This window comes from Hibiscus syriacus, unplaced genomic scaffold (assembly GCF_006381635.1).
Source record: "Hibiscus syriacus cultivar Baekdansim isolate YM2019G1 unplaced genomic scaffold, ASM638163v2 tig00110472_pilon, whole genome shotgun sequence".
Taxonomy (NCBI): Eukaryota; Viridiplantae; Streptophyta; class Magnoliopsida; order Malvales; family Malvaceae; genus Hibiscus; species Hibiscus syriacus.
The window spans coordinates 2,127,657-2,199,745 of NW_024062752.1; the positions used below are offsets into that span (position 1 = coordinate 2,127,657).

The 72,089-nt window shown below is 33.1% G+C and overlaps 3 protein-coding genes and 1 pseudogene across 3 annotated transcripts; 2 read left to right on the forward strand and 2 right to left on the reverse strand.

Moving 5' to 3' along the window:
- Positions 1–16,433: 16,433 nt before the first annotated feature.
- On the reverse strand, positions 16,434–19,576 carry LOC120127702 (annotated as a pseudogene).
- A 2,691-nt stretch (positions 19,577–22,267) lies between these two features.
- Positions 22,268–24,217, forward strand: LOC120127700 (E3 ubiquitin-protein ligase CCNB1IP1 homolog). The gene is made up of 7 exons (XM_039145563.1): positions 22,268–22,375; positions 22,495–22,567; positions 22,846–22,891; positions 23,059–23,089; positions 23,248–23,503; positions 23,603–23,769; positions 23,970–24,217. The coding sequence occupies exons 1-7, from the start codon at positions 22,306–22,308 to the stop codon at positions 24,200–24,202; spliced, it is 876 nt and encodes a 291-aa protein (XP_039001494.1). The 5' UTR covers positions 22,268–22,305; the 3' UTR covers positions 24,203–24,217.
- Positions 24,218–26,226: 2,009 nt separating this feature from the next.
- Positions 26,227–34,363, reverse strand: LOC120127811 (NADH kinase-like). The gene is made up of 5 exons (XM_039145629.1): positions 34,150–34,363; positions 27,404–27,649; positions 27,196–27,276; positions 26,732–26,883; positions 26,227–26,653 (listed from the first exon to the last, which is right to left on the reverse strand). The coding sequence occupies exons 1-5, from the start codon at positions 34,240–34,242 to the stop codon at positions 26,290–26,292; spliced, it is 936 nt and encodes a 311-aa protein (XP_039001560.1). The 5' UTR covers positions 34,243–34,363; the 3' UTR covers positions 26,227–26,289.
- A 5,011-nt stretch (positions 34,364–39,374) lies between these two features.
- Positions 39,375–48,605, forward strand: LOC120127809. Its single transcript, XM_039145626.1, has 9 exons — positions 39,375–39,645; positions 39,808–39,919; positions 41,626–43,095; positions 43,237–44,770; positions 45,033–46,016; positions 46,307–47,044; positions 47,118–47,414; positions 47,505–48,107; positions 48,201–48,605. Exons 3-9 carry the CDS (start codon positions 41,636–41,638, stop codon positions 48,297–48,299), a joined length of 5,715 nt encoding a protein of 1,904 aa, XP_039001557.1. The 5' UTR covers positions 39,375–39,645; positions 39,808–39,919; positions 41,626–41,635; the 3' UTR covers positions 48,300–48,605.
- Positions 48,606–72,089: the final 23,484 nt, after the last annotated feature.

A 72,089-nucleotide genomic window follows, 5' to 3' on the forward strand; every position in this document is an offset into this window, starting at 1 on the left:
TAATGAATAAATCACACCAAATATATAAGTTCATACCATCCATAAATCCAGACAAATTCAAAAATCAATCAATCCACAAATTCAAACATTCCAAAATATTCAAAATGTTAAAACAATAAGTTTGGAGTTCAAAGCAAAATATAGAATCAAGCATCCGTAGGAGGATCGGGAGGAGGAAAACGAGCTCGCATAGCGGCCATTTCATGTGAGAGTACATCAATACGTTCATTCATCGAAGCGTTGTTTGTGCGCATCTCTCGGAGAATTTCTAATTGTTGAGCTCCCATTGTGGATAAATGAGACTCTATAGAAGTAAAACGCGAATACATGGTCGCATATCGGAAATCAAATGTCTCCATAAAGGATTGAAAATATGGAGGCATTTGAGTTAATTGTTGTGCGTGCTCCTCGGGTTGCTCAGGCTCATCTTCGGCTTCATCAATATCCCTCATTAATTGTTCAAACTCGGGATCTTCGTCAGCTTCGGGTGGAGCTTGTGAAGAACTAGCTCCCGGAGTATTTGCAGAAGATCGAACCCATTCACCGGTTTTCTTATCCTTAATCCATCCCGCTCTCGTTAAGGAAAGAAGATTGATTTGTTTCTTAAGGGAAAAAACGGCATCTAGACCGACTCTAAGCCCAGCTTTGGAAAACATATTACTCAAAATGCAACCGTAAACTAGAGATGAACAGAGTTTCTTGTTAGGAACAAGATTTACGGTTTCAACAATTTCAGCAAAAATAATATGTGGTAGGTTAATTTTAATATTGTTTTCGAAACAATGTAACCACCAAAGATCCAAGGCTCTAAGAGTAGAATAACGACCTCCGGATGGTCGAAGCCACCAAGAAATCATTAGATGAAGAAAACGTTCATGTAGGTCTAAGACACTTGCACTATCTCTTCTTTTATAACGAGATCCTAAAACCTGTTTTTCATTTGAAATACCATCGTTATCTAATCCGAATGTATTGGCTATGTAAGCCGAGTCAATATATAAGAATTGTCCTAGGAGGTAGAAACGAATTCCTATGGTTTCGGTTTCAGTTTGGTTTTTAACACAAACAACATTAGAATAGAAAGTACGAACAAGTTGATGGTAAACGATGGGTTCAAGGTCGAAGAGTTTATCAAATTTTCACTATTGTAAAATAGGAAAATATTTAAAATTAATAGCTAACATATCTTGACGAGAAGGAATACGTTCTTCCCGGATTTTGTAAGAGTCGAAATATTGATAATACCAAAAACGATGATTTCTAGAACCAGGATGATTGAAGCATGAATTTTGGATAGTTATATTGGGATCAGGATTAGGAATTGGATTTACAGGAATATGATGAGGATTTGGAGGTAGATGTCGGTGTGAGCGACTAGATGATGACCTAGCATGTTTAGGATTGGACATGGTTTAGGAAATCGGAATAGAATGGATAACCTGCAATTTAAAACACATGTATGCAATTCAATCAATCCCAAAACTCAATTGAGTCCTCAATATTTCAAGGTTCTCTAAATCAATCCTAATGGGCAAAGTTTTTGAAAAACTTTTGAAAAATACGGTTTTGAGAAACAATATATGTATAGTTTTCATAACAACAACATAATTTAATCAAAACACAATAATTTAAAAATCAACATTTTTTTTTAATTTCGAAAATTTAAAATTTTTTGGAAATTCTTGTGTTTTTGATGAAATTAGTTGTAATATCTAGTTTCTAATCACTAAACAATCAATGCCCGATCTAAAGTTCATCCTAGAACTAATTAAAACTAGTCTTATATTCAAAATCAATGAAATAGAGAGTTTAGAAAATGTTACCTTGAAGGATGAGATTGAGTTGATTTTGATGTTGTTTGCACGATTTTAATGATGATAGAAAGTTTAGAAGATGATATTTGAAGTGAATTCCGATTAAAATCGATGATTTGAGGCAAGAAAGGAGATAGAGAGAGTTTGAGAGGGAACGGTGGAAGAGAAAGGAGAGTATTTTTGAGGATTTTGAAGGGTTCTGCCGTGTATAACCAGAACCCCAGGGGGGTATCGATTCCCCTGTGGGGGGAATCGATTACCCTTCAAAGGGGGAATCGGTTCCCTCAGGGGGGGATCGATTCCCTCTGCACCAAAATGCTAAAATCTGATTTTAAACACCCAAAATGCTAAATTAATTTTCTCTAGTGGTATTGGCAACTCATATATTGAAAATTAATCATGTTCAAACAATTAAATTAATCTTTAAACGATATTTGAACATAAAATTAATTTTCCATCAAGAATCATAAACTCCCCCTAACTAATAGCAATGAATGCAATCAAAAATTACTATTATAAGCATTTTTTCATTTATTCTTAAAAATGTTAAAATTATTTTTTAAACACTAAGTGAAGATAGGTTGGTCAAACCTAATTCTCTCCTAAGTGTCCAAAATCTTTCCTTGTCTAAAGGTTTTGTAAAGATATCCGCTAATTGGTGCAAAGTATCAACAAATTCTAAAACTACATCTTCCTTAGTGACATGGTCTCTAATGAAGTGATGTCTTATTTCAATGTGCTTAGTTCTAGAGTGTTAGATGGGATTTTTAGTGAGACAAATAACACTAGTATTGTCACACTTGATAGGAATAATACCTACTTTAATTCCATAATCAAAAAGTTGTTGTTTCATCCATAAAACTTGTGCACAACAACTACCAGCTGAAATGTATTCGGCTTCGTGGTAGATAATGTAACACAATTTTGTTTCTTTGAAAACCAAGAAATCAGCATATTTCCAAGGAATTGGCAAGTACCGGAGGTGCTTTTCCTATCTAATTTGCATCCTCCATAATCCGCATCAGAAAAAGCATGCAAGCTAAAGCTAGAGTCTCTAGGATACCAAAGTCCTAAACTAGGAGTGTCCTTAAGGTATCTAAAGATTCTCTTAACAGCTAGTAAATGTGATTCCTTAGGACATGATTGAAATCTAGCACATAAGCAAACACTAAACATAATGTCCGGTCTACTTGCAGTCAGATAAAGCAAAGAGCCAATCATTGATCTATATAATTTAACATCTACACATTTACCTCCTTCATCTAAGTCAAGCTTTGTTGAAGAGCTCATTGGATTATCATGAGGTTTGCCATTTTCCAGTCCAAACTTCTTGAGCATATTTTTGACGTACTTAGCTTGATTGATGAAGATGCCATCTTTTCTTTGCTTGATTTGGAGTCCCAAGAAAAATGAGAGCTCCCCCATCATGCTCATCTCAAACTCACTTTGCATTAGCTTAGAAAATTCTTGGCAAAGAACATCATTAGTAGAACCAAATATTATATCATCAACATAAATTTGAACTACTAATAAATCTTTACCTTTATGCTTTAAAAACAATGTAGTGTCAACCTTCCCTTTTGAAAAACCTTTTTCAATTAAAAAATTTGACAATCTTTCATACCAAGCTCTAGGAGCTTGTTTTAAACCATAAAGAGCTTTTGTCAATTTAAGAACATGATCCAGAAATTTTGAATCTTCAAAACCTGGAAGTTGTTCCACATACACTTCTTCCTTTATAAAACCATTTAAAAATGCACTTTTAACATCCATTTGATATAATTTAAATTCATGAAAACATGCAAATGCTAATAACATTCTAATTGCTTCCATCCTAGCTACGGGAGCGCATGTTTCATCATAGTCTATGCCCTCTTCTTGAGTATACCCTTGAGCAACAAGTCTAGCCTTGTTTCTCACTATATTACCACTCTCATCAAGCTTATTCCTAAATACCCATCTAGTACCTACAATAGATTTATTACTAGGCCTTTCAACTAATGTCCATACTTTACTTCTCTCAAATTGATTTAATTCTTCTTGCATAGCCATAATCCAATGTTCATCATTTAATGCTTCTTTAATATTCTTAGGCTCTATGCATGAAATAAATGCAACATAATTACAAATATTTCTAATAGAAGATCGAGTTGTTACCCTTTTGGATGGATCACCTATAATCTCACCATCCTTGACATAGTTGTACTCTCTTGGATAAGATACTTCCCTTTCTTCAATGGTTGGATTCTCAAGAGGATCATGAGTTTCCTCATTTTTCGTTTCTTCCTTTGATGATGGTTCTCCAACTTCATGTCTAACGTCATTTGTATTTATAACACCTACATCATCATTCACACAAGAATCCTTCCTCGGAAGGGGATTATCATCGAAAACAACATGTATAGAATCTTCTACAACTAAAGTTCTTTTATTAAATACTCGATAAGCTTTAGAATTTAAGGAATAACCCAGAAAAATTCCTTCATCACTTTTAGCATCAAATTTGCCAAGGTTTTCTTTACGTTGTTTAAAACAAAACATTTACATCCAAAAGGATGAAAATAGCTAATGTTAGGCTTTTTATTTTTGAAAATTTCATATGGAGTTTTCTTTAAAATTGGCCTAATCATTACTCGATTAACAACATAACAAACGGTATTTGTGGCTTCCGCCCAAAAATATTTTGACAAATTATTTTCACAAAGCATGGTTCTAGCCATTTCTTCTAAAGTTCGATTTTCCTCTCAACAACTCCATTTTGTTGAGGGGTTCTAGGTGCTGAAAAATTATGACTAATATCATTGGAATTACAAAACTCAATAAATCCAAGATTTTCAAATTAAGTGCCATGATCACTCCTAACACTAGTTATAGAGTAACCCTTTTCATTTTGGATTATTTTTGAAAATGTGATGAAATGTTCTAATGCTTCATCTTTAGTACTTAAGAATAGAACCCAAGTATATCTAGAATAGTCATCGACAAATGCATATTGTTTTCCACCCAAGCTAGTAGTCTAGTTGGCCCAAAAATCTATATGGATCAATTGTAATACTCTACTAGTTGATACGTCATTAATGGATTTAAAAGAAACTCGCTTTTGTTTTCCTTTAGCACAAGCATCACATATTTTATCATTATCAAATTTAAGCTCAGGCAACCCTCGAACTAAATCACCTTGAATTAGCCATTGCAAAACACTCATACTAGCATGTCCTAATCTCCTATGCCATAACCAACTATCATGCTCATCCTTAGCCACTAGGCACAAATTAGTCATATCAATAGAATCTAAATGCACCATGTATATGTTTCCTATTCTATGACCAACAAGCATAATCAAAGTAGATGCAATGTCAATCAATTTTGCAAACACTTAATTAAAAATAAGACATTGTATCTTTTGTCAAATTCATCTAATCGGATTATGCTTTAATCCATTCACATACAAAACATTATGCAATGTTGATTATCGAGATTAAGAGCACATGCATAAAGTTTTTGAAAATGTTATACATTAAAACTTTATACTATTTTTTTAAAAAATATGCATAATCATTAAGAAAAATTTAAGGTCAAAATTTTGCAAAACCAAAGTTCTTGAAAAATCGATATCAATTGTTAAAGAGATATCAATTATATTTTAAAAACAATTTTGACCAAAAATTAATATGATGAACTAGAGTTTATAAAACATTACCAAAAATTACTATGTTCAATACAATATTTTTCAACAAGACATTTAAGTAGATTTTGGAATCCAAATTGCTTTGGATCCTTGAATATTAGTTTCAATGCCTCTTGTTCCTTTTGGAACCCATACTTGTCTAATTTTAAATCGTTTTCCTTTCTTTAAAGGACAAGTATGTTCCTTATGACCATGATAATGACAATGTTAACATATTGTCATTATTGAACTAGATGAATTATTTAAAATGATATCTTTTTCTTTTGTTAAACATTCAAGCTTAACTTTCAAATCGAAATTTTCTTTTTCAATACTTTCAAATTTCATTTTTGAAAGCTCTAAATCCTTCTTCTAGATTTCATTTTGATTTTCAAAATCCATTTTCGTTTCTAGAAGAAGTTTGTTTAATTTGAAAATTTCTTTTTCAAAGTTTTCAGATTTTATTTTTGAAAGCTCTAACTCCTTTCTCAACATTTCATTTTGATTTTCCAAGTCTGTTTTAGCTTTCAAAAGAATATCATTTTTAGCAATAAATTTAGAAATCAATTTATTGTATTTGGAGTTCATGGTCTCAAACTCCAAAAATAATTCATCATAAGCATCTTGTAACTCATTAAAAGATTTTAAATTTAATCCATTTGAGTTAGAAGATACCTTTGGCTCTGTGAGAGCTAATAGAGACATCACCTTTATTGGTTCTTCTTCTTCCTTGTCTCCATAGATCTCCTCAAGCTTATCCCACATCTCCTTGGCATTTGAACAAGAAGAAACTCCTTTATATACATTAGGATCAATCCTTTATATACATTAGGATCAATTGCACAACACAACATGTGCATAGCTTTTGTATTTTGTTGAGCTTTCTTCCGTTCTTGATCACTCCACTTCTTTACCTTCTTTGTAGGAGAAGAATATCCTTTCTCGATCATCATCCAAGCTTCCATATCAAATGCTTGGATAAATATCATCATAAGCTTCTTCCAACGACGATAATTTGTTCCATTGAAGTGTGGAGGCACGTCAATTGGTCTGGATTCTTCTATGGAGAATGAACCGGAAGTGGACGCCATCTTTATCGATTTAACTCCTCCCGGATCTACTCAAGAGGCTGTTAAACCTTCAAATGAGTCAAGCTATGATACCAATTGTTGAGTTAATCGATTGACGAATCGGCCAAGAGGGGGGTGAATTGGCAATTAAAATTTTGGTGGAAGCTTTTGCAGAAAATTGAAAGTAATTGCACAACGATTTAGAGTGGTTCGACTTTATCAACCAAAGTCTACGTCCACTACCTTAGCTATCCACACTAAGGATTTTCCAACAAATTCACTAATTTGTTCTTTCTTTTGAGGCCAAAGAGATAACCTTACAACTCCCTCAAGAATATACCCCAATTCTTGAGAACACTCTTTTCTCAAAGAGAAGATTACAAATTTCGCAAACTTACAAGAAAACCTCACAAGGTAAGATGTTTGCACAATTCTAGAACAAAGAAAAGAACACTCAAAGATGAATACAATTGAGCACAATATGTGTTCTTGAAAGCAAAATGAATATTGAATGAAAATAGGCTTGAAATGCTCAAACTTGAGGTTTAATGCTTTCTCTTTGATTCTCTCTTGATTCTAGTTGCTTGATGTTTCTTGTTATTGATCAATGGCTCCTAAGCTTGCTTAAATACACCTTGAATCACTTCTGAACGTTGGGGATGATTACTGAAGATAATATAGCCATTTTAGTGTGAAAACAATTAATAAAACAGCTTAGAGTGTGGGGGGAATCGATACCCCTTGAGGGGAATCGGTTCCCTAAGTGTAAAATTCAAATATTTCGGCCGTTGAACAGGGGGAATCGATACCCCCTATGGGGGAATCGGTTCTCTCCGAGCATTCTGGAAATCTCGGAGCCAAACCATTTAGGGGGAATCGGTACCCCCTTGAGGGGGAATCGGTTCCCTCTGAGCAATCTGGAATTTTTGGCTTTGAAATGATTCGAAATACTTTGAAAAATTATTTTGAAATTGTTTTAAGATTAAAACTTAATTTTACACTTAAGTAAGGATTAAAAATGATTTTTGAAAGATTTAGAGTAATGTTTTGATATTCGAATAATTAAATCGAATATACTTAGAAAATCATTTGGAAAATCTTAAAATTAATTTAACTTAATTTTTTATATCGAAATATCAAAATGTTTTCAACAAAGTACCTTTGAAATGCTTGGGCTCTCAAATGAATTCCGTTTAACAAATTTCAGATGATTGTGGAGGAAATGAACATCTTAACTACTGTTTTTCTAAGATATGACAACCAGAAGATCATTAACCCAAACAGCGTGCTGGCTACAAAGGCCATACATAACTACTATCGTAGCCCTTATATGTGCGATGCAGTTGAATTTTGTATCCATGTAACATCACAAAATAGAGGACTAGTGACCGAAATGCAAATTTTGAAAGTTTGATGGTCAAAATAGAAAATTGGGAAAGTTTAAATATCTAAGTGGTATTTTTCCCAAAAAGAATTTATTCCATCAATGGATTTATTTAGTGACCAAATTATAAGATTTTGAAAACTTGGTGACCAAAGTATAAACTTTAGAAAAGTTTAGGGACCAAAATGATAATTTTGAAAAGTTACATTCGGTTTCGAAAATAAGGAAATAAATATATTATTTTCACATTTTTAAATGATGAAAAATAATATTTAAGGATTTAATTCCATATTTAATTTGGATTGTTGGATTAAAGGGTCATAATTATAAGTTTTTGAAATTGCAAGGGCAAAATGGTAAAGTGGTAAAAATATTTTGTTCATCTTTGACTTTGAAATATGATAAGGTTGTTGTAGCTTGGTATTAATGTAAATATCAAGTTCATTAAGGATAAATTAGTATAGATATTTTGATTTTAAGGGTAAAGTGGTAATTTGACATTTAATGAATTTTATATTCAATATTTAATTAAGAAAGATGAAGTCTCCAGCAGCAAACGTGAGCTCTCCCAAAGGTAAGAAAACATTTTTTGTTTTCAATTTTGAGCCAATTTCTTTGGAATTCAAGTTATGTCGTGAAATAGGAAAATGATCTATGTGAAAAACGCTATCATTTGGTACCAATATTACTTTCTAATCTTGTTGGATTTCAAAGATCCCAAATCTAAGGGTTTATGTTCATGATAGGATTCATGAAATTGATGATAAATCTTGATGATTTAGAGGTTATAGATTCATTTAAGCTTGAGTTATGGTTAAAACATGTTCAATTTTTATAGAAATTATTTTTTGAAAATTTGAACATGATGTATTTAAGTGAGAAAAATTATATAAGGTCTGGAAATGATGTAGGAAGTATTCTACAAGCTTTAGAAAATTCGTGGACCATTCTATAATTTTTGAAAAGTTAGTGGACCAATTCGACAATTTTGAAAAAGTTTTGAATAATTGTATAATTGTTTAATAGTTGATGTGCTATGCTGAAAATTGATGTTTTGGAATTAAAATGAGCATTTAGATGTGAAATATGACAATTTTGGAAGTTTGAAAAGATTGATGATTAAAGTGCAACATTCACATAGTTAGTGTACTGATACACTAAGGAAGTGTATCGATACCCTCTTAAAAAGAAAACTTTCGAATGTAATTTGTGTACCGATACATAGGTAGTGTATCGATACATCAATGAAGGGATGTACCGATACACTGAAAAGAGAAATGTAATAGATCTTTCCTTTAGTTTAAGAAATGAAAACTAGAGTATGCTATTGGGAATATTGATATGTATAAATGTATGATTGTGTAGATATCGAGCACAAGCAAGTTCTCAAACGAATGCAAAGTTAGGATCAATCCAAAGAGATAAATCATAGAAGTGGATTTGGATTTATATAGTGTCAATGTGAGTGCAATTTAATTTGTACTTATGTTATTGAATAAACATTGGCTTGCGATGAGTCAATGACGGAGTTACTATGGTAAGAAGTGGCTCCTAAAATATTATTTGATACGTGATTAATGGAATTTTTATGTGTGTATGAGTATATGAAAATGAGTATATGTGTCATATGTTATTATATGTGACATGATCTACATGAGTATATGTATATGCAATATGAGATACTGAACTGCATGAATATATGGAATTATAATACAAGCTATGTGGTATTGACATAAGTGATTATGTAAAACTGTAAGATAAGTTATATGGTATTGATATACAAACTATATAAAAGTATGTATATGAGTACATATAAGTTTATATGTTATTCTATGTGCTATGTGATGTATATATGAACATATGTGAACAAGATATGACATACATACATGAACAAATGAGAAATGATATATGCCATATGAAACGATCTACGTGATTACATGTAATACATGATTACATGCACTTGTGATATTTGTTATATGACATGAACCAATGTGACTACGTGAGAAAGAATATAAGTTATGTGACTATGTGAATATGTGAATATATGTCTATGAGAAGACATAGCCATGTGACATGTGAATATACTTGAATAATACATGTTATATGATATGAGATATATGTTTACACATACATGTGGTATGTGACAGAAGAGAAGGAACATGTGATTATAAGAGAAACGATATGAATACAAGAATGTTATACAATGATCTATGAGATCATATAAGAATGGTAGAAGTGATGTGAACTGTTATAAATGATAATGCCGATGTTATGTGATATGAGAGCTAGTGGTATAGTTGGCATGCCAAGAGTCGAGGGTTACCTATGTTCTTCGGGACATATGGACTGATTACCTATGTTCTTCGGGACATATGGATTGACTACCTATGTTCTTCGAGACATATGGACTGATTACCTATGTTCTTCGGGACATATGGACTGATTACCTAGGTTCTTCGGGACCTATGGACTGATCTTTCGGGACATTTATACGAGTTGTGGTGACAACATATGTGTGCACAACCTCAGTGTACTCACATACCTTGAGTTCTCATTAGTGTACCATGGGCAAATAAAAGAAATAAATTGATTTTCATCTTCCATGATATGAGATGTTATTTTGTGTTAAATGCATGATTCTATATGTCACAAATGTTAAGTGCAAGATGACATGTTACAAAGATTAAGCACAAGATGATATGTCTGAAATGGGTTAATGATAATGATAGAGATCATGATAATGATGTTGATGATTATGACATATGTGCATGTATTCATTCTGTTATGTGAAATGTTATGTGAAATGTTATATGGTTTTTATTACATGTTTTATATGCCTCACTAAGTCAACGACTTAGCGTGTGATTGTTTCACAGTAGGTTCCGAGAAGAAGAAGTAAAGTTAAGCAAGATAGGTTAGTTTCTCCTTTCAAAGATCATATCAGAAAAGAATTGAATAATATGTATTATGTAATACTGATTTTGGTTGGCATGTAAATACAAATTTGAATTTGATATATTCTCATCGGTTTTGTAAAATCATATGATTGTAATTTATATAAATTAGCCAGTTGTATTTAGTAAAAGTTTTAAAATTATTCACTATTTTATACAAGTAAATGTTTTGAAAAGTCAATGTGACACCTCAGATTTGTATTCGGATCGGGTACGGGTTGGGGGTGTTACATTTAATGGTATCAGAGCTATGGTTTAGCCGATGCTAGGCTTAAACCGAAGTCAAAAGTGTTTTAAAAAGTATACATGCCAACACAAAGTGAAAAATTTTCTGATCTGATAGTGTAAGGAGCGTGTTGTCTTGTTAATAGAGTTAAATTGTTATGTTATATCAGATGTCTGATCATGAGAACTTCCAAAGTGAAGCGGAAGGCGATAGAATTGAAGGTAATAGCAATTCATCTGCCCTGGCCAGACATGGTGAAGAGCGAACACATCAGGGAGTGCCTGTATAAGATTAGAGAATGTTTTTCATGAATTGAATGATATTCTGATGTGTTTCAATTTTATATTTCTTTAATTCATAGAATGAATATCAAAATAGTTAAAAGAGTTAAGAACACCCGAGCTCAAGAGTGAATTTGAGGAAGGTTCTGTTGTTACAGACCTTTGGTTAAATGATATGAAGATAATGTTAAAAGGTTTTCATTTCTCCAAAGTGGAGAAGTTAAATTGAGTTGTTTCGTTACTACGTTGGCAAGCTAGAGTATGGTGGACAAATGTCACCATGCGAATGTTAAAAGATCAAGTGATGTGGTTATTGTTTGTAGAAGAGTTCAAGAATAAGTACATCGATGACCATTTTATAAGATAAATGAAACTAGAATATACGAGATTGAAACAAGGGAATTACATATTGTATGGATATGAATGTAAGTTTAATAAGCTAAGCAGATGTGTTGCTGAGTTAATTCCAACTGAAAAAGATTCATGTGATTGGATGTTTAGGGCTTGTGCCTTAAATTAAAAGAGTGTTATTGGTTTTGAATTTGTTCTCGTTCCAAGAAATGGTTAATTGCGCTAAAGCTCTAGAGAGAGAGCTCAGAATGAAAGGTTTGGAGAACAAAAATCACAGATGATAAAAGAATATTGAATCAATGTCAAGATTGATATAAGTAAAATTTAGAAATGAGTGTGTATTATAATTCGGATGAAGATGGTACAAGAATGAATGTTTGGTTTATGTTGTAAGTCATTAGAGATTGATGAAAGAAATAAACTGACTCATGATATTGAGTGGCAGGTATTGAGATTTCTGTATAGTATTGCTGAGTCCTACATTCATTGGACCTTATGGGATCTTAAAAAGATGTGGATCTGTAGTATAACAGGAAAATACAAATAATATATGAGTAGACAGTTTCCCATCTCTTTGTGCAGTGAAAATTCGAGGACGAATTTACTTAAGGGGGAGAGATTTGTAATATCCCAAAAAGATGACTGTGGCCGAAATGCAAATTTTGAAAGTTTGATGTTTAAAGTAGAAAATTGGGAAAAGTTTAAAGATCTAAGTTGTATATTTCCCAAAAAGAATTTATTCATCAATGGATTTATTTAGTGACCAAATTATAAGATTTTGAAAGCTTGGTGATCAAAGTATAAACTTTGGAAATTTTTAGGGACCAAAAATGGTAATTTTGAAAAGTTACATTTGGTTTCGAAAATAAGGAAATAAATATATTATTTTCACATTTTTAAATGTTGGAAAATAATATTTAAGGATTTAATTCCATATTTAATTTGTACTGTTTGATTAAAGTGACAGAATTGTAAGTTTTGAAAATTGCAAGGGTAAAATGGGAAAATGGGAAAAATATTTTATTCATATTTGACTTTAAAAGATGATAAGGTTGTTGTAGCTTGATATTAATGTAAATATCAAGTTCATTAAGGGTAAATTAGTATAGATATTTTGAGTCAATTTCTTTGGAATTCGAGTTATGTCGTGAAATAGGAAAGTGATCTACGCGAAAAACATTATCATTTGGTACCAATATTTCTTTCTAATCTTGCTGGATTTCAAAGATCCCAAATCTAAGGGTTTATGTTCATGATAGGATTCATGAAATTGATGATAAATCTTGATGATTTAGAGGTTATATGTTCATTTTCAAGCTTGAGTTATGGTTAAAACATGTTCAATCTTTATAGAAATTATTTTTTAAAAATGTGAACATGATGTATTTGAGTGAGAAAAATTATATAAGGTCTGGAAATGATGTAGGAAGTATTCTACAAGCTTTAGAAAATCCGTGGACCATTCTGTAATTTTTGAAAAGTTGGGGGACCAATTCGACAATTTTGGAAAAGTTGTGAATAATTGTATTATTGTTTAATAGTTGATGTATTATGTTGGAAATTGTTGTTTTGGAATTAAAATGAGCATTTAGATGTGAAATATGACCATTTTGGAAGTTTGAAAAGATTGGTGATTAAAGTACAACATTCACATAGTTAGTGTACCGATACACTAAGGAAGTGTATCGATACCCTCTTAAAAGGAAAACTTTCGAATGTAATTTGTGTATCGATACATAGGCAGTGTACCGATACACCAATGAAGGGATGTACCGATACCCTATAGTAGGTGCCAATACACTGAAAAGGGAAATGAAATAGATATTTCCTTTAGTTTAAGAAATGAAAGCTAGAGTATGCTATTGAGAATATTGATATGTATAAATGTATGATTGTGTATATATCAAGCATAAGCAAGTTCTGAAACGACTGCAAAGTTAGGATCAATCCAAAGAGATAAATCATAGAAGTGGATTTGGATTTATATAAAGTGTCAAGGTGAGTGCAATTTAATTTGTACTTATGTTATTGAATAAACATTGGCTTGCGATGAGCCAATGACAGAGTTACTATGGTAATAAGTGACTCCTAAAATATTATTTAATCTGTGATTAATGGAATTCTTATGTATGTATGAGTATATGAAAATGGGTATATGTGTCATATGTTATTATATGTGACATGATCTACATTATTATATGTATATGCAATATGTGATACTGAACTGCATGAATATATGAAATTATAATACAAGCTATGTGGTATTGACATAAGTGATTCTGTAAAACTCTGAGATAAGTTATATGGTATTGATATACAGACTATATGAAAGTATGTATATGAGTACATGTATAAGTTTATATGTTATTCTATGTGCTATGTGATGTATATATGAACTTATGTGAACAAGATATGACATACGTACATGAACAAATGAGAAATGATATAAGCCATATGAAACGATCTACGTGATTACATGTAATAAGTGATTACATGCACTTGTGATATTTGTTATATGACATGAACCTATGTGAGTACGTGAGAAAGAATATAAGTTATGTGACTATGTGAATATATGTCTATGAGAAGACATAACAATGTGACATGTGAATATACTTGAATAATACATGTTATATGATATGAGATATATGTTTACACATACATGTGGTATGTGACAGAAGAGAAGGAACATGTGATTATAAGAGAAACGATATGAATACAAGAATGTTATACAATGATCTATGAGATCATATAAGAATGGTAGAAGTGATGTGAACTGTTATAAATGATAATGCCTATGTTATGTGATATGAGAGCTAGTGGTATAGTTGGCATGCCAAGAGTCGAGGGTTACGTATGTTCTTCGGGACATATGAACTGATTACCTATGTTCTTCGGGACATATGGATTGACTACCTATGTTCTTCGAGACATATGGACTGATTACCTATGTTCTTCGGGACATATGGACTGATTACCTCGGTTCTTCGGGACCTATGGACTGGTCTTTTGGGACATTTATATGAGATGTGGTGACAGTCTATGTGTGCACAACCTCAGTGTACTCACATACCTTGAGTTCTCAATAGTGTACCATGGGCAAATAAAAGAAATAAATTGATTTTCATCTTCCATGATGTGAGATGTTATTTTGTGTTAAATACATGATTCTATATGTCACAAATGTAAAATGCAAGATGACATGCTGCAAAGATTAAGTACAAGATGATATGTCTAAAATGGGTTAATGATAATGATAGAGATCATGATAATGATGTTGATGTTGATGGTGATAATGATGGCATATGTACATGTATGCATTCTGTTATGTGAAATGTTCTATGGTTTTTATTACATGTTTTATATGCCTCACTAAGTCAATGACTTAGCGTGTGATTGTTTCACAGTAGGTTCCGAGAAGAAGAAAAAGTAAAGTTAAGCAAGACAGGTCAGTTTCTCCTTTCCAAGATCAGATCAGAAAAGAATTGAATAGTATGTATTTTGTAATACTGATTTTGGTTGGCATGTAAATAGATTTGAATTTGATATGTTCTCATCGGTTTTGTAAAATCATATGATTGTAATTTATGTAAATTAGTCAGTTGTATTTAGTAAAAATTTTAAAAATATTTACTATTTTGTACAAGTAAATGTTTTGAAAAATCAATGTGACATCTCGGATTCGTATCCGGGTTGGGGTGTTACAACCCATGTCAAAACTACTGCGGAAAAGATTGGTCTAATCAAGAAGAGGATATTGAGGTCATTAGAAAAAGATGCAATTATTTACCTCGCTTTGCTTTTGTTTATGACAATCTTTTGTCTTTCATGTGGCAATTTCTAGCTGTAATTCGGTGTTCTTGGGAGCATCTTTGACAATGTATAATTAATGGACCGTGTCTGATTCAATGGATCGTTTCTTACTGCAGTTTCGTTGAGCACAAAAGCGACCACTGGTATCCAGATCCAAAGATTATATTGAAGGAATTCGAAGACTTGAATAGAGTGAGGATAGCTATATGGCTCACACATAAAATGAACCACCAAGACATGGGAGAGAGATGGACAAGAAGGGCACTCTTGGTTGAAGATATGATCAAGATATTCAACGAGATGGATATTAAATACCGTATATATCCTGTCGACATCAATGTCTGTAGCATGCCTCCCATGGCATCTGATCGTCTGCCTCCTAACTGGACAGTGGGCCAGCTAAACAACATAACAAATAAAAACTACAGAACCCTTCTTTGTATACTCGAGAAATCCAATTCGGTACAGTTTCAAAGTTCCGAGTAGGTTCTCCGGTCTTGTGAAAGTTTCCGACTATACTATATATATGTATAGTTAAAAGAAACGATAATTTAAAACAGATCACATGTAACATTATTTGAAGCAGACCTAGTCTCAAAAATCAGAAGGACACTTCTGTAAAAAACCAGGTTTGATGCCTCGTGATGCTTCTGACTATGCTTGGACTGATCAGCTGCCAAGATACTACTTGTCATCTAATCCTGTTGTAGGCCTAATTGGCTTCAGCTTGCAATGCAACATCACACGGATCTTTGGATAAGACAGTATATCTGGCATTCGGGTGTCGGTAATCAGTCAAAAATATCGGGACAAACATGACGATTAACATAGATGATATGAATATGAACTGATTGTAAACCACATCAAAGACAATAATGGAATGTGAAACCGCTAGACTTTATTTTTCTAGCTGTTTCGGAGTTCAGAACACAGATTATGAATCATGAAGAAATACAAGCTGTTAAAAGAATCAACACCAACTCCTTCCATTAACAAGCTTTTTTCTAGTACACTTTTTCGTTCTGGTTTTTTACTTTATCAACAAAATATCAACTGCAGGATGACAATGACTTCTACGTAGGGGAAAAGCGGCTTAACCCAGACTGAAAGCAAGTAGCTCAGGCCGGTAATTGAAAAGATCGAAACCTAAATAAATAATAGATAATATGCTAAAAGAACACCTGAGAAGGTGGATCCGAAATCGTGGGAAGACTAGCTAGTGTATTAAGACTACCAAATTATTCTAAATGTGTCGTCGGTGTTTCGGGTTTGAGCCACAACGCCGTGAATTAAAGGGGTTTTTCATAACTGAGCAGCAAATGTCGGGAACATAAACCACACTATCACATTGATTGCGAGAATCTTTTGGCCAATACAACCCTGAGGCTGTTGGAGGTGAAGGCACTTGTGGTACAGCCCATGAGGAGTCTGGCACCTGACCCAAGCGCTCATCATCATCTACCTCTTCGTCAGCAGATCTCAAGATTGATGAACTGTCAGAATCTCCAAGCTTGCCACTATCAACCTGGAAGAATCCAGCAAAAATAATCCAGACACAGAACTCTTAGTTGCATTAGCCAGACATTTCAAATATATATATTAAAACTAGAGCAATAGTAGACAACACTGAATAGTTCAATTTGCTAGCTGAGCTGCAACATTAGAATAATATGACCTAACAAAGAACTCAGTTTACTTTTTATAGAAAATTTTGTCCAGCATAAAATTATCTTCTGTATTTTATGCCAACACATTCAATTCTGCAAGAGCCATATAAAAATTAGTACAAAAACAACTATAATTTGTACCCTAGATGACCCATTATCCATGTAACCATAGCTTTGATTTAAGTCAGATAGCCTAAATAAATCATCCATTTGTCATGACTGAATGCTTCCAGCTGTAGAACCCCCAGCAGCATATGTTACTTTTTTCAGGTCATTGTTTCCATCTCCAATATTTGATGGTAGGACCTCATTGTATCCACCAGTAAATGTCATAGGAGCCCCCCTTCTAGATGTAGCATTATTTTTAGTTTCTGAAATTTTTTCACTATAAGATATTTGGCATCAGAAGGTGATGCACCAGGGTCGGTTGTTGATTCAAGACCAGCTTTTACTCCGGTAAGCAGAAATCTTTGATGACCAGAGACGTAAGGATTCGCTGTATGTATAGCAACATCACATTTCCGGCACAGTAAAGCTCGATCTTGCAAACAAAAGAAAAACCCAGATGCTTCCTATCAAGAAAGGTTGATATGTCAAATTGATTGATTTTAATAAGGAATACTTATTCCAAAAGGAAAGAAAGAAAGGAAAAACTACGAAATAACAACTAAGCCACAAAATCAAGCAGTTTGAAGTTCCAGCCACCACAGAACAGTAGATATGATCGTACTTTGAGAGCTTATAATAAGATAGTATCAACACGGAAGGATATACGAATAAGCTTCTATCCAGCTTTACATAAGTCAACAAAAAATTCAGTGTTATATATTGCTCAAATGACATGAAACTTAGTGCAGTATCAGACATGAAACTAGTATCAAAGATGCATGGAAGAAGAGTGGGAAAAAATATCAGCAAATAATAGCTCATAAGAACCACTTGTTTGGATAACTATGACCAAGCCAAGCAGTCCTCCATCAAAGGCACAAGCAAACAAAAAGGTAGAGCTAGCTTCTAGACGTCCAACATGGCATGACTTGGAAAAGCTTTCTTGTAAATACTCTTTAGCCCTTACTAAATGAATTTAGCCATGAACCGCCATCGTACCAACATATATTTGAAGTGCACATGTTTAGAAAGTTTCAAAAAACAAATGAATTACCACTTCAGCCATCATTTCTTTGCCATCATAAACTGATAATGATGTGATTGAAGTTTGCACCGAGACAGATACAGTTTAAACAATAGTTCATTTATAAATCGCATACATCATTTCCAAAAAAAAAAAAAAAGAGCAGCAATTCTAAGAGCACCATCTCTATCTTCACCCTCCTACATCTTGGTTAAACATTAACTAAACTACATTGGTAATTAAGTTGCATTAAAGTTGCACCAAGTTTTGCATAAGTCGTCATCCCATACTCTTTCCTACAACAACATTAAAAGGCTGCTTCTTCTTAATCAATCTGAAACTTCAGTTTAGTTGCTTCTTGTCAGCGATGAAGAGGTTTTTCTATTGATCAAGGAGCTGGCCACCACAATAAATGCGGTACAACACAGGGTTAGAGTTTTATGGGCAATGATTTCCACCTATCAATAGATGGAACACAAGAAAATAGATCCCAGCAGTAGCAATGCGCACGTTGAGGACCAGAATAAACCTCGCACTTTGGCCATAGAAAACAACTTTCGCTTGAGAGTTACTTTTAGTTCTTTGTCAGTCAAAAGTCAAAATTTAACAAAAAATAGATCAAAATTTAATATTTCATTTCTCGCAGGTAAGCTAAGTAAAGAAACTCTACTCAAAATTTTAAATTAAAACCAGATTCCAACTCACCTTAAAATTATAAATTTTGACTTCTAAAATAAACATGACTACTAAACCCCAAAGAGGAAATATTTTAACTTCTCTTTTTGAGGGAATACCTGACAAATGTCGCATTTAGGCATCTGAGAAGAATAAGAAGTTAACGGAACACGCAGGTGCTTACTAGCCAACTTGTTCGCAGCGTGGACTTTCTCGTCGCACGCCCAACACAGCGCAGCCTCATCCGCGCAGCACAGCAACTTGGCCTCCGTCGCCTCGCATACGTTGCACTGAATTCTCATTTTACTTACCTAAAAAAAACCCAAAATTCCACAAAATTTCAGCTTTTTCTCTCTTTTTAAAGAATGGGGTTTATTGATGGTTTAAGTGAAGGGTGAGAAAGGGAAGAAGCCAGCGAAGCCAAACGAACCGATTCCTTTCACTTTATTGTTATTAATAATTGTTTCAAATTTAATTTTTTGGGGTTTGGTGGGGAATTTACAAGGTGGCGCGACCTCTCACAAAGCGGATATTTTTTGAGGCTATGAGAAACTTACACGTGGCAGATTTCTGGTGGAGACCATGCTGCCTTCCTGGTACTGTCGGATAATATATTTAAAATATTAAACTTAATACTTAATTATATCTTATTAAATTAAAAGATTAATATATTTAATTTTTAAAATCATTTTTTTGTAATATTATTAAATTAAAAGACTTCGTTAACTATTTAATTTTAAATAAATATTATGAATAATAAATAAATAATGTGATTTTAAAATTAAATATTTTAATATTTTAATTTAATAATAATATAAGTAAGTATTAAGTTTAGTATAATAAAAAATATCATATCATAATTAAGTGACTAAGCTTTCGGTCATTAATTTAAAATGTCTTATATTTTAATCTTATATTTATCGGGAAATATTCATATTGTGATGATACCATTATATAAGTTAAATGTGGTGAAATTAACTTAAATAACTAGTTTAGCTCAATGGTTGAGTGCATTATTTCCCATGCAAGTGTCATAAGTTTAATTTACGTTGAGAGCTAGAATAATTTTTTTTATTTTATCTTCATAGTGATCACCACCTAATTGGATGAATAAAATTAATTAAAAATATTAACGAAGAAAGGTGACGTGAAAATTAAAAATATAAAAAATTGACATGTCCTGACACATCAACATTTTACTTAATAAAAACAATTTAATTAATAGTGTGTTTGGTGTATCACATTAATAATGTGTTTTGGTATACGACGTACACCGTAAACTCTTTTATGTATAAATAGATAGATGTTGTGATGTTTTTGTGCTAACATGAAAGTTAAAAGTTAAAACTAAAAGTGTACTTTATTTATTTTTATCCGACTTATATTTTTATTTTTTATCTAGCCACTTTTTTTTTTATTTTCAATTTAGTTTTAAAACATAATTTATTTATTTATTTACAATTATTTTGACATCGATAAATTCATCTCGTCATTTTCTATCACTTTATCAATTTAGATTTTTCTAAAAATCTTTTAAAATTCATAAAATTAAGTATAAAAAATATATAATATTAAGGATTTGAAGACTTTGTTGGAATGGGATTTGAAATGTCTATTTAAAAATTCAAACAATAAAAATCATTCTTTTGAGAAGACGAATAATATATATTTAAAACTAATTTCATCGATTTTAAATAAAAATTAAACATAAAATAAAGATTGAAATGCAAATATTCAAATATCAGTTTTATCGCGAACGAAAGTCAACGATGATCAATGATTGAACGATGATGACAATTTTAAGAGTTTAGGATTAGTTGAAAAATGAAAAGTGCAATCATCTCATTATATCTTGAATGATCAAAGAATAAAAAAAATCAAATATCATGACTTAATTGATTTTTTTTATAGTTTAATGACCAAAACAAGAAAACAATAAAAGTTTAGAGATTAAATAATATAATTTATCTTAATAAATATTTCTTAAAGGGATTAAACTAAAATTTTACCATTTTTGTAGGGATAAAATTTAAATTTCACTATTTCATTATGCTACGGTAACTTTATAATTATAATGGGACTAAACTGCAGTTTTACCATTGACGCCGAGCTAAGTCCAAGCATATTACAATAACGAACCTATTCAAATACTCAAAACTGAAGAATTTAAAAGCAATATTACGCGCCAAAGTGATATTTTCAATTCAAAGCTTTCACCATCGAAGAAAATGGCAAAGAAAGGAGATTCGTTTTGTTCCAGATAATATATTTGAAGGTAAAACTAAAATTGCTTCGATTTCAACTTCTTTTCCTCGGCGTTCTCGATTTCTTCGTTCGTTCGCGGTTTTCATCTCATTTCCACCATTTAAAAAAAAAAATCTTAGATGATCTGTTAACTGTGAAGTTCTAGGTGTTATAAACTTTTTTTTTTGTTATTTTAGATCAAGTCGCTAGTGAATCCGTCGATTTGGAAGGAATTCTGGTCAACTTGTGGATAAAAGGTTGGTTATCACTCTGGTTGGTTACTAAGAAATTTAGGAAGACAATAGCAGAGAACTTGGAAATCTCGAACTAAATATTTTCATTTACCATGTTTGGAACCTTATGAAGCTGAATTATTAGGTGATTTGGTTGAGCATCTTACAAATATTCGACTGGGATAAAAAAATATTTTTTGGCTGATATATTGCAATGCCGAAAAACTCTAGGGCTTTAAATTTTCCTTAAACCTGAACGTTAATGATCAAAAGCTGATTATGAATTAGTTCTGAATTACATTTTCCCTAAAATTTATGAATCTTCAAGCTTCGGTGATAATTTAATTTCTGGTTTTTATCCAATATAAATTTCAACTTACTAGTTTAGGTACTATCTGATCATCACTTTAGTAGTTTATTTTTATATTCCAAAAGAAAACAAAACTTTTGAAGGATTTAAAATAAAAAGAAAACAGATTTTCAACAACAAAAAAAGGTTTTGCTTTGTAATTGGAACTTGTTCACCCGTTCATAGCAATTTCTTACTTTCAGGAAACTAAACTAACAACCAAACATTAGGATAAGATTCCGTAGGATATTGATAAACTCCAGGAAGTCTTTCTTATTGGGGACCAAAGCTTTGTTCCTTTCAATTCATGAAACAAGCTGTAGCAGTCATTGACTTGTAACATTTTATCTTCTTATTGGGCATATGCTACTAAGGAACCTCGCCCTGATTGTTGCTTGTGATACACATAGAGTTTATGATTTGAAGACAAATACAATCAATTGAAATGAGATGCAATGCCTGCTGGCGTGAATTAGAAGGGCGAGCCATTTCCACTACATGTGGTCACCTCTTGTTTATCCTAACTATTTTCATCGAACTGCTGTAGCAATTGTATACATTTTATTTTTTGTTTCCATTGTTTAAGACTGAGAAACAGTTAATGCATGGAAAGATTCCTTGACACTGCAAATAGGTACAGAAGATGCAAGCAAGATCCTTAGCAATGATGCCGCATGCCCCGTTTGTGATCAAGTTCTCTCTAAGAGGTAAGAATGTTATCTGGTGGGAACATTATAATGCTTTCCAGAATTTTCGTTTTTTTAATCTAATGAAATAGAATTACACAATGAAAAATTTTAGTTATTGATTATTTGGAAAGAGAGGTCTGTCAAAGAATTTGAGTGTTTATTGATTATATAGGTGAGGTTGTTAATCTGTTATGAAGCATAGGATTGTTCTGCGTAGATTTTAGGTTTAATTACTTTTGATGTTGCATCTTATTGATTTCAATTTTACTTTCCTAATCTTGAAATTTGATTCTCAGTCTTATGAAACCTGTGGATATCAACCCAAATGATGAATGGATAAATGTAAGCAAACGATTCACTTGGATTATTACATACAGTTTGCTCTATTGTTTAAAATATTTCCCTGGTAAAATCTGCGCCATGCTGTAGTTTTCATTTGTCTTTTATTGTGGTGCTGCTTTATTTGTCTACTTGTTATTTTGCTCGCTTACATGATGTATTTACTGCAGATGGCAATGGCCGGCGTCTCTCCGCAGATATGTATCCTTTATATTATAGTCCACACGATTTTCCAATTACTTGATGTGTTTCTGTAATGTTCTGTATCATTTGAAAGATTTTGCAACTGAGAGAGAGAGAATGGACTCTGATCAACCTGAAAAAACCTTTTAGACATGCCATTTCCTTAATGAATTTAGTGATGAAGAGTGCATGCAGAAGTGTGATGTTTTACATTGGGCAAAAGGAATTAGAAACGCAGTACAAGATGAACAGAATTGTAGCTCAGTACCGGCAGAAATACGAGGCAATGCACGAAAAGTTCTCAGAGAAACTGGATCAGGTGCATACTGCTTATCAGAAAATGGCCAAGAAGTGTCAGATGATGGAGCAGGAAATTGAGTGTCTGACAAAGGATAAGCAAGAGCTCCAAGAAAAGTTCTCTGAGAAATCAAGGCCAGTCTAAATTCTATTCTTTGAACTTGTTAATTCTTTTGGCCAAAGCTTATATTATGCTTCTTGAACCCTGCTAACTTCAAATATCACAAATTCCAGACAGAAGAGAAAGCTTGATGAAATGTATGATCAATTGAGGAGTGAATACCAATCAGTGAAACGGTCAGCCATCCAACCTGCAAACAATTTCTTTGCAAGAAATGAGCCTGATTTATTCTCAAATTCAGCAGCTAACATGATGGATAACAGAGATCCCATTCGAAAGGGTAATCATGTTCAATGCTAAAATAGATCATTCAACAAGCTGAAAAACCTTTTACTAAAAGCCTTTAAACAGTTAATATTTTCCTTGGTTCCCGCTATCGTGATTTCAATCCAATGTATAGTAGGTCATTTTTGCTTAATTATTCCCCTCCCCAGTTAACTTATTTGTTGCAGATTTGTCGGTTTTCTCCTGGAACTCCAGTGCCTCGAGAGGACGTATGGCCAGCAAGACAAAACAGTTCAAACTCTGGTCCTTTTGATATATCAAGTGGCTCACCAGCAAAGCAGGCAGACATTCCGGTTAGGCGAGGTAACGGTGCTCACCATGCTTTCAGAAATTCTGCTGCTAATCCTTCAATGACTTTGAGGAACCTGATAATCTCTCCTATAAAGCGGCCTCAGCTCTCTCGTAACCGCAGTAACCTTTTTGCTTAAGCAAAAAAATTTAGGCATGCTCAATTTACTTTGTATTTCTCGTTTGCTGAACTTAGGTCTAGATTTTCCAGATCATTATTGATTGCAGCATTATAGAGGTCTATTTCAAGCAATTTGTAGTGATTCGATGGATGCTAAGATCTTTTAATTTGAAGTGGAACTGTGATGAAATGTGTGGCTAAGCTTGACACTGTTTTTCTTATAGCATGATGAAAAGGAAGTATAGAATCATCATGCATTCGATGGAAAACTGTAATGATAGTTTTTCTGTTCTTTCTTCTATCAAACAAACTGGAAAATTGAGATGTCATTGATATTGTATTTGACCTGTCACGGGATAAGTCGGTATAAAATTCATGAGTAAAATCTAATATTTTTACTTTGAGATGTACGTCCTGAATTTGAATCTAAGATTTTTTTCATAAAAGAAATTCATAATTTTGATCCTATTTTCTCTAGAATTTTTCTATGGGATGTTTTGGTTCGAAACTGAAAAGACACATCTTAAAATGATAAAATTTACAAGGCTTATGAAAATTCAAAAAGAATAATAACGAATTATACTCGCGATACTTTTGTGACTCGACCTAAACCGGTCAAGTGGTGATGAATCGAATCATAAGTTATTATCCATGCGCAAAATATCTCAAAGTGACATTCAATTAACGAGATCCCATTTTTGCATGAAAAACTCCCCAAGTTTTACGCGTGGAGTTTGCTTCGGTTCCTCGTTTAGGAAGTGATTTTGGGGGTCACATCGATTAGCATGTATTGTTTGTGGCTAGTTCTTGCTTTAACCGCTTGAGAAATGTGTGGGGGGGTCATTGGTTTGCTGCCCTTTTAGGAGTCTTGTTCCCGACATGACAAACCTCTGCTTTGGCAAAGAGAGTGGATGACAAAAACTTGATTTTCTGCTTGACTAATGACCACAAGACGAGACAAAGACAGTCCAAAATATCATAAGTTGGAGCCACTCAATTGATTAAAAAAGCAAAAAAGGCTCTTGCCCTTTAAATATCTCTAATAATTTATGTTCAGTATTATATTCTATTTCCGAGTTATTATTTTATAATATTTTAATTATCCGATTAATTCGTATAGATATCTTCAAAAGGAAATTATTTTATAAAATTTTAATTATCCGCTTTGTTCGAACAACTATCTTCAAAAGGTGGCATTAAACAGGTTTGGAATTTGAATCCTAATCGTACAAATAATGTCAAGAATTGTAAACCTTATTAGTTATGATTATAAGTACTATAAATATCTTTAGATTACAGATTCGGCTCATGCTAAAATCTCCTCCATTAAACATAAGATTCAACAATAAACTAGCCCTATGCTTCTTCCTCTAAAGGAGACCTGATTTATCCCTTTCCTAATGCGTGTCTGATACAATAGAAAAAGCTACTACAAAGAACACATAATTATGATCGCGAAAGGAGACTCGTACAACCGGAAAGAAACCGACCAATAAACGTAGAAGAAAGCTCCTTCGACTTCTGGGTTAAACTCACGTGGCAAGGTGTTCCACTCACGTGAAGAGGCTTTTAAGTTGGGGTACATTAATGGAAAAATGACCCGTTTTGCAGGGTAATTGATACTTTCTTTTGTTCTATTCCCTTACAGCCAGACTTATATTCACCAATGTCTAATATCCACAAAGCATAAAGGGGAAGACAGAGTTAAAAAACATTCTAAGTTTATCTTTATATTTGCATGATATGGACACCAGACAAATGCTACAAAGATTCAACATCAACCCACCTCCAAAATGTCTAACAGAGACGGCCAAACTTTGCCACTTCAGCTGATTAAAATTCACACTTTTAGATACTCGAGGACTGCAATGAATACGATATCGACGGCCTGTCTTTAACTCAGCACCACATGTTAAAGCAACACTCTAGACTATTACCCTATAATACTTGTACTGATGGACATTTGTAGCATTCGAAGAAGAAAAGATTTTATCTATAATGAAAATGAAAGGTCGGTCTTTACGCGTTTCTTTTGTATTTACAAGAGCTATAAAGTAGTCAAGATTAAAAAATGATGATGTCATTTTCCAGCTCTTTACATGAGATTTATGATGACAAATGAGGCAAGACAGCTTGCAAATTTGGGGCCTTGGAAGATATTTCTATGGCATCCCCACTTTGGATGGGGTAGAAAACATTAGAGCCATCGAAATATATGAAACCCTCTTTAGAAAACCATGCAGCATCCATTGACTGATCCGACTTGATTAAACCGTGAATTAAGCTAGAATTGGCTGCTCCAAGTGAGATAGGCTCTCTTACCATGTACTGTAGATCCCTAGTCAAAATCGGCATTGCAAATCCTCCTGCTGACAGCATGGCAGCTGTTGATCCTGCTGCACTTGAGATTCTGAGACCACTTGATCGGCAGTTCACTAATGGCGAACATGCCTCGTCATTCCCTCTAATTCTGCCAATATGCAAAAAGAAGATTTTAAAGCCTGCATCATTATGTTTAAATGCTTACTTATTTGTTAAAATTCCTTACTTGAATGAGAACCGAGAAACTGTTGCAGGACAAGGGTGTGCAATCAAGATATCATTAAGAGCACATGTAGACAGAGCTTTAGAATTTACAGATACTGAAATCCTCGTCAACTTTGAAGGAGCTATCTGACCCTCTAGAAAGCCATCTAGCACCTGAAAGAAATGTCGAATATCTATAATTTCATCGACAAGCTTCAATTTAGAAAAGAACCTCTAGCTTAAATTAGCATAGGCATGTAAGTTTAGAATCTCTAGCATTTACCTAAGGTTCCCTTTAACTTCTTAAACTTTCAATTAAGAAGCTTATTATCTAACTTAAACAAACATAAACTTTAGTCCTTTTCAGACATGAATTGATATGTAACATCCTCACAACAAATTTGTCACTAGAGAATTCTTTTCTTATGCAATATCTCCAAATAATGATAATTCCTTCTTTTACACAATATATATATATATCCTTACTTGCTCGAAATTTTTGACTGTTGCTGCACATAAATAACCAGTGCTTCTAGTAGCATCGAACTCATTGCTGAATTTTTCAACCTACCAAAAAAAAAAAGAATAACTACCATCTCCAACTAAGATGTATTATTCAATTTAAAAGATTGTTCTTATCACCAACTGAATTTTAAAATTGGTATAAGGCACTTGGCTAAGGAAATGAACTAACCTCTTCAGCTTGTGTAGGATCCGAATTTACTCCTAGAACTGGAATTGAGTCATCCAAGAAATGACTGGCCTGCAAAAGAGTGCCGTCACCACCAATTGTAACAACCAAATCCACATTATGAATTGGTTGTGATAAGTTGTTCCGAAATATAGGTTTCCAGTCAATTGACTTCTGCTGTAAAATTTTCTGACAAATGTTTATGGCTTCTTTGTGCACCTGATGCCTATTATCAATATAGTGGAAAATCTGTAACAATACAAAGAGAAAAATTGAGTGCAACTTATAAATTAGTTCTAGTGGGAGGATAGAGAGAGGGCGAAGTAAACGGAACAATGATCATAGAAAGTATTCTAAAGTTCTCTATTTTGCTAGTGATTGTTCATGCTTGTGGCTAACAAAATGGTTGAAAAGTCATGGAAAGGAAAACGGTGGCCAACAAATGTTGATAATTGAACCAATTTTTTGGTTGCTTTCGGTGGTGTTTTAAATGCACCGAAATATTGGAAATTAAATAGCAGGTTTTGTTGACATTTGGTAAAGGGATAATTATCAAATTGGTTTATATTTTAGGGTATTTACAAGATTAGTCCCTAAGCTTCAACTATAAATACCCTAGCTCATTTAGCTTTAAAATCATCCCAAATCATTTTCTTTCTCCCAATACTAGAGAGCTTTCTTGTGAGTAGTGAGTGTTTTGTAAACACCTATAAATTTTCTCTCTTAGTAAAATATCTGCAGCAGTCCGGAGACGTAAGCAAAATTGGCTGAACTTCGTTATCAATTTCGGGTATTTTTTTTTCGTTTTTGTTTCGCATTCTCACTAATCTGGTTATAGGGAAATTACTCGTACTCGGTTTATTTCCTAACAACTCGTAATCAAAGCTTTTGGTTATAAATTTTGTCAATTTTTTGCAAGGTTACTATTCATTACTATTCACGTGAATAGTTAATTTCATGAATAGTGAAATTTTGTCGACGATACAAATTTGTCGACGGAGGTGTTCCTATACACAGTGGTTCGCAAGAATTGTCAGAAACGATCCAAACGAAGCCATATTCGAGTGGGAGCGATGACTGTAGACGAATGGAAGGTGAAAATTGAAAAGTTCGATGGTGTGGACTTTGGCTTTTGGAAGATGCAGATCGAAGATTTTCTGTACCAGAAAAATCAATATCAACCCCTCTCAGGAAAGCAACCAGAGGGCATGAAGAATGAAGACTGTGCTCTTCTCGACAGACAAGCCCTTGGAGTTATTCGACTGACGTTATCCCGTAATGTTGCTTTCAACATAGCAAAGGAAAAGACCACGGCGGGTCTTATGGCGGCTCTCTCCAGTATGTATGAGAAGTCATCGGCCTCAAACAAAGTTTATTTGATGAGGCGATTATTCAATTTGCGGATGGCGGAAGGGGCATCAGTGTCATAACACCTAAATGAACTCAACACAATCAAAACCCAGTTGAGTTCAGTGAAAATTGAATTCGATGATGAAGTTCGAGCTTTAATTCTCTTATCATCTCTACCAGACAATTGGAATGCTACTGTTACAGCAGTCAACAGCTCGTCGGGAAACAACAAATTAAAATTCGACAATGTTCGGGATCTGGTATTGAGTGAAGAAATTCGACGAAGAGAATCAGGTGAAGCATCAACCTCCTCAGCCTTGCACACGGAGTATAGAGGGAGAACTTCATAAAGAAATTCAAATCGTGGCAGATCAAAATCCAGATGGGGAAAATCCAGAACGGGAAAGAAAGATTTTACCTGTTATAATTGTGGCAAGAATGGTCAATTTAAAAGAGATTGCCGAGCATTGAAGAAAGATACCGGCGCACAGGATTTTGCCAACATGACAGAGTAGACAGGTGATGCCATGATTCTAAGCGTCAACAGTCCGATTGAATCATGGATCTTGGATTCAGGGACATCTTTCCACTCCACCCCATGCCGAGAAATCATGGAGAACTATGTCAGTGGTGATTTTGGGAAGGTACATCTAGCTGATGATGAAACCTTGAAGATCGTCGGAAAGGGAGACATCCGATTAAAGCTGCCAAACCAGACCACCTAGACGCTGAAAGGTGTGAGACATATTCCTGGTCTTAAAAGAAATTTGATTTCTGTAGGACAGCTTGATGGAGAAGGATATAGTACAACCTTTTCAGGCTGTGAATGGAAGATTACCAAAGGAGCACTCGTCATTGCTCGTGGTAAGAAGACTGGTACTCTCTATGTAACCTCAAATTTAGAGAATATCATTGCAGTAGCAGATGCTGATGGAAAATCAAACCTATGGCACCAAAGGCTTAGCCATATGAGCGAGAAAGGGATGAAGACACTTTTGTAAAAAGGGAAGCTGCCGGATCTAAAGAATGTAGATGTCGACTATGCGAGGATTGTATCTTTGGCAAACAAAAGAAAGTAAGCTTTGCAAAGATTGGTAAGACACCCAAGGTTGAATACTGATGTATGGGGACCATCTCCAATTCCATCTCTTGCAGGCTCATTATATTATGTCACCTTCATCGATGATTCAACAAGGAATGTGTGGGTTTATTTTCTGAAGAAGAAATCAGAAGTCTTTGATACCTTCAGAAAATGGAAGGCCATGGTGGAAAATGAGACTGGTCTGAAAGTCAAGCGGTTGAGGTCTGACAATGGAGGAGAGTGCAGAAATATGAGATTCAGAGATTTCTGCTCAAACAATGGGATCAAGATGGAGACAACAGTTCCCATGACACCGCAGCAGAATAGCGTAGCAGAGCGCATGAACAAAACTCTAAATGAACGTGCCAGAAGCATGAGGATACATGCCGGATTGCCCAAATTTCTATGGGTTGAAGCTATCAACACTGCAGCTTACCTGATCAACCGTGGGCCCTCAGTTCCTTTGGATGGCAGAATACCAGAGGAAGTTTGGAGCAAGAAAGAAATAAACCTTTCTCACTTAAGAGTGTTTGGTTGTATTTCTTATGTACACATAGATTCTGCTGAAAGAAGTAAACTTGATGTCAAGTCCAACAAATGTGTCTTTGTTGGTTATGGTGGTGATGAGTTCGGTTACCGGTTTTGGGACTATGAAAATCGAAAGATCTTCAGAAGCAAAGATGTCATTTTCAATGAGAATGTGATGTACAAAGACAGGTCAACAGTAGAATCAAGCAGCTCCAATACCAAAGCTGAAACAAATGAATTTGCTGAGTTCGAAGAGATTTCTGGAAATGATGTTCAAATCAGTCCTGAAGCAGTTCAAGAAGAACCATGCACACTGGAACTAAGACGCTCCTCCAGAATTCCTAAACCAACCCAGCGTTATTCGCCTTCTTTGCACTACTTGTTGATGACTGACAATGGTGAACCAGAGTGATATGATGAAGCAATGCAGGTGGAGGATTCAGTCAAGTGAGAGTCTTCCATGAAAGATGAGATGGACTCGCTTATGTCAAATCAAACGTGAGAATTAGCTGAATTACCACCAGGCAAGAAAGCGCTCCACAACAAGTAGATTTACAGTATCAAGGAAGAGCACGATGGGAGAAAACGCTACAAAGCGAGATTGGTTGTCAAAGGTTTTCAGCAAAAAAAAGGTATTGACTACAATGAAATTTTCTCTCCAGTCGTGAAACTGTCTACAATCAGACTGGTGTTGAAAATTGTAGCTGCAGAAAATCTACATCTTGAGCAGTTAGATGTAAAGACAGCTTCTCTTCATGGTGATTTGGAGGAAGAAATATATATGAGGCAGCCAGAAGGCTTCATAGAGGCAGGCAAGAAAAACCTGGTATGCATGTTGAAGAAGAGCTTGTATGGTTTAAAACAAGCTCCTAGACAATGGTACAAGAAGTTCGATAGTTTCATGAGTAGCAGTGGTTTTACAAGATGCCAAGCAATCATTGTTGCTACATCAAGAGGTTCGACAATAGCTTCATTATTTTATTGTTGTACGTTGATGACATGCTCGTTGCAGGCTCAGACATGCAAGAGATTAAAAACTTGAAGCAAAAATTATCGAAGCAGTTTGCAATGAAAGATATGGGCGCTGCAAAGCAGATTCTTGGGATGAGGATTAAGAGAGACACAAAGTCGGAGACTTTGATATTATCACAGGATGAGTACATCAACAAAGTACTCTCCAGGTTCAACATGCAAGATGCTAAACCAGTAAGTACACCTTTAGGTGTTCATTTTAGACTCTCCAAAGAACAGTCACCAAAGATGGAGGAAGAACGTGCACACATGGTGAATGTGTCGTATGCCTCAGTAATTGGAAGTATGATGTATGTCATGGTTTGTACCAGACCAGATATTGCTCATGCAGTGGGAGCTATTAGCAGGTACATGAATAATCCAGGCAAGGTACACTGGGAAGCATTCAAATGGATCCTCAGATATCTGTGGGGTACCACAAACAAAGCACTTTGTTTCAAAGGTGGAGATACAATACTGACAGGCTATGTAGATGCTGACTTAGCCGAAAATGTCGACATCAGAAGAAGCACTACAGGGTATGTCTATACTCTAGGAGGAACTGCAGTGAGTTGGGTTTCTCAACTACAGAAGATAGTTGCTCTCTCCACAACTGAAGCGGAATATGTCGTTTTATGGAAGCCATCAAGGAGATGGTTTGGCTCCAAAGTTTCTTAGAAGAGTTAGACAAGAAACAAGAAATCAATATCTTGTATTGCGACAGTCAAAGTGTTATTCATCTAGCAAAGAATCCGTCTTTTCATTCCAGAACGAAACACATACAATTGCGATATCATTTTATTCGGTCTCTTCTGGAAGATGGGATTTTGAAACTTGAAAAGATTAGTGGAGCTCAAAATCCAGCAGACATGTTGACAAAGACGGTGACAACAGAAAAATTGAAGTTGTGTTCAGCTTCAGTTGGCATGCTAGAATAACGAGACCAGAAATGTTGCTGCATTGATCGAGGTGTGAAGACATATTAAAATCAGTCTTCAAGTGGGAGATTGTTGAAAAGTCAATAAAAGGAAAATGGTGGCTAACAAAATTGTTGAAAAGTCATGGAAAGGAAAACGGTGGCCAACAAATGTTGATAATTGAACAAATTTTTTGGTTGCTTTCGATGGTGCTTTAAATGCACCAAAATATTGGAAATTAAATAGCAGGTTTTGTTGACATTTGGTAAAGGGATAATTACCAAATTGGTTTATATTTTAGGGTATTTATAAGATTAGTCCGTAAGCTTCAACTATAAATATCCTAGCTCATTTAGCTTCAAAATCATCCCAAATCATTTTCTTTCTCCCAATATTAGAGAGCTTTCTTGTGACTAGTGAGTGTTTTGTAAACACCTGTAAATTTTCTCTCTCAATAAAAGATCTGCAGCAGTCCGAGACGTAAGCAAAATTGGCTGAACTCCGTTATCAATTTCGGGTATTATTTTTTCGCTTTTGTTTCGCATTCTCACTAATCTGGTTATAGGGAAATTACTCGTACTCGGTCTATTTCCTAACACTGACGCCTATTATCAATATAGTGGAAAATCTGTAACAATACAAAGAGAAAAATTGAGTGCAACTTATAAATTAGTTCTAGTGGGAGGATAGAGAGAGGGTGAAGTAAACGGAACAATGATCATAGAAAGTATTCTAAAGTTCTCTCTTTTGCTAGTGATTGTTCATGCTTGTGGATGAATACTGCAACAACTGCATATATGTACAAGGAAGTCCTTATTTAGTTATTGTTTAGGGTGCATATGATCTAAACGAAATGGCCGCAACCTAACAAGAACCAGCACGATACCGGGGTGTGTGCCACAATAATGTTAAGGTACACACAGGAAATGTATACTCATTATTTTGGATGGAACGAGAAGTAAAATAATTTATTTTTCATTAAATTCTAATATCAAAGAAAGTGCCGAAGGCTTCACGAGAGTAGAAGCCTGTTATAGTTTAGGGAAGGAGCTATAGAAAAAGATAGTACTTACACACGTTAGCTGAAAAATAAAAGATTCTAAAAGAGAGATGTTGCAGGTCCATTGGTTTGGCAGAGTATGAAGACAAAAAGGGTAAGCATGTTCTACGTGTGAGGCCTGCATGTTTGCTCTTCAAAACTAGTAGTCATACTGTCATAATCACTTTTGGATTTAGATTTTCAATATTTTTGTATTATTCAAATTCAGTTCTGCACAAAGTTACAGATACACATTTGTATTGCTACACTAATCTGCAAACCGAAAGTAATTTGTCTTCTCATGGGAACCAGAATTGGTCAAGTTGGTGTAACCAGTAAAGATTATAAGGGTTGACAAAAAAGGTGGAAGATACAAAAGAGCTGAAGTTTTGGTGGTTTATGTGAATAATTTCAAAAACCTCATGATATGGTTTCAACATTGTTAAGATTTATGTGGCAATGTCACATTTCCCGTTTGCACTTAAAAACCTACCCAAAAATTAAGCCACTAAAATCTTGGTATACCATGCAAGAACTGACACAAGGATAGAGATAATCATACATCAGAAATGCATAAGGGGTGATGTAAAAGATCTCAACCCTATTCGTTAGGAATGTAAAATACAAGATAGCACGTAAATCACAATCATCTTAGAGGTAGATTACAAGATAATGATAGGCATCAATGGTAAATGTAACTCGTTTAGCTGTTATGAAAATCTTTTATGCCCTCTCCCACACACTTTTCGTACGGAATTATCATTAATAATACAAAGAAAAAAGAATGGATAGCTGACGGATGGATGGAAAAATCCAGGTTTACCCGAGGATTGGTGAAGCGAGAAACCACTTTTGATTGAATAACTTGGTAGACATCAAATCGCTTCAAGAACAATAAAAGTTTTCTTCTTGCCATTGTTTCTTCTTGTCGAAGAAGAAGGCTTTGTCCGTTGGAAAAGGGAAGAAAGCAAGCACGGCAGAACGTTAAGGCTGGGCAGTTAGCCCAACCCAATATTTTGGCAGGCTTGAGAGCTGGATTAAATTTCGGCAACTGTTTGAATTAAATTTCAGGCTTGATAACTGGATTTAGCTAACATCTTGAATTAAATTTATTTTGGTGTTCAATGAAAAAATGAAAAATCTCTGAGTTTAATTTTCATATAATTATCGGTTTTTAATTTATTGACCGATTAATTTATATTAAATATTAAAAAAATTAATCTGACGGAATAAAGTAAACTGTATTTTAAAAAAATCATTCAAAAAAATTAATTTTAAAATAAATTTATCTCATTCGATCATATTTAATTTAAACATGTATAAATTACATAAATATTTTTTTATACATCTGAGGTAAATACAATGTAATATTTGTTCAAAAACTCTCTAGTCTCAACCGATTAACTATGAATGCTCATACCCCTATCAATATTCGAACCCATGATCTCTAGGGATCTACGAGTTCCGTAACCACTGAGGTCAATTGGCTCGTGCATTATGTAAATATTTTAACCCCAATAAATAAATAAATAAATAACATCTCTTAATAAAGTGTTTATGATCACAAATTCAATTATTGAAGATACTAGTAAGCATTTGTTTATCCTCTTCTTGAAGGTATTCCATGTCCGTCAAATTGGAACTCTTAAGCTTATGGCATGCTAATTTCCATCCTTCAACAGATTTACCTCTCAAAGCCTTTGCTAATATCACAATTGCTAAAGGTAAACCTTTGCATCCTTTGGCAACTTCCATAGCCACCTCAGCAATTTCAGGATAAGCATTATCCAGCCTTGCATGCAACTTGAACAGTCTCCATGCTTCTTCTTCATCCAAAACATCGAGCGAAATCATCGATTGACATGTCATAGAGTCGCATACGTGTTTATTTCATGTCGAAAAAATAATTTTACATCCTCTGTGATCTTCACCAAATGGAATCCCAACATCCTTCAGGCTGAGTTCTTTGCGAATGTCGTCGAGGATGATAAGGACCGTTTTTTGGATCTTCAATCGAAGCCATAATTCCCCAGCTCTTCCTTCTCTAGTCGATTTTTCTAAATTCAAATCCAATGAGTCTGCAATTTTGTCTTGGATGTTGCCAATGTGTTGAGTTTCAGACACAACAGCCATCACAACATGATCGAAAAGTTGTGATTCTTTGGCTTTTTTTACCCACTGCATGGATTAAGGTTGTCTTCCCCACTCCACTTGTCCCCCAAACTCCAATCTTGTTGATTCCATCGTCTTTCAGTGCTTCCATGATCTCATTCAAAGCATAAGTTGAAGATTTAGATGCAATGTGGTCCTTCGGTGACAAGAATTCGATGCCGGGAAGAGTAACTCGATGACCAATCCGATCGAATTTCGAAGTGTCAACGAGTTGAGTGATCGACAGAGTCTTCTCATTGATCCCTTTACTTAGCCGATACCGCACACACAAATTAGGACAGCAATTGAAACACTTTCGATCGTCTTGAATTCTACTTTCCAGATTCTGTGCATCTTGCAAGACCTTTTCAACATTCGTCAGCCAATCTTCAACATCCTTCACGATTTGTCGATTTTACAATTTCGGGTATGTTTGTTTGGTTGTAATTAGTTTTCTGGAAATTGAATTCTGGAAAATAAATTACTGGAATTTAAATTCTGAAAAATGAATTATATTTCTGAAAAACGTTTTCCGAAAATATTTTTCCGTAAAATGAATTACATTTTTATGAAAAACATCTAGAAAACGTTTTACGATGTTTGGAAGATATTGTTTAAATATTTTTTCTACTAGTTGATGAGTTTTTTTAAAAATTATTTATTACAAATATTAAATAAAACAAATAATATTATTTATTATAATAATATAATATATTATATTATATTATATTTTTATTTTAATAATATATAATAAATTATTAATAAAATTTATATTATTTATTAATTTCATAGAAATAATATTATTAAATTATTAATAATGAATAATATTATTTATATATTAATATTAATCTAATAATCTAATAATATTTTAATAAAGATATTTAAAATATAATAATTAATATTTTTAAAATATAATATAATACTATTACTTTAATAAATAATTAATATAATTTATAATATTTTTATTTCAATAAAATATTCCAATATTAATATTTTTATTAATAAAATTATAAAAATAATATTTAATAATAAATAAATTATTTTAATATTTTAAAAATAATAATATTAAGTTTTATGATAAATAATATTATTTATTTTATTTAATATTTATATTAAATAATTTGTTTTTAAAAAACTCATCAACTAGTGAAAAAAATATTTAAACAACATCTCCAAACATCGTAAAACGTTTTCAAGATGTTTTTCAGAAAAATGTAATTCATTTTATGGAAAACATTTTCTTGAAAACATTTTCCATAAATGTAATTCATTTTCCAGAATTCAAATTCCAATAATTTAATTTCTTAAAAATCAATTACAACCAAACAAACATACTCTTAATTTGCAAATATTAAACAATGACTTGGGCTTTTGGATATACAATCAGTCTGCTCCAAAACCAATTATAAATTTATATACAGAGTGAAATCTTACCTGCTCTTTTTTTAAATAATTTATAGTAATTATAAAATAATATAGGTTTATAATTTTTATTTTTTAAGTCGTAGAGAACATAGATAATAGCAAATATTAAACAATGACTTAGACTTTTGGATCTTGAAAATGTTAAAACAACGACTAAATAATAAAATAATACTACTAGTTGGGTGGCAATTATCAAGACTATAAAATATTAATTAAGGGGAAACTAAACCCCTTGCTCACTAAAATTTGAGTAAAATTATATTTTAACTACTGAAGTTTCAAGAGATACATTATGATCACTATAGATCACAAAATGATCACTGTATCGTAACTATCGTTAATGTTCATTACAGTAATGACATGACACATTAAAAAAAAAGATAGATATAATTGAGCCCTAAATTATAACTAAAACCTCAGTTTAATTCTTTTAATAATTGTTTAGTTATAATTTGAAAAATGGAAGGAAAAAGAAGTTAGTGTGTATGGATATTGCTGTATAAGGAGCAAGTGAACCTTGCAGGGTTTGCTGTACATCGACACGAGAGGTATCCTTGTGGTCCTTATATTTTTATTCGTCCGATTTTCACCATCAGTTTAAAAAATAGTGGTTTTAGTTCCTCATGTTATCGGTTCGTTTAGTTTTAGTCCCTCGGACACTCTCGTTAACCCATTAAAGGAAGTCTGAGTTAGTAATTGAAAAATAGGGTAAATTATATGGGTGGTCCCTTATATTTTTGATTTGTTTGATTTTGGTCATTGGTTAAAAAAGATTTTGATCTCTTGCGTTATCATTCCGGTTCGATTTTAGTCCATCGACCGTTAACTCCCATTCAAGGAACCAAAACCGAATAGACCGGTAACGTAAGGAACCAAAACCTCTCTTTTTTTAATCGATGACTAAAATTGAATAGATCAAAAATATAAAGGACCACCCGTGTAGTCTATCATATATATATATATATCTTGTCAAACCATAATAAAATAGGTGATTAAGGGTAATAGTTAATGTAATGTCATTTTAACCCTTATAATTGGATTCTAATTTCTTCAAAATCCTGTTCTAAAATCTTAATTATTTTTTATATAATATGTCACATCATCATCTTTTCATACATGGATATGCCACATCTGCATCTCAAGTCATGTAAATATATTTTATTAGTAAAAAATATTGAATTATTAGGGGATTATAATTTAATATCTATAAAAAATATTTTATAAAAATAAAAATAGAAATAATTGTTTAAACAAATATTATGACCGAATTTTAACATTATATATAAAAATAATCTCAAAAACCACATCCCTAGTAGTTATAAATTAACTGTTCACTCATTTTCTTCCTCTTCTCTACTCAGAAATTACATTGCTCAATTATATCAGATGAGTACCTTATCCTGGGGATTGCACATAACGAGGTTAGCGATAATATTAATTAATTATGGAATCATTTTAATGACAAGGAGATATAACCTAACATAATTTTAATTAAGAAATAATATGACATAGTAATCGCTTAAGTCTGACTAGAAAAAACATCACCACTTGACTATAAAAAACAGATCCGAGAACATACTAAACGACGACTTAGACTTTTTTTTAAAAATAGTATAAATTACATAATATTCTTTTATTTTTCATATCATGTCATTTTTTAATTATTTTTATATGAAATATATGTTATATAATTATGATATATTTAAAATTATAAGTTTAATTTCTTAATTTCGTCACTCGTTTAACAGAAGTTAACAAACAGATGATCATATATAAATCGATAATATTAACAATCATAATTATAAGTAATTTCTTAATTTCGTCACTCGTTTTATTTTGGTTATTCAACTATTATTTTTTAAAATAATAATACAAATTTATATTTTTGTTTCATTTTTTTAAATAAACATAATTGTTAATATGACTTTTTTTAAAAATTTTTAATAATGACATGACATTACATTATGATGATAGGTCTGCATTGAGTATGATCAAAACGGAATTAAAACGTAAGTTTAAGTATAATTTAAAAAAAATAGTTGGGTAATCAAAATAGAACCGCGATAATAATTAAGTGAGTATTACGTAGTTTACCCTATTAATTAATACGAAATTTTTGTAACGCGGTGGATAGAAATATATAAATATATAATATGTTTTTAAAAAAAATTAATATAGTATAATTAATAATAATAGTAATCCGTTTAAAAATAGAGTAAAATATGTAAATAATCTCTTAATTATACAATGTTTTAAAAATCACGATGATAATATAATTTCTTAATTATATAGTATTTTTTATTAAGTCCTCGATTATGAAAAATATAAAAATAATCATAATTTAATTAAGGGAAAATTAATTTAATCTACATTAACCATCAACCTCTGCTTCAAACGACATTTTCAAACATGGTAATGCTTGTGTCAAGCTATTAACAATTAAAAGAGCCTCACACACGTCTCGTTAACAACAGTCATTAAGTTTTCAAGTTTCTCTTAAACTTGTGGTCTGTGTTAAGAATCCCAAGTGCTAAGTCCTAATTCTGTTCTTTGATTTTCAAGTCCTAAACAGCTGCTCTTTCTTCATCTGGGTTATTAAATCCGCTTCTCTTTTTCTTTGGCTTTTTGCTTTGACTTTATTTTTCTTTCGTAAAAAAAACTTCAAAAAGAAAACCAGCTCTCACTTCTTTTGCTTCAGTTCAAATTATATCTAATCCTGTGGCTAATTAAGGGAAGTTTGTAGGTAAGAATCTGCTCTTTGTTCTCATTTATGGCGTTTGCTGTTTTACCATGGAAACTAAAGATGAAGGCATTGAAACTAATACTGCATGCTAACGCCAAATCTTACATTATTATTGTTTCTGGTTTCGTGCTGATGAATATTTTTATTTTACTTTTTTTGTAGATTTGCAAAATCTGGTTGGAATTGGATAGCTGGTCTGTAATTTGTGGGATCTGAATTGGATCTATTTCTCTGCTAAGCTCGGATCTCAGTAGCCTCATATCCTTGTTACAAGGTTGGTCAACAAATTTAGTTTATATTATTATTTAATAATACGTATTTTTATTTAGTTTTAAATTTAGTGTAAACATATAAATATCTATATAAAAATATTAAATTAATATTTTATTGCTTTACAATAGTGAAGTGAACTTCTGGACGCCTAAGGTATCGTTTGATAAATTAAAAGTTTAAGTGTTGAAAAAGTAAATGTTAATATTTAAATACAAAACTGTTTGGTATTTTATTTAAAATTAAACATTAAATATAATTACATTGTTTGATAATTATATTGTTTAATAAGTGTAAACATCCGATGGGTATTCACCTCTAGGCCTTTAAACAAGTAAACGTTAAGTGAACCGTTTGTAAATAGTTCGACGGGAAGTTTATTTAGATTCGTTTGTTTATTAAATTAATAAACATGAACAAGATTTTATGTTTGTTTAATTAAATGAATGAATACAAACAAATGGCTCGTTCGTTAATTTACATTCATGAATGTTCGGTAACTCATTCATTTATGTTCGTTCGATTATATTCAACGCAATCTCCATGCCCTTTTGAAATATTAAGACTTAATAATTTTAACCTTAAACCCATTAATATTTTAAAACCTAATTAATTTTAAACCCAAATAAAAAATACTCAAATCAATTAAAGAAAATATAAATCCTAAAATTATTTAGAAAGAAAAAAAAATCTCTTCTCATATATAAACCCTATTAATTTTATATTTGTTCGTTTACGTTCGTTTGCTTATATTCATTTACCATTTTAACGAACACGAACACAAACAATAAATTTTTTTCGTTTAGCTGTTCGTGTTCATTCATTTATTCGGTTAAAGTTAAATGCCTATTCACCCCCTATTTTTTTGGGTTCACGGGTGGTATCTCGGTCATATTTTTGACCCATCGTGTTGTTGAATATTTAATTCTCTTTATATATATAGATATATATATTTATATTTTTCATTTCACTCACTCAAATTATTTCATATAATATTAGATTTTAAATTTAATTTTTTAAATTATTCACTCAATATTCTAATTATTTCTTTTAACCTCAAACATTTAAAGTTTACTTTTATTTTAATTGTCTTTCCTTTTCTTTTTAGTTTTATCTTTATATTAATTAATTTAAACTTTTTATTCGTTAAAGTTAAATGCCTATTCACCCCCTATTTTTCATGGGTTCACGGGTGGTATCTCGGTCATAATTTTTGACCCATCGTGTTGTTGAATATTTAATTCTCTTTCATATATATATATATATTTATATTTTTCATTCTCACTTCTCAAATTATTTCATATAATATTTTAGATTTAAAATTTAATTTTTTTAAATTATTCACTCAATATTCTAATTATTTCTTTTAACCTCAAAACATTTAAAGTTTACTTTTATTTTAATTGTCTTTTCCTTTTCTTTTTAAGTTTTATCTTTATATTAATTAATTTAAAACTTTAAATTCTATATATTTAAATTATGTATTATAAACTTTTAATTTTTATATTTTTCAGATGATTTTTTAAATAATATAATTTGAAAATCTTAAAAAAATACTTTAAATACATTTAAGCATTTTGGATATCTAAAAATACAGATACTATATAACTCCGGGTTCCCCCCAAGGCCCCAAGTATATAATGTTTTAAGTTTGTCGAGTGTATTATCTACCATTTTGCATAGGCTTAGCAGATTGTTATCTGAATTCAGATTAACGACGATGGCGGAGGCTTTCTGTCTTGCTGCTGCTGCTAATGCCGTTGGAAATATGATGGGAGACTATTTGGTGAAGCCAATTGAACGTCGTATTCGTTACTTGTTTCGTTTCCGTAACATAGTGAAAGAGCTCCACCAACAGCAAAAGAAATTGGCTATAGAACAAAGTCGAGTTCAAGAGGACGTTAAAGAGGCTAAACTGCAGATTCAAACTCAAATAATCGAGGACTATGTAGATGAATGGTTGACAAACACAAAAAATGCCTTAAAGGATATAGAGAGTTTGGACGGTAGAATTGAAGAAAACAGGAGATGCTTACGTTGGTGTCCTAATTGGTGTTGGCGATATCAATTAAGTAAGGAGATCGAGAAGAAAACAGAGGATATCAGTAAACTTGTAGAAAACTCCCACTTTGATCGAATCGGCCATCGTGCTGAGCTTCCAGGCTTAGAGTTCGTCGCATCTAAGGGTCTTGTGCCTGCCAAATCTTCGACTGCTGCTTTCAACAAGATCATGGAGGCGTTGAAGGATGATGGGATCAACATAATCGGAGTGTGGGGGATGGGAGGGGTGGGTAAAACCACCATAGTCAAAGAAGTTGGCAATAATGTCAAAGGATTTGGTCCACCTATAATGGTTGTTGTATCCAACTTTCCAGACATAGGCGAAATGCAAAACAAAATTGCAGATGGCATAAACTTGAAATTTGAAAAAATGACCGTAGGCGACAGAGCGAAGGAGTTATGGAGTAGATTGAAAGATGGAACGTTCCTCATAATCCTTGATGATCTGTGGAAGGATTGGGATGGTGCAGGCCACTTGAGGAATATAGGCATTCCATTGGTTGAAAATGGGAAGGGCTGTAAAATCATTTTAACAACTCGTCGCAAGACAGTATGCCAATCTATGGAGTGTCAAGTTATTGTTCCAGTTGACATCTTGGATGATGCTGAGGCATGGGATTTATTCACAATGAAAGCTAACCTTGATAGAAGTGTTTCAAGCGAGATTGTTGAGGAGGCTATGAAGGTTGCAGAAGAATGCAAGGGTCTACCTGTAGCAATTGTAACACTAGCAAGAGCTTTAAAAGGTACCAAGACTCGTAAAGGATGGGAATTAGCCCGCAAAAAACTTCAAAGCAGTAGATTAATAGAGATCGGTAACATTGAAGAGGAATTCGACAAAGAAGACGATGCGGATCGGAAAAAAAATGCCTACTGGTGTATTAAGATGAGTTACGAGTACTTGAAGAAGGAAACGACCAAGATATGCTTCTTGTTGTGTGCTTTATATCCAGAGGATCACTCAATTGATGTGGAAGACGTGGTGCAACATGCTTGGGCTTTGGAGTTATATGGCAAGTTTGACTCAGTTGAAGATGTGAGGACTGTAGTCTCGGAAGCCATTGACTACCTCATAGATTCTTGCTTGTTGTTAAAGGACGAAGATAAAGATGGTGGAAGGTATGATCCTTAAACTCTAGGGCAAAACTACACATATTGTTCAAGTTATCCATTTATACTATTGTTCCTCTTTTAAACTTTATTTTTTCTCTAAAGATAATAAATTAATAAGCATATTAACTTTCATATTGCTCTGGTTAGGAACGTTAAGCTACATGATATGGTTCGTGACGTTGCTCTATGGATTGCATCCAAAGAAGATAGTGGTTTTATGATAAAATCTCGTGTCCAATTACTGGATGAAAGCCCTGAACCTTGTAAGGCGATCTCACTGTTGGAAAATGTAGCAAAAAGATTTCCCGAGAGACTGGTATGTCCGAAGCTTGAGATGTTGTTGCTCAAGAACTGTGATGTACACGGCATATATTTCCAGGGGATGCAAGAATTGAAGGTTTTAAGTCTTACTATGCCAAGAAGATATAGAGGGCCTATTTGTTTTCATCCTTTTCCGTTGGGAAAACTCCGTGCTCTACATTTGGAAAATGTTAAGGACTTGCCATTCCTAGGAAATCTAAGGACGCTTGAGATTCTTAGATTGCGAGATTCAGGATCCGCGACATTGACAGATGACATAGGAATGTTGGAGAATCTAAAGATATTGGATCTAGAAAAATGTGGATTTTTCTCCGGATTTCCCCGCAATGTGATTGGAAGGCTGTCTAAGCTGGAGGAGTTGTACTTGAGGGATGTAAACTTGAAGGAGGAAAGTAGGGATATCCTTCTGGAGATAAATTTATTAACCAAATTGAAGATACTATACCTTGGGGTATCTTCTTTACATTTTCCAGAAGATCACTTTGAGCTCCCAAGATTAGAAAGATATGAAATTTGCATAAACTCTCTTTCTCGTGGCTCAGATGGATCTTTACGCACAGAAAGATCCTTGAAAATTAAGGAAGCGTGTCATTTAAATCTAGTTTCACAATTACTTGAGAATTTAGAGTCTCTGGAAGTGAGATTACTCGAGGATGAGTACATAGAATGCTTGAGTGATAAAAAGCAAAAGAAGGTGTCAGTTCCAATGATTTTACGAAAGCTAAAGCAAGTAAGGATTTTAAACTGCAGGAGCCTCAAAGTGGTATTTCAGACGGATAATGTAAAAGAAGATGCTGTACCACTGCTCTCCAAGTTAGAGCACTTAGAACTTCGACATTTGCCTAATTTGAGCCAAATTTGGGAATTCCCAACCCAATGTGTTAGACTTCAAAGTTTAGTGCATTTAAAGATATGGAGTTGCCCCATACTAAAGTCAGTCTTCTCGGTTTCTCTCGCTCAAAGTCTCGCACTCTTAGAAAACCTCGAGGTAGACTACTGTGGTGAGTTGAGGCAAATAGTCACAGAGTTGGAATGCCATGAGGAAGAAATATCATCGAGCATCAATTCTCCCAATTCTTTGTGCTTCCCAAAGTTAACAACACTCCGCATAGGAAAATGTGATAGGTTGGAGTATATTTTTCCAACATCGATGGCGCCAGAAGGGCTTCCACAACTGGAAATTCTTACTATGGATGCTTGTCCTCTATTAAAACAAGTGGTCAGACCTATTGAAGGAAGGACGGAAAATGACATTTTGCTCCTGCAGTTTTCGAAACAGTTGCTGGAGTTTTCAGTGTCGGGTTGCACTTTGTTAACTGATTCATTTGTTCATTTAGAAGTTGAGAAGGCCAGCTTCAAGGTACTTCTTTTACCTCCTTTTCTGGTTACTCTTATACATGTTCTGCCTGGTTAAGTTTTATACATGTGGAGTTTTTTTGAAGCTCTCCAGCCAAATGCATGCATTGTTGAGTTTTAAACATAATACGTACCTAAATCATTCATTTGTGTATAAAAAAATGCAATCAATCTCATCCCTTAACTTTCACTAAAAGGAGAGTAAGTAATCATATTACTAACTGGTATGCAATTTCTTTGTTAATTATGTGATGAAACGCAATCAGGGGGTTCAATTATCAGCATTCAAGGGATCGTTCAGCGGCTCCAAACATCTTCATCTATCTGCAATTGAGGATCATAATCTGGTTCCAGATGCAAAGGCAGACGGATTAAATGGATTAACATCCCTTGGAATTATGGGATGCAAGCATCTTGAATGCTTGGTTGATACCATAACAAACAATGCGCCAGCCTCTGCATTCACTCATTTGGAGGCATTATATACGGCTAATATGGATGCTTTGCAAACCTTATGCAGGGGTGAGCCTCCACGGGGTTTTCTGGAGAACTTAAAAGTACTGGCTGTAAGACGATGTAATCATTTCCAAGTGCTGTTTCAAATGGAAGAAAATCAAGGCAAACCATTTCCAAATTTACAATCTTTGGAGCTCGATGATTTACCGGAATTGAGATGGATATTAAGAAGCTCAACCCATTCTTTTAGTCTCCAAAGTCTTAAGGTAGTGAATATATTTAGGTGCAACAAATTGAAATCCCTCTTCTCACCTTCCCTTATTCAAAGCCTAGTGCAGTTGGAAGAAATCAAGATAAACAACTGTGACGGATTGAAAACTCTTTTCGCTGAGCTGGAGAATGGTGTTGCTACAGAATCAAGCAGTTCTCTCCCTCCTATGTTGTTGCCAAAATTGACAACTCTTCACATCCATGGTTGTGGAGAACTAGAATATATTCTTCCGGTCACTTTGGCACAAGGTCTTCCCGCTCTTGCAATTATTTCAGTTTCATATTGTGATAAATTAAAGCAAGTCTTTGGCATGGTAAAAGAACAAAATGCAGTTGGACAAAGGAATACCGTGCTCCTTGATGTTCTACAAGAACTGCGACTTTGTTCTTTAACAAACTTATGTTGTTTTGTTCCGGAAAACTATGTTTTCAAAGCTCCAGCCTTGGAAAAATTAAATGTTGATGAGTGTCCTCAATTGATGAACTTTGCCATTGACCAAGATAAGAAGAGCCTGCTTTTAACGGTAAACTTCTTTCAACTTTTTTTTTTCATTATGCTTTTCTTTTTCTCCTCCTACTCTAAAGAAAAAAGAAATTAAAAGGTAATGATTTTCGAGTGAAAATGGTTGCTAAGAAAGAAGAAAAATGAAGGTTTTAGTTATCATTTATATACTATAATTGAATGAATCCCAAATTCTAAAGTCCTATTTTTATATTATTAATCCCATACGTAGTTGAGCCCATTATATTTCCTTTGTGATCTTACTGACAATCATTGTATTTTATTTTCGTTTATGTCGTGACCTATGCTTAGACTGGTGGATCTATTGCATTTGTGGATTTGCCATTTAAAAGGGATCTTCGTTTAGACGGATGGGAGGCACTTGAAAGCTTGGTTCATGCAACGCAAGTAGTTATTGGTTTATGCACCGGTCAACCTCCCCAGGATTTCCTACAAAATCCCAAAAACCTGATAGTTAGAAGCTTTGAACAACTGCGGGAGGTCTATGGAAACAATGAGTTTGTTCATAACAGAGAGGAAAATCAAGCACCGCCATTACTGTCTAATTTGGAGCATCTGAGTCTAATATCTTTGCCAGAATTGAGATGGATAGTAAAAAGCCCCGCCCATCCTGCTAGCTTCCAAAGACTAACGGTTTTATGGATAGAAAATTGCAACAAAATGGAATCTCTCTTCTCACTTTCCTCCATTCAAACCATATGTTCGCTGCAAGAACTCCACTTAGTTTATTGTAATGATTTGAAAAATGTTTTCGTGGAGTTGGGAAGTACTGATGATGATCAAATCAAGTCCAGCAGCATACTTTGCTTGCAAAACTTGAAAACTGTGGAGATAAAACAATGTCCAAGTCTAGAATATGTCTTCCCGCTTGCTTTGGCTGGCGGTCTTCCTTGCCTGCAACAGATATGTCTTGATGATTTAGAAAAACTAAGTGGCTTTGTTGCGACACCCGCTTCGGGAGTGTTGGATGTCAATGGAAGTCCTGGATTCACCAACACCACCATTCAAGAAGAGAGTGTCCCATTAAATGTAATCTTTCTCTTATCTTTCTTACCTCTGGTTTTAAAAGCAAACAGTAATAGTTGCTCTTCATTTTACACAGGAGTTCCAAAGTAGTGATGATGTTGAGATAGAATCAAACACACTTTGCTTGCCAAACTTGCAAATTGTGGACATACGTAGATGCCCCAGGGTGGAATACTTTTTCGAACTTCCTTTGGCTGGAGGTCTTCCTTGCCTACAGCAAGTACATCTTGCTGGTTTAGAAAACCTATGTGGTCTTGTTGCAGGAAATAATTTCGTCGAAGCACCAGTTTTGGAAATTTTGAATGTCAGCGGATGTCCTCGAGTTACGAATCTCGCTATTCATAAAGAAATTCTCAAGTGCGTCCCAATGAAGGTTATCTTTCTTTTACTCATTCCCCTTTGTTCTGTTTTTGTTTTAAATACTTGATTGATTATTCAAGTGTGTCCTCTTACTATTACACAGGAGTTAGCTTTATCTATTCCGGAATTCATAATTGACCCCGAGTCATGCACCATGGTGAACATCCCACCGGAACAAAGACCACCGAGCTCTGAATATATAAATCTGGGAAACTTTGAACAACTGTTTCAGCTGCAAGGTGGATACTCCATCTCAAATCTGGAGATAATGACAATCTCTAATGTAATTTGGCTACGAGATATATGGAAGGGTCCCATCCAGTGTGCAATCAATCTCGGAAGCTTAACCATACACTTCTGCCATAGCTTGACATACATCTTTCCAATGATGCTCATCCGAAATTTACCACAATTGAACTATCTAAGAATAGAAAAGTGTGAGAAGTTGGAGCAGATAATTGCGATTGATGACATTTTAACAACATCATCATCATCACAAGGTCGACCCTTTGAGAAGATAATAGAATTCCCCCGATTAGCGGAAATACAACTTCAAGATTTGCCAAGTCTCGTGAGCTTCAGCCCTACGGGCTATCATCTGATATTCCCAAGTTTGAAATCTTTATACATTGAGAATTGTTACAAGATGATCACAAGTTTCACGGTCGACCATTTAACATTATCTATGCATGCAAAAACAGATCAGGTATTTAGTAACTCATTTCGCTTTTACTTGTGTTTCATCATTAACTTTTTTTTCTGCGACGAATTTGAATAAACTTCCTGTTATTTTGTGAAGGCACCCCCACTGCATTATAATATATTCTGGGAAAGCCTTAGACCTTTTTCACTGCCTCAATATGTGGAAGAAGCCGAAGGAATTTCAAGATTGAGCTGAAAAATTTTGCAAAAGCATGCTTGTGCCTGAATCTTCCCTCAATATCACGACCAGGTAAATATGGCATCATCATCTGCCGATCGATCAAGCTGATTATTTTATGGAGTTGTATGCTCAGCTGAGGTTTCTCTGCCTCAGTGTTATTTAACTTGTTGCCAAGGACTTTTAATTTGTGTTCTATTAATTGTTTTCGAGACTTTAACTTATTTGCTACTTTCATAAAAGAACATACAATCTAGATGGTTGGTTCTTGTTGCTTTTAGGTGCTGTAATTTGTTGATTTTGTTTGCTATAAATGCATGAGAAAGGGGGATTTGCTAGGTAGAAATCTTAGTTCATGAGAATTCTTAGCATGACAGAAACTTAACTAAATCTCTTCTACTCTTTGAAACCAACTTTTTTAGGATTAAGTTTTCTTTATAACCAGGTAATATCATAAAAAAAATTCCTTTAATATCGCTCTGAAGAACCCTGTTTCTATGTTGCTAATTTCGCAAGTGTCCGTTTTTCGAGGGTTTTGTGATGCCATTATGGGTAAATAGACATATGTCATTATTCAATTGTGGGCCTTTGCTATGGACTAATGGAAGAGTCTAAAATAATTGTTAATGTAAGCTTAAAAAACGATCAAAATTGGTTACAATAAAAAATGTTATTAAAATTTATCCCAAAAAAATGTTATTAAAAGTGTATTTTTTAGGTTAGATAAGATACCATTTTAGGTTGAATCAAAATGTTATCTTTCTCTAACCAAAAACGTTATAAATTTGTATTAACTTATTTAGTTGTAAACTTTAAAACCATCGCAATATAACATTATTAGTTGCAACTGAAATATTATAAATTTGAATTTTTTTAGGTTGAACGTGATAACATTTGAAGTTAAAAATTATCTTAAATTAATTGTCGCGACAAAATCACTCTTCTGTTATGCACTTTATGTCTAAAAAACTTTAACGAAAATAAAAATTAATTTGATTTATCAATTAAAATTAACGGAGAAGATGATATGGCAATTAATAAAATTTGTATAATTACACATTTAGTCCTCATTACTTACACATTCTATTAATTTGGTTCTAACATTGATTTAATTCAATAAATTTAATCCTCAATCCAATTATGACATGTGTCATTGTGTGATTGGACTTTTTTAATAGTTTTTATTTAATAAAATTTTCAGCTAATCAAATGTTGCACATGTCAACAATTGAATGAATGGAAAATAAATTAAATCAATAATCGTTGTTGGTGAGATTTGAACCTGGGACACAAGGCAAAGATCTAAACACTAACAACTAAGCTAGACCTCTAAATTTGTCTAGTAAATAGAACATTATATATAAAATTTATAATATAGTTAATGGTAATAAATGACCTTATAAGGACTCAAACATGAAATAATTGAATAGTATGATAATATAAATATATATATATATATATATATATAATTGATTAATAAATTAATATGTTTTATTTATATTTAAATCACATTTAATGTAAAAATTAAAATAAAAGTGAATTTAATATTTTATAATTAAAATATATCATTTTATATATTTTAAATTAATAAATTATCTTCATTATTCTAATTTTATTGACCTGAAATGTATCATATCTTATAATTTAAAATATTATAACATCGATCGGGTTCTAATATTATTTAACTCTATATTAAAGTGAACTAAGGTTCGAGTCTAACTCACAGAATAACTGGTAATTAGGCCAGGCTTTTTTTTATTCTTTTGTAGTGTGGCTTATACCAATTATTAAATTGGATAAAATGCAACGTTAGCTACTAAACTTTAGATGATATATCGATTTTGTCTCTAAATTTTAAAATACTTTAATTTAAACATTGAATTTCAGTTTATGAGTCAATTATGATATTGGGTCGTCAAGTCATTAACAACGTGATGATATAATTGTTTCTTCTTATTTTATTTTTTTTGCAAAATTATCAACTCTCGCCATTTTTATCAATTGTTGTTTATCACTGGTAGTTATTTGTGGGAATATTGATATCAAAACATTCATATGACAATCATACTTTTTCCTCGTATTTGTTTTCCATGAAACCTACCTAAAATCAATAAAAATACATTTTAATATTTTATGTTCTAATGCTTCCATCTTATCTATTAATTGTCTGACGATGTTAGTTTTAATATATATTGTTTGTACTCTTATAAGAATGTTTCTCATCATTTAGATTTTTTTTATTTTACAATTATTCTAAATCCCTCAAATATGAGAAAGTCATTAAAAACGCAAAATGATATTTTTTTATGTTTAATTTCGTGGGTTTTAAATAAGTTTTGAGAAAATCTAAATTGATAGTGATAAAAGAAGACAAGACAAGATGATCGATGTGTAAAGTGGTTGTAAAAGACATCATAGTATCGTTTCGAATTTAACAGTCTAGTACCCTAATTGAACTCTAAATAAAATTCAAAGTTTAAAGAGAAAATAACTTCAGTGACCGAAAATGCCTTATAATATACGATTTTAACCAACCTTTTTTGGAATTGCGAAAATGACCAAAAAATTCGCAACACGAACTTCAATTTCGCAACACAATTTCCAAATTCGCAACTCAGTTTCTGTAATCGCAACGCGAATTTCTTTCTCACAACGCAATTTTAAAATTTGCAACACGATTTCCAAATTCGCAACACAGAATTTCAAATTCGCAACTCGATTTCTGAATTTGCAACACGAATTTCTTTTTCGCAACACAAGTTTCCTTTTCGCAACAAGATTTTCTAAATCGCAACACGAATTTTGTTTTCGCAACTCGATTTTCGAATTCGTAACACGAATTTTAATTTCGCAACAGCTTTTATTTTCGTAACACAAATGTTTTAGGTATATAAACTACGCAGCAGCAGCAACTCATAACCTAAATTCCTAAATCGCAACTCATAACCTAAATCCCTAAATCGCAACTCATTCCATCTCCATCTCTCACTCTCTCCGGCGATATCCGTTCCTATATCCAACGACATCCTTCCCCATCCCTAATTTTTTTAATATAAATTTTATTTCTATATAATTTTCAATGATTTCTCTCCCAAATTATCAACTATCAACTTAATAAAGGTATATTTTTCTCTAAGTTAGTGATGATATCTAGTTCATAGCTCGTTTGTTTAGTAAATTAATTTACAATTTGTAGAATGAAATCATCTAATGTTGATCATGTTTGGATAGATTTGTGTTTTGGAGGGTCATGGGAGAATGTTAATGGTGTTTTACAATATATGCCTTTACCCATGAGTCTTCAACTAAAACTGTCATTAAAAAAGTTAACTTATGAAACTCTAATGTTACGTGTTGCAAAGAAATTGAATTTAGAGCCTCTAAGTGGATTTAGGATATCTTATCAGAGAAAAGGTAAAGTTTATTTATTAACCGACAATGAAGATGTTGAACGATTCATTGCTTACATTAGTGTTTCGCAAGATGATGTTACATTGTATGTTGTTGAACCTAGAAGTAGTGAAGTTGGGTCAGTAGCGGGTAGTAATCAACTAAGTTCTTCAACCCCAGTTTATGGTACTCACAATGTACAACATTATTATCAATCTCAAAATTTAATGGTTCCACCACAATTTCATCACCAAGAAAATTTTGTTTCACCACATTTCCAATACCAAACACAATATCAAACACAATCTCAAAACCCACAACCTTTCCCTAATCCAAATCCCAATCAACTTTCAGCACCAAATTCTAGTTTTCGTATTGACCCGTTAGACGATGATGAGCCAACAGAAAAAATTGTGAGTACTAGTCAGTATTCGAAATTTGATCTTGGTCAATACCCGGACTTTGATCTTCGTCAATACTCGGATTTTGATGATGTTTCAGAAGAAGAAACAGACCCTACGTATAATGATTTTGATATTGGTCAATACCCGAATTTTGATGATGAAACAGCCGCTGCCGAGGAAGATGTTGATGATAATGAGGAGAAAGTTACGACTGTGAATGAACATGTTGAACATCCATTTTGTAATTCATATAACCCTGAAGAAGAAGAAAAAGAAGAAAAAGTCCCCGAAGAAAAGAAAAAGAAGAAAATGCCACGAGAGTATAACTGGAATATGCCAGAATTACTTCAGATACCGGAAGAAGAGTTGGTAAAGATAGCAGCTGATTGTTACACAAAAGTTATTCGTATCAAGAAAGATGATTGTTTTGATATAAAGGAAGACTTGAAGATAGCTTTGTATACGAAATGTGTGGAAGATGGCTATCAACTAAAAGTTAACAAATCAAGCAAAGATCGTTTCGAAACAATGTGTATGATTGACAAAAACTGTACGTGGCGTATGATTGCAAAGAGGATAAAAGATTGCGAAATGTTTCAAGTTAGGATTTTTATTGATAAATATACATGTTCAAGAACCCAAGTTTTTCCTCACCATAGACAGGCAAACAAAAAGGTGTTGGTGGTTTTCTGGCTGAGTTAATGTTTTTGAATGACAGGGTATATCGGGGACATGAAATTATGACTGACATGAATGCTCGGTTCAAGATTAGTATCTCATATTCTCAAGCTTAGAGAGCCAAATGTTATGCCTTGGAATTGTTGAGGGGGTTGCCAGAAGCATCGTTTTCCCAACTGCCGACTTATTGTCACAATTTAAAGCTGAAAAATTATGGGTCGGTAACTCATATCAAAACAGATAGAGATGGACGCTTTGAGTTGCTATTTATCGCCATTGGTGCTGCGGTTAGTAAATCAATATAATTTTGTTGACTCATTTTTGTTAGTTACATGCATTTCACATTTAAATGATTATATTTCTTGTGTATATTATTTTGTAGATTCGTTCGTTTATTACTTGCATGCGCCCAGTTATTATAGTTGACGGGCACATTTGAAAGGTCGATACCTTAGAGTAAACTTATTAGCAGTAGCCATGGATGCTAACAATGGGATACTGCCAATAGCTTACGGGGTTGGCAAATTTGAAACCTCTTATTCATAGACATGGTTTATGGGGTATCTTACACTAGTAGAAAAAACCCCTTTAATGACGCGCATTGCGTGTCATCTATGGGTACGGATGACACACATTTACCTGTCGTTGAAGCCACCGACATGAATTTAAGATGACGCGCAATTGTGCGTCATAAATTTATGACACACATTTATGACGTTCATTGAGCGTCATTGAAGCCCCCGTCATAAATTAAGATGACACACATTTGTATGTCATAAATTTATAACACGCATGTATGACTTACATTTCGTGTCATTGAAGCACACGCCATTAAAAAAGATGACACATTCGTGTGTCGTTGTTGTATTTTGTAAATTATTGTTATATATATATATATTGTAGATTGACAAATAATCAAACTAAATCACATTTAATGCCTCATAATACTAAATATATATATCATATTATATATAAGCAATCCATTTGCATACAATATATTCACATTAAGTTACAAACATAATATCCATCACCTATGGCTATTTGAAAACAAAAAACCAAGAATGTTCTCAGATTATCACAAGAAGATACTAACAGATTATAAGATATTAGATGCAACTCCTCTAGCTTCTTCTACAATTTTGAAGTTGCTACTTCAGAGTCGAGAACTCTTGAAATAGGCTGCGAATGAGCATTGGCTTCAACTGAACTAGTAGGAACATCAGATGCACCAGCTGTTCCCAAACCCTTCCCAAAATTATAGCACAAAATCCATTCTACCTGCAGGTTTCTTTGATTTGGATCCAATAAATCTGTTATTTACTCATTGTATATCTACAAAAGAAAATTGAAAATGAAGTGATAAGGAACAAGAATAGTACAACGCTAAGCAGTCCAATTATGTCAAAACTAAGAATCAAAATAATTCAATTATGTTTATCAGCATGCTTAATTCACAACTTCTAAACGGGAAATATAGTACAACTCAAATACCCACCTTAGCACATAGAACTCCAATTACAATCCCTCTAAGGTGGGAAAGACGGACAATAATGCATAAAGTATGGAAACATGAATTACTTAATCGCACTGATTTAGCAAATTAGATTACTAAATTACATATCGATCAGTTGGTAACCAAAGAAGTCACATATAAGTTAAATGTCCTCGGGAATAGACTATTAATAGTAATTTAACTTTGAAATAGGCTTGTGATGCTATATGCATGAAAAATAGAATACACAAAGGATATCATAAAGGCAAAAACAAGAAATTCATATATCAGTTAAAAGCATAGCAGCAGAGCCCCAAACAAAGGGAACTAATTAACAACACAGAAAATATTAGGAACAAAAGGCATATTGACAGTGGAACTTACATTTTATTAAAGAACGTTTCCAATAATACTGAGAATTAAGCTTATTGATTACAAATAATAATGCATTACTGCTTACCTTTGGGACAGGAACTTTCCATATTGCCACTGCCTTCAAGTCTAAAAATAAAATTAACAACCAAAAAATTCAATTCTATAAAACAATTACACTAACTTTCATCATCATGGGTAGTCAAATTACATGCATTTCATCTTCAAGAGAAACGTTAAACTATATGCTTATATTTACCCGTAATTCAGTTGCTCTATACAAGATTGTTTCTCTCAATTCCAACATCTCATCATCGGTAAACCATAACGGATTCCCAAAAGTGGTGGGAAGTATATCAAGATACCTGAACCAGTCTTTAAATCCACATAAATAATAAATAAAAGAAAACTAAAAGAAAACAATCAAATATGTTAAGTACATACGATTTCCACAAAGAATTCTTTCGGAGACGTTCCACAGTAAGAAGTCTTCAAAATCCAATCTCTTAAACCCAAATTCACACATTCTTCATTATCATCAGCCATAAAACTTGGCTCTGAGTCATGGGTTCCCATCCAAAACTCAGTATATGGCCTATCAGGCTCAATCTCAGACCCAGAATTCAAAGCCAAAAGCCTCACCACCTATGCCTCCGTCCCACATCTTCCCCAATCGTAGTTTTGAACCTAAGCTCTTAGCCGCTTCACCTTATCGACATTAGCCTTTGCCATTGTTAAACAGAACCCCCAAAAACGAAACAAAGAAAACTGATTTTGAAGAAAAATGAGAAGATAAAAGAAAGGGCTACGAGAGAATGCTAATGCGGAAGGGAGGGGGCATTTTTTGCTGGTATTTGAAAAGTTTGAAAGGGTACGTAGAGAGAGGGAAACAGACTGGAAAAAGAGACTGAAAAGAAGTAAAGATGAAAATTATAGGGGGGAAATTAAAAGATGACCTTTAGAGATGACACACAATGAAAAGTGTATTCCGTGTATTTGCTAAATTTTTTAGATTATGACTATTAAATATGACACACATTATTGTAAGTCATAAATCATTAAGATTTTAAGAAACATGCCATTTTTTATGACACACATGTTTTGCAAGTCATAAATTAGCGTGTGTCATCGTTTGTGTGTCATTAAAGGTATATTTTCTTGTAGGGTTAGGGATTGCATAGGTCCTATTAGAAATCTGACAATCATATCCGATAGGGCAAACTCAATTGACAACGCTGTTAGAAGGTGTTTCCCAGATGCTTTTCATGGACTTTGTAGTGTTCATTTGTACAGAAATCTAAAATCAATGTCTGCTGGTATAAAAAAATCACAAATGGACATACTGGAAGGCTATAAAAGCTTATCGGGAAGTGGATTTTAATAAGCATATAAATTGTTTAAGACGTGTTTTGCCTCAATATGCTCAAACACTAGAAGATGTCAGGTTTGAAAGATGGTCAAGAGTACATCAACTTGGAGCAAGATATGGTTTCATGACGTCTAATAGTGCAGAATCAATCAACGCTCTAAGTCGTCATTCTCGAAAATTACCCATTACTATGGTAATGGAGTTTTTTCAAGCCTCTATTCAACAGTGGTACTACCAGAAAAGAAACCATGCAGGTATTATTTCTTTAAATTCATAACTTATCATATTTAATAGATTTTACTAAGTATTGTTTATTTAAATTTACATGAACATTGGAACATTGTGTTACACCATGGACTGAAAAAAAGAAAACGAAACGTGTTGTGAAGTCAACGTCATGGAGAGTTGAACCATGTTCAAACACTTTGTTTGAAGTATTGGATAATAACTTAAATGAGCTTGTCGGTCTAAATGCAAAGACGTGTAGTTGTATGAAATGGAAAACATATGGTTATCCGTTTGGCCATGTTATAAAAGTTGCTCTTCATCTAAACCAAGATGATTCAAGCGCATACGCTATGGATTGCTACACTACAGAAGTATATCGACACACTTATGACGAGATTGTCTACCCTATTCCACATCCTTCTGAGTGGGACGTACCATATGACTTACAAACAGTTTTGTCACCAGTCATGGACAGAAGTCTACCTGGCCGACCAAAAAATCATGATCGTATACCGTCTAAGGGTGAAGAGAAGAGGATATCGACATGTAGTCGGTGCAAGGAAAGTGGTCATACAAGGTTGACCTGTGGATCACCAGTGCCATCACAATCATCTTTTCCTCTACCAAAATATGGATCCTTATCAAAATCCAAAGCTCATATGGTGCCAAGCAAAAGGAAATCAAAATCGCAATCAAAATCAAAATCCAATCACAACCGGCTTCACCTTTTGGGACTATTAACTTAGGTGATTTTTAAATGCAAACGTTGTATTATGTGTATTTTATGTGTGAATGCATACATTTTCAGTTAGACATGCATTAGTAACTTGTGTTTGAACATTGCTATGATTTGTTCAGTTGTTATCACTTATCAGATTGTTGTCTGTTATCTTTTTAAGGTGTTTTCATTGAATGCGCAACGCGAAAGTCAAATTTGCAATACGAAAATCAAATTCGCAACACGAAAATCGAATTCGGCTCGCGAAAATGAAAATCGTAACGCGAATTTGACTTTCACGTTGTGATTTTAACTTTCGCGTTACGAAATTCATTTTCTTAAAGGTGGTGTACCTTCAACATGTCTTTTTTGCCTTCAACGTAATACAGATTTAAATTAAACAACAAATCAATTAAACAAAAAAAAATTCTTATTTACAATTGACATTACATTGATACATCAATTAGCCCTAGACAGTACATCCAAATGCTCCTAAAATAGAGAGCTTACATCCAAATACATCAATTTCACGCAACTCACTTGAAGGATTAACCTACAGAAACGTTATGGCCATGAGATTTTCTACACATCTAAAACCAACAAATATGAGCTGAAACTATTGAATTCTAGGTACTTAACCAACCATTTTCAAACCAACAAAGAGTATATATGTTAACAACACTTGCTCAAACTTACCAATAACAAATGGTTGTTTATGCACACTTTCAGCACGCGGATGCAGGTAAGCAACGTCTCGCATATATCTCTCTAGCCATAAAATGCCGAAACCACAACTCTACTGCACCTCTATCTCTATATGTGGGACGTATAAACTGTTTACCTCCTCTCGTCATATGTTTCAAGCACATGCATACAAGAGGACCACAATCCCCTCTGGCTTTTGACGTTTGTTGTGGCGCTGTCTCGTCTCTCATCATCGTAACTTTTAACTTATTTGGCTTCTTGTTTCCTGAATTAGTCCAATAATCAATCGCATCTAAGTATTTAGCCAAATGATCGCTCCATCCCCTACAAATAATATCTTTCAAATCAGACAATGAAATATAATTCAACATGTTGTCATATACTACCGTCTTCAGGGATGGGAGCTGAAGCTCGACGAAAATCCAATGACGATGTTCTATAACAGGGATAAACACCTGCAATCATAAATAATAATTCAATTGTGCATGTCAAGTAAAATTTATGAACACCTTTAAATATGCAAAAATAAATACTAACCTTATCGACCTCCCATCACGCAGGATAAATGATAGCTTTTCCATTACCCAACGCATATGAAGCGTCTCTCTGATCCTTCAAGTGAGCTGCGTGAAAAGACGAAGGCATAATAGTCCATCGCGTCTTTTTTATTTTCTTCAATTTTCTTATAATCAGAATACGTGACACCCATGCATCAATATGCTGTTTTATAAAAAAATACATATATTAGTGAATTTAATAAATTTTAAAAAAATAATCAAAATCAATATAAGAAGAATATAAGACTTACCCCCATTTGAAATAGTCATTCTCTTCAACCCCTAATAAAACACCCCACAAGACCACTCAAGAAACAAATGTATATTGTCGATTTTGCATATGTCAGTGTAACACCCCTGGCTCCGCTCATGTAGATAAAAATCAACTGCAGTCTTAGCCCAAAGGGTATTATCCATAATTGTGTCTAGTAGTGTGCTCATCTCGTGCTGCGGAATGGTACTGGCCGGCAACTGATATGAAAGCCAACTCTGATTCATCATATCGGGAACGATAAGAGGTTTATCAATATGTCGACATAGTATGCCATGTGAATTAGGCTCTTGAACGGTGGGAGGGGCCTCTTGAACGATGGGAGATGCCTCTTGAACGATGGGAGAGGCCTCTTGAACGATGACAGGTGAATTGGGTTTCTTCTTACGCAGTCTTGGAACTATTGGGGTGAAATGATACGTAATGGCACGTCTACGACATCTGATACGTGAACCCCGTCGTGCAAGAAAAACCCGACGTAAAGCATCTACCTTATCGGGTCACTAAAAATAAATTAATACATAAATCAGTAAATAAATAAATAAATAATACCGAAAAAAGGTTATTTGCATTTTTAGTATAGTATTAAACAAACTTACCTCATTGCGTAGAGTATGAACCGCATTCTGCAACGATGAAACAATCTCACGTAGAGCGGCTACCTCGTCACGTAAAGTAAATACCTCACCACGTAAAGCACCATTGTCATCGCGTAAAATATCTACCTCACCACTTAAAGACCGTACCTCATCACGTCATGCACCATTGTCATCACGTAAAGTATCGACCTCATCACGCAAAGCACTGACCTCATTACGTAACTCCCCTAACTCATCCCGTGGAGGTGAAGAACGGGGAGATAAATGTCGTGGTATCTTTGTCGGACTCCTATCATGAGGTGATGGTGGAGAAGAGGCTCGATGATGTGATGAAATAGGTGATGGCTCTCGGTGTGGAGGTGTATAATCGGCTCGATCAGGTGATGGCTCTCGGTGTCGAGCTGTAGAATCGGCTCGATCAGGTGATGGCTCTCGAAGTAGGGGTGCTCATCATCCTTCTCATAAAAAAAATGCCTACTAGCTTGCCACCAATCAGTGGCAAGCTCAGCCTATGTGGGTGTCAGCCTCTGTAATTGATAGTTTGCCTTCTAACAATATAAAAGCTCAAACAAAGTCAAACGTCTACTAGTAATAACTTGTTTATATATGGTAGTATTTGTGTTAACTTACATTATTCATCGTCGTATATGATAGTAAATATTCCCAATCCAACAGCCGGATCCTCCTCCAGGTAATAACTCTAGGAATATCATTTGAATTTTTGATGGCATATGTACGCATGCTGGGAAAATCCTCAAATATCCAAATCTACAAACAATATAATACACAAACATTAATTTTAGTAATTGTTAAATAATTAATTATAATTTTGGAAACATTATATAGAAATTCTTACCTTAAAAGCCCAAATAAAGCCTACCAAAGTGTATTTGGAACCATGGCCATGCAAACTACGACGATCCTCAAATGCAGACGACAACTTTTTCCAGGTAGCTTTCCATAGATATGAACCCCACGGAAACGCGTTCCATGTATCTAGGTCCTCTACCAATAATATTAAATCCTGAGAAATAGGTTGTCTGCCCTCTTTGGCTAAAAAGCCGGCATTCAAAAGTAATAAAAGGCATACTCGGACAACATCAAGGTCATCCATCCGAGTAAAACTATCTTTAAGAAGTAATCTTTTCAAATCGTCGACATGTAAACTGGGCTTCGCCTTTGCCAGCTCAGGAAAAACCCAAAATAACCATGATGGGCGGGCGATATGACTAGTGTACGGACCTACTTCATCGTGTCGTCCGAAACGTAGACCAATGATTAAGCAAAACTCCTCCCGCCCAAAACGAGTATACACCGGTGGAAAATAAAACCATATCTCTTCATCACCACGTTGTATCCTCTCGGATATATCGTTAGTCATGGTCTGAATAAACAAATGGGTCAACGTAGCATCTCCACCTGGATGTTGTACTTTCATCCATGGCCCGAAACAAGTATTCTCAAACAACTTTCTTTGTATAGGTGTAAGTGTCGACGCAATTGTAGTGGCTAGGCTTAATTTATTCCTTAAAGTCAATGAAGCCAAAAAAATCCTAACAAAAATATTATCTATAACATCCTGAAATCAGGGTTAATGACAAAAATGAGAATTTTTTAAATTTGGGGATTAATTTGGGAAAAATTGAAAGTTCAAGAATTTTAATAAGGATATTTCATTAGTGGATGAAAGGGTAAATATGAAAGGATTTTAATGGCATCATGGTAATATTAGTTTAAAAGATATTTTCTTCCTTTTATAAGAATGAAACACGTGGGTTTGGAGAGTTATCTGGAACTCTTCTTTTTCTTCTTTATTTCTTCTTCCCGTGTGTTCATGCTTAAGCCTCAAAGGTGAGTTTTAATTTTTATGGTTAATTCTTGAATATTTGAGTTGTGTTTTATTCTTTGAGTGTTATATAAGCTTAAGGAAAGCTTATATAAGCTTAAAACACCAAGAGGAAAGAATTAGAAAGGAATTTCTATTAAGAGTTTAGAAATGAACTTTTGTTATAAAAAGGTTTTTGAAGTTCCAATAATGAATTTGACTTGTCAAAGGGTTAATTAAGAAGTTAGAGGTGATAGAATTGAATTTAGAACACATGGAAAATTTAATGAAATTCTTTGATTCAAGAATTATGGTAGATTATGGGAGATGGTAAAGTGTTATAGTGTTATAAGAAGGTTTATATATGTATAGATAGGTTTTAAGGTTCAAGGAGGGATTACTAAGTAGAATTTGGGGTCAAAACAAGCCATTTTCGTGCTCAAGATGTAAATTATGGGTAGTGTGCATCGATTCATCTTCAATGTGCATCGATGCACTCTCAAATAAATGAACATCGAATGCCATTAGTGCATCGATGCATAAGGAGTGCATCGATGCACCCCCTTAAAAAAATGAAAACATCGAAGGTGATTGGTGTACCGATGTATGGGTAGTGCATCGATGCACATGTTAAAGGATGCATCGATGCGTGGTATAATGTACCGATGCACTTCAATAGGAAATGAAATAAATCTTTCTTTAAGTCTAAGAAATTATAGATTATAGTATATCAATGGGATACTGATAGTATAAATATATGATTGTGTAGACATCGATCGAAAGCAAAGTTTGGATAGGTCAATAGAGTAAGATACGCAAAGAAAACAAGAGCTTAAGAGTGTTCATTGAGACCAGGTGAGTACATGATAATAAGTGTACGTTATGTTAAGGAATTAAGACTTGCGATGAGTCCAATTCCGATATTAAATGATATAAGTACTAAAGTATAAACATGTAGTGATATGGTGTTAGATGTATGATAAAATATATGTGAAAGCAATATGACTCGTATGTGTTTCTATTAGACTGCTATATGATATATTATGTATGTGAAATGAATGACATGAATATGTGTTGTATGATAGTGATCTATGAGATTGATAATAAGGCATAAGATTTCATGCATATGTAATATAAGTTAAAAGATAAGAAATAATATGTTATATGCATACGAGAAAAAGGTATATGTGAACTATGTGATGTGACCATATGTGAAAAGGATGAATAATGTGAAGTTCATGGAAAAAATGCTACGTGAAAGTAAACTACGTGACTATGTGATCATATGAAATGTGATAAAGAGCTATGTGAAAGAACTACGTGATATGAATATGGGAATGTGTAATGAGGTAAAAGATAATTCCCATGTCATGTGTTATGAGAGCTATAGGTATAGTTGGCATGCCAAGAGTCGAAGGTCTACGCGGTCCTTCGGGATATATGTGTTATATGTTGTCCTTCGGGACATCTACGTGGTCCTTCGGGACAAATTCTACGCGCCCCTAGTGGGATTTATACGAGCTGTGGTGACAGCATTGTGCACAACCTCTATGTACTCACATACCTTAAGTTCTCAATAGTGTGCATGGGCTTTGAAAAGAAACCATAATTTGATATAATGATATGTGTGTTTCTCATGAAATGGTACATGTGATATGTGATATGTATGAGTGATAAGTTAGGATCATATGATAATAATGGTAACAAGTGTATATGGGTAATAGTGATATGAGATGTGATATGGTTATGTATGATATGATCATAGTAATTATTCATGTATTATTGTGTTTGAAGTTATATTATATATATATATATATATATATATATATATATATATATATATATGTTTATGTTCAATATATGCTCATATGATGGAATTGAATCAATGACAAGGAAATAAGTAAGGATAAACTGGTAAGTGATGGGTTTAATAGGTATATAAGTATAATATGTGTTACATGGGATGTTCATGTATTGGTTAGTTTACTTTATGTATTTCCATGTCTCACTAAGTCTATGACTTAGCGTGTAAGTGTCTTACATGTAGGTGTGGATCAATCAGAAGATCAAGCTTGGGATCCGTAAAGCAGCATATCTCCGCGTAAAGTTCAGATCAGAAATATTTTGTAAAGTACGTCGTGTCATATAATTCAGTATGTTGGCATGTAACTAAGTCACTAAATATGTACGGTCTGATGGAGTCTGTTAAGGTTTTAACACTTTTATGTAAAAGAATTTCTTATAGAATATAAGTTTTAAATTTTCTATGGTTTCTTTTATAAAGTATATGCTTTGACTGGTCAATGTGACACCTCGGACTCGTATCTGGGTCGGGTACGGGTTGGGGGTGTTACATTATCATACCAAGTTAGATATATCAAAAACTACAAATTATACACTATAAACAGACATGATATTAATCAGGGGAAATATAGCCAAATATGTTTCAAACTAGCACGGTATTCACCCAAGTCATTATTATATCATAGTTCACAAAATGCGTCAGATAACATTCCAGAAGTAAGCAATTATATAAACATTTAAAAGGACAACATATAGGTTTAGTGCAGGTTCAAGGACAACATAAAGAGTAGTAGTTTATTCTTAAAACTTAAGTTCGTAACACTGTGAAGTTAGTATTTGTCTTTGTTTTTTTGTTGAAGTAATGCAATTCATTCAAGTTTCAATTTGCAGAAGAAGAGTAGTTTTTGAAACTTAAATTCGCAACACGAAAATGAAATTCGCAATGCGAAACTAAAATCGTGTTGCGATTTTCATTTTCGCGTTACGATTTTCATGTTGCGAATTTTATTTCCGTGTTGTGAATTTAAGTTTCAAAAACTATTCTTCTGCAAATTGAAACTTGAATGAATTGCATTACTTCAACCAAAAGACAAATACTAACTTCACAGGGTTAAAGATTAAACAGTTTAGCAGTATTGACAGCAACTGAATGAATTTACTAAGCAATCTAAGTGAAATGGTTAATCTATATATTGAAATTACCAGTAAATTTATCATCAATTTAAATATGAAAAATCTAATAATAATAATACAAAAATTTCAAAATAAAAATAATTAAAAAACTAACTCTCGGTGGTTGATTTTCTATTTGTGGTTGTGAATGGTTGTGAGAATGTGGCTCTGAGATGGAGATAAGGGGGGTCGCCGGATATGGGGACGGATGTCGCCGGAGATGGGGACGTCGTAGAGAGTGAGAGATGGATATGGGACTGATTTGTGATTTAGGGTTTTAGGTTATGAGTTGCGATTATACTTTTTACATTTGTGTTGCGAAATTAATATTGTATTTCGAATTCGAAAATAAAATTCGCGTTGCGAAAATAAACGCGCTTTGTGAATTTGACTTCTGTGTTGCGAATTTGAATTCTGTGTTACGATTTACAAATTCGCGTTGTGAATTTGTAAAATCGCGTTGCGGAAAAGAAATTCGAGTTACGAATTTCAAAACTGAGTTGCGAATCTTGGAAATTCGCGTTTCGAATTTGGAAACTATGTTGCGAAATTGGAGTTCGCGTTGCGAATTTGTTGCTCATTTTCGCAAATTCAAAAAAGTTGGTTAAAATCGTATATTATAAGGTATTTTCGGTCACTGAAATTATTTTCTCAAATTTAAATTGAGTTATTTTAAATGTCAATGACAAAATCAATATATAATTTTTTTTCAATAAAATGTATTCATTAAATCTAAAGAAAATCCAATACAATTTCAAGAGTACCCAACAAATAACAGATACTCAAGAACAAAGTCCCCAAGCAGAACACACTTGAGGAACCCACTTAGGGATGGGCATGGGTCGAGTCGGGTCGGATTTTCGATCAACTCGATCCTACCCGAAAATTATACATCTTCCACTCGAATCCGACTCGACTCGAAAAATATAAACCCTCCACTCTACTGAATTTTTTGGGATAAAATCTAAACCCGACTTGACCTGACCCGAAATAATATATTTATTAAAAAATATTATTTTTATTTAATAAAAATAGAGATTTAATTGAAAAAAGAATATATAGAGGGGCGTTATTGTAATTATTCGTAAATATAACGGTAAATTATATGTTTTTCTCAAGCCGGATTTTTTCACCCTAAACCCAAACTCAATCTGACCCGAGCACAACCTCTAAAAACCCCCGACCCAATCTGAACCCGAATTGTTTTTAATAAATCCGACTCAATCGTGTCGGGTCGGGTTGAAACCCATTGGATTCCCATCCCCAAACCCACCTATCTTTACAAATGCTATTAATCTTAATCTATACACCCAAAAAATAGATGCGAATGAGACTCATCCTCCCTTCCACACATCACACACTCACCCGACACCAGAATCCCCATACGTAACAGTAGGTCACGAGTTGGCAGCCTATGCAAGAAGGCCATCCACACTATGATTGTGTGCCTCGGAACGTTCAAATGAAACCACATGAGCTTCTGCCGTACCAGGTTGTCCTCCCTCAGTCGAACCTCATCCCAAATCTCACAAGTTTTCAGGACGAACCCCCACCACACCAAAAACCCGAGCTGCCTCCTCCCTAAGAGAAAAAAATTTCCTCTATTAAATTTAGTGATTATCAGTTCTTTTTTATTTAAAAGAAAAATCACTTTCAACGAATCTAAAATTTAAATACCAGTATTTATTCAACTGTTAAATTTGGATTTTTATTTTACTAAATGAATTGCAATTAAATAAGTTTATAAGGGAAAACTTAAAGATGAAGTGAGATTTCATTGTAGAATAAAGTTAGCTACAATGGATACACAAAAGCAGGTATTGTTATCATTTTGCTTAATTTTTCATTATCGACCTGCTTTTCCCTCTCATTTTTGGGTTGAAATGAAGGCATTTTCTGTGCAAAGAATGAAGAAATTGGTCCTCTCAAAATCAAGTTGTTGCCTTTTAGCTCAAGGGATAAGAGGGGATTGGGGAGGTTGTTCCTACGTTTTCCTAGTCCTAGGGTAAGTCCCTTAAGTTGCCAATGTACACATTGCACTTCGCATTTCTCTAAGAGTGGAAAAACACGAAGCAAACCAAGAAAATGAGCCAACAACAATTTTCCCTGGTATTTATTATGTAAATATCAAAAAGTATAAAGATTTATTTAAAATTAATCATTTATTAAATTTTAATTATAATTTTAATAAAATTATATTTTTTATTAAAAATAATAATCAATTTAAGTAATTTAATTTGCTTATAATTAATATTTTTAACTTATATAAGTTAGAATTAATCAGCAGCATCAGTCAGTGTTGGCGACCACCTTCACTCGTTGAAAAATCAACTGCTACAACATTTAGCACTTCAGTTCACCGGAAAATCAACTGCTCCTATTATTTTTAATTAAAAAAGGGTAAACTACACATTTAATATCTAACCTATTATTTTATTCCGTTTTAGTACCTCAACTTTCAATTTTTTTCAAAACATGCCTAACGTTTACTTTTTGTTTCATTTTAGTATCACATGTTAAAAAGTTAATGACACGTGATATTTTTTATTTGGGTAAACTACACAGCTCATCACTCAACTCATTTCGCCCCTATTTTGATCACTAAAGTTAGAAAATTTTGAATTTAATCATTAAACTTTTGAATTACTTCTATTTTGATACTCTCAGACTATATTATTATTAATTTTTAGCATGACATGATAAATTAATATTTAATATCAAATACGATTTAAAATATAAATAAAATTTTATAATTTTAATCCAACCCTTAGTCCCCAAACCCCAATCGTTGATCCAAACCCCAATCTCACCGACATCACCCTCCGACCACCACATAAGAATCCATTGAAAAAACGTTTGCGAACTGGAAACAATTGAACACAAAGAAACAAATTTAAGTGTAAAAAATACAGCAACCACCATCACCTTCACAAATGTAAGCTAAGAAAAATGTAAACTTTGCTCAATACCCATAATTGAAACAACATAAAGCTTAGAATTTTTTATATAAAAAACAAAAACATCAAGGGAAAGCGCATGAAGTGGATGAGAAGGAAGTTGTCATCCATGCTTCCTCATTTCCACTTAAAATGTTGTAGTTCTAGAAAAAGTAAAACTAAAATAAAGAAGAGATAAAGAGTATGAAAAAAAAACAAAAAAAAAACTAGATTTCTGTTTATACTTATTTTCTTGCAATACTTTCTCTCATTTTCCAGGTAAAATAAAGATAACCCATTTCACTATATCATCAACCAAACAAAAGTAGCATTACCCCTTTTTACTTTCACGGGCCTAATCATAAAATCAAAATGAAAAGAATAAATAAAGAAGAAAAAAAACTTGATAAAGATAGGTATGGTCTACAAGGTTATTTTTTTATATTTTTTTGTGTAGTTTCACTCAATCGTAGCATTGTCTCATGCAAGGGAAAAGAAGGAACTAAAAGGAAAAACAAGGGCTAGTATGGGTTCTTGGGTATTCATTGTTTCATGAAGATGAAGTTAAGGATGAGTTTAGATCGGTGGTGGGCTTTGGAGATTTAAGATTAAGATTAAGATTAAGAATTTCGATTTTGATTTTAAATTTCATTTGACTTTAATAATAATAAATTTTCCGTGCCATACTAAAAATAATAATAAAATAATTCACATCATCAATATAGATCAAAATACAAGTAATTTGAAAGTTCAATGATTATATTGAAAATTCTTAAATTTAAGTGACCAAAATAAAAGTAAGAAGATAGTTGAGTGGTGAATCGTGTAATTTATCTAAATAAAAAATACCACGTTAGCTATGTCGTTAACTTTTTAACGGTGGGGTACTAAAATGAAACAAAAAAACGTTAAGTATGATTTTGTAAAATATGAAAGTTGAGGTACTAAATTGGAACAAAAGTGATAATTTAGGTACTAAACATGTAGTTTACCATACAAATATAATTTAATTATAATTCTATTAAAATTATAATTATTTTTTAATAAATGATTTATTTAATCTTTATATTTTTTATATTTACGTAATAAAAATAAATTTGTTTGTGGTGTGTTTCGGTATGTCCTTTTAATGGTACGTTACGGTATGTGACGTACGCCGTAAAAAATTCCTATTTTTTCCTTTCTTTTATGTTTTGTAAACATTAAAATAAATAATTATATATATTAAGATTTAAAATTTAACGTACTCCCTTATTAAAAAAAATTAACGTACTCCCATATAATTTTATTATAATTTATAGTTGATTATAATAAAAACATTTTATACATGATTTTTTTAATTTTTATGTAAACTTATATATTTTATATTTACAATTAATTTTACTACTCTTAATTAATTTTTTTAAATATTAATTTCGAGTTACTTAACCAAGATAATGAAAAAAAATATTGAGAAAACATAAAGATCTTTAAAGGGCATTTAGTTTGCAGAAAATATCATTATAAAGGGAAATAATCCTTTTCGAACTTATATTCTTACGTTTGATTCACATAAAATATCATTACCAGATAATAATTTATTACTAATAGTAGTAATTTTTAGTTAAAATGATGAGAATGTCATTACTTCCAAATTCTTAGGTATTACACAATTCTTGTAACCCCCGGACCCAGTCTGTAAGTTAGACCCAAACTAAGTGGTCACATGTCTCATTCAGAGGTTTTTTTTTATTTGAAATATCTTACAATACATTATATTAATAATACAGATATATCCAAAACGATAGCAAATACATGTCACCAGATACAACGAAAAACATGTAGAGATATATGTTCGTACAAAATAAGTAGTTGATCTCCCTTGATGTCAAATCTGCTAGCTTACGGTATGCTGTTATCTGAAAAAGTAAAAACTATAGAATGAGCTAAAAAGTCCAGTGTGCTTCAACCAGTGTATAAAAACATTTTAATAAAATATTTCAATAAAATCATTTCATCAAATATGTTTGTTTTATTTAAAAATATGAACACTACCCCCATCCGTCACGAACAAAATGTGTAGGTTCCTCATAACCATACACTCCGTCACGTCCAGTAAGGCCCTGAGCACAAAGCCGAAGAGCCTGCAAGTATTCTTCCTCCAACAATTTTCCCCCCAATGTCAGTAATAAACAATATGTATTAAAGTAAAATTGGTGAATAATTCATGCTTTTAAAAAAAACCATATACAGAAATCAGATATCAGGAAATCAATATTCAGGAATCACGTATCATGTATCATGTCATAACAATTTATGAATTATCACCAATCTAAAACAATTCAAACAATATTTTTAAAACAATAAAATAACGCTGTCATGAAACACACATGTAACAGTCTGAGAAATCAAATAGGGAAGCTTATTATTGGTTTTGTCGATCACGCTCTGCTACGGCGCTAGATCCTACGAATTGGAAAAATTCATATTGGAAACCTATTATAAATAATCTAAATATTATTTAAATAATATACGAAAACCTACGGGTAATTCTCGTAGTACGCGGTTCAGGCTGATCTAACGAACGGACAACACCGGACCTAATTGATCATTGCTCAGGTGAAACACGAGTACCTTCATAAAATATTTTTATTGAATCAATTCCTTAACCAAATCTCAATTAAATAATCAAAACATTAAAATATTAAGCCTTTTGGGTTTACAAGCTCGATTCGGGAATTTCAGGTCAGAATTTGGCAAAACGGACTTCGGAATCAGATTCAGGACATCGAAAAACATAAAGTATGACTTTCCGAAAATTTGAATTCTTGGTCAAAATCAAAGTCAACGGGTTTGACTGACGATTCGGAGACTTTCGGGTTTGAATTTTGTGAAACCGACCCCAAAAACGGATTCGGACGTTGAAAAATATCAGGATAGTATTCTCGGAAAAGATTAACGGTTATTTAATAGCCGGTCAAATCCGGTCAAAGTTTTGGTAAAGGAGACAACGTCAATCATTTTACAGAAATAGCACCCTTTTTAAAATAATTACTAAATAGTACATTTTCGAATTAAATTCCCAAAATAGCACATTTTCTAATTAAATTCCCAAATAGCACCTTTTTCGAATTAAATTCCCAAATAGCACCCATTTCGAATTAATTCCTAAAATAGCACCCATTTCAAATTAATTCCTAAAATGTCACCCGATCAACGGTCAACGGGTCGGGTCGGGTCGATCAACGGGTCGGGTCGGAACCGGTCAAACCAGTTAAACCAGTCATTTCGAACTTCCCCACGTGCAGTGGTGGCGCGTGGGGTGTCCTCTGTCTGCGTCAAATTCACGGAAAATTTTTAAAAATTATTTTGAGCGATTTCGAGATACTTACAAAATCGGTTTAAATTTTTGAACGGCGGAGAGTTCGATTTCATCAAATCGGAAATTTTGACCGCTTCACCTCCCCACGCGCCGCCATCGACGGAGACCGAGGATAGCATCGGCGGATTCGGAACGGCTCAAGGAACACGATGGTGCGGGAGGTGTCGTAAACGGAGCAACGATCGGAGATGAATTTAAGATTTTCTCGGCGATTGAGCTAAAAAAAACGTCGAGACTTTGACTGGAAATTCTCGGCGTTTGGCAGCGTTTCACTTCAATTAATTTAAGAAATTGTTCCTCACTCGATAACGAACACGATGGTAGGTTCAAAACGACGATCGAAATTCAGACGGGATCGTTGTCGGAAGTTGAGGTTGGGAGAGAGGATTTTGGGAGCAATTGGTTTCTGATTTCAGAAACCAATTACACGTATATATTAACTAAACTTACCAACTTTTTTTAGGTAAATTCAAGGTTTGGTCCTGAATTTCCTTTAACTCTAAAACAAGATACAAATTTTTAAAAACTTTCAATTTAGTCCCCAAAGTTCACCAAATTACTTAATTAAAACTTCAAATTACAATTATATATCTTTTTTTTTCAAATTTCGGTTTGTTACAATTCTCACCACTGTGAACAAAAATACTTCTAGAATAATAATTTTTTTATATGAGTCATTCTCAATTTTATTCTCTGTACTTTACTCAAAATTATAAACATAATAGTAATATACAAAAATCTTGATTTAGTAAAATATTAAAAATTTTGAGTAGTTAAAATTATTTAATATTTAAGATATTAATCGTTTATAATTTTAGAGGTGGAAAATGATATTATTGTAAAACATGTAATTATTTAAAATAATATCTAACTTTAAGTTATTAAAAAAATAGATATTATACGTTGAAAAATAATATTTTTGTCCACTCGAGTCATAAAATTATTTTTTTCATATGATATTATATTTTATATAAATAAATATGATACTTATGAATTTATTTGAAAAATATAAGTTTGATATAGTAATTATATTAATTATATGTTAAATATATTTTTTCTTTAAAAGTTATATAGTGTAACAATTAAAATATTTCTATGAATTTTAATAAAAAAGACATATATCACAAAGATAATTTAATAAAAAATACATTCATATAATTATATATTGAAAAATACATTCCTACTAAACAAATAAAATTAGGTAATCTAACTTTCTCATAATAATAATATTATATTTCAATAATTTTATTTTTAAAAATTATCTTATATTTCGTTAACTAAATTTTTTCGTAATATTTAAGACATATGAATATACAATTAAAAAATAACTCAACTTTCAGTATCTTTCTCGATGAAAATGACATGGACAATGATCAAAATCTTCAAATCTTTGGTATATTGACGTGATAGGCACTAATTATTTCGATCACGACAAGTGATTGACAATAATTTTAGATTAAATTATTCATTTAATACGTACTCTATTAACCTACAATAATTTTATGAATAATTATATTTGTATTATTTTTCAACTGAAAATTATTGAATAAAAGTTAAAAAGAAAAATGAATAGAGTGTCAAGCAGGGCAAAGTCATAATTTTTAGGGGCCCAACATAAATTTTAAAATAAATTTAGGGTCAAAGTGTTGTTATTTTATTAGACTTATTTATAATATTATAGTTTTAAGGGACTAAAAGAAAATTTTTCCTTTTAAATGGTCAAGGCCACTGTTTTATTTTCGTATTTCATAAGCATATCAAACACAATAAAAAAAAATTCTTCGCTTGGTTTTTTCTCTCTCTCTATTTCCATAAACTATTTAGTAGGATTAGAACCAAATGTTCTCTCCAAAAAGGCATATTCCAAATTGAAAATCTTTGGAACTTGTGCTGTCATAGTTAAGAGATGAATAAAGAAAATGGTCCA

Bases quoted from the DNA above. Each gene is read 5' to 3' on its own strand.
- LOC120127809 (XM_039145626.1), top strand. From the start codon at position 41,636: ATGGCGGAGGCTTTCTGTCTTGCTGCTGCTGCTAATGCCGTTGGAAAT. The intron at 47,045-47,117 runs GTAATCTTTCTC...CATTTTACACAG, and splicing joins AAGAGAGTGTCCCATTAAAT to GAGTTCCAAAGTAGTGATGA. The intron at 47,415-47,504 runs GTTATCTTTCTT...ACTATTACACAG, and splicing joins TCAAGTGCGTCCCAATGAAG to GAGTTAGCTTTATCTATTCC.
- LOC120127811 (XM_039145629.1), bottom strand. From the start codon at position 34,242: ATGGCAAGAAGAAAACTTTTATTGTTCTTGAAGCGATTTGATGTCTAC. The intron at 27,650-34,149 runs GTAAACCTGGAT...GTATTGTTACAG, and splicing joins CTCGCTTCACCAATCCTCGG to ATTTTCCACTATATTGATAA. The intron at 26,654-26,731 runs GTAAGGAATTTT...GCATATTGGCAG, and splicing joins GTTTCTCGGTTCTCATTCAA to AATTAGAGGGAATGACGAGG.
- LOC120127700 (XM_039145563.1), top strand. From the start codon at position 22,306: ATGAGATGCAATGCCTGCTGGCGTGAATTAGAAGGGCGAGCCATTTCC. The intron at 22,568-22,845 runs GTAAGAATGTTA...TTTGATTCTCAG, and splicing joins GATCAAGTTCTCTCTAAGAG to TCTTATGAAACCTGTGGATA. The intron at 23,090-23,247 runs GTATCCTTTATA...TAATGAATTTAG, and splicing joins CGGCGTCTCTCCGCAGATAT to TGATGAAGAGTGCATGCAGA.